Here is a 72,089-nt window from a genome sequence, read left to right as displayed (position 1 = left end):
TTGAGGCCCAGATGACTCTCTCAAGCATTAAAGGTCACCTAACAGACACCAAAACAGTAATTTACAAGAACCAGGTGGAAGGAATTCTGTATTTTTGTCTTTATTTTTCTAATGGAAATATACAATAAGATTAAAATTTATTAAAAACAAAAACTAACAGAAAAATCAAGCAAACAAAAAACTTCCCATACTTTTTTCTCTTGACCATTGTAAATTAACTGTGCTATTTTTAAAAACTGGCATTTATTCTAAAAGAAAGTAGAATAACATTCTCAAAAAAAAGATTTACTAAAGAAAACAAAGGCTTCAAATTGAGCTATAATATTTTTTGTCCAAAATGAAACCCTAAATTAAGAAAACAACCTCTACATCTTTTGTAGCTAGTAATTTTATCTTGCACATTTCAGTTGGTATTTGAAAAACATTTAACTCTGCAGCTTTGCAGGAATATGTTCCATTTGAATGTAGGGGAAATTGTACTTAATAAGAGTTTAATTTGAAAGTTAGTGTTCACCAACACTTAGTGCCTATTTCATGTTCTGGAAAGATAAAATATCAAAGTCCTGGGGAAATGTCATATTTATACAATACAGTATTTCAGAAATCAATGGGATACTCAAAAGTTTAAACAGGAACATCCTTTACTTATGGAAAACAGGATAAAATAAATCTAAAATTAATTGTCATGCATTGTTCTTAACGAGAATGGAATGACCTATCCTATCAGCTCTAATCATGAATAAAGACTTTTCAAGGGTATACCTTTTTCTTCATTTATTTCTAATAACTAAGTATTCCCAAACAAAAGTTAATTCTGGAAATTCTTGTGTATGAAAAGAGGTTCTGGGCCAGAGGAGGTACTGTTTGAAACAGCCAGAAGATTAAGCTGGTATCAATTACAAACAAGATACTGTATCTTAATATTAAACTAAAAATTTCCCAGTTCACTGGTAGAAGACTAATTTTACCCAAAATGTGAACAAAGGAACAAGTGATAGGTAAGAAAAAAATGAACAAGCTTTCATTAAATGCTATACAACTCTCTGGCTTCAGTCCACAAAAGTTGATTACTGAATAATTTTAATAACAGACATTTTTTTAATCTATTTCTTTAAACTTTTTTGTCAGGAGGCTGTCCTATGTATTGGGGAGGGGATGTTTGGAGGGTAAGGATGGAGAGGGGAGAAGATGAGAAGATAAATGAATAAAGATGGAGTAGGGGCAGGAAGTTACGCAAGGAAGTTTGTGCAAATCCCACTATGCACAAAGAGAATGGCTAGTGAAAAATATTGCAGGTCTTTCCAAATTTCTCAAACTTTGCCTTGCTGCCAGCAAGCAAATCTGGGAAGGGATGCTTAAAGAACTTGGTAAACAACCACCTAGCTCTTTCACTAACAAACCCATGGACTTTTGCAAAAGTTATTCACTTGCTGAAGAATGTAAAAAATTACTAAAATTTAGTCTTAAGATGGAATCAAGAAGTCTCCAATTCTCATTTTTCCAGCTATAATCATTCAAACAGTCCTGGCTTTTGTAAGGAAAGTGTAGGAGGCTGCAAGGTATATAGGATCTAGCAGTTGCTTCTTTTTGTTCTTTTAATGAGATATATGTACATCCTTCAAATAATACCAACACTATACTGAAAATCTGTAATTTAATTATTGAAAATGAGTTCTGAAAATTGTACAGGGCAAACAAATGTCCTTAGGCTTAATTTTTAAAATCCCTGGAGTTTCTGAAAAATTGGTATTACAATTTTTAAACATAGGTTTGTAGAGATTTAAACATAGGTTTGTAAATGAACGGCTGGAGCTTGATTTTTCCCATTCACATGAAGAACTGTTTCAGCAATATCTTATACAATGGTTCTCAGACCAGTAAAGGACGGGAAAAGGTGATTTTGTCCCCAGAGGACATTTGGCATGACTGGGAAGTACCATTGGCATCTAGTGGGTAGAGGTCAAGGACGTTGATAAATAATCTGCAGTGCACAGGACAGCCCTTCACAACAAAGAATAATCTAGTCCAAAATATAAATAGTGTCAAGATTGAGAAACCTTGCCTAATCCAAATGCTTTAAATATTATTAAGTGATAATAGTAAAATCAAGAAGTCATTATTTTCATTAAATACCAATTTGCACAAAGGTCGTTGGAACAAACCCTGTCTATAGCCGCATGTAAGCTATACAGAGGGGGGATAAAAAGACACATAAAGTGATCTGGAAAAAATGAAAAAACTAAAGAGAAAAATATATGTTTTTATTTATAAAAGTATTCACATACAATTTTCAAAGAACTAGAAAAATAACCTTTTTTAGACACTATTCTGAGGAAGGTGAAAAACAAAATGATTATAAACTATGCTACCCATAAATACTAATCTGTTATCAAGTTGTTACCCTTCAAATGTATCCACATCCATTGGAAAATCAGCCCTCTTGTCATGTCGCCTTTGATAACAGAAAATAAATGTACTGATATGGGATTCGTTATAAAAATTTTTAGTTCCTTGGGTTACAGGGCAATTTTTAAAAATTAAAAAGAATTTATTGGAAAGTAACTCTGTGACTTGGGAGATCCAAGAGTGTGCTCAGCCGTTTAGCCCCTACCCACCTCCTCTCTTTCTGGGTAGAAGTCCCAGTTAGAGGAAACAGGATACTATTTGCTGTGGTATCTCTTTCCTGGTAGATCTCCCAGTTAGAGGAAAACAGGATACTATTTGCTGTGGTAATCACTCTGGTTTAAACTTCTTGAGAACACCAATAGCTAATATGTAAGCATTTACTAAAAGGATAAACAAAATCATTTTTATAGCTCCTCTCAAAAAATGTTATATATTAAAATGGTGAAATGGACAAGAATTTCATCAAAATAAGAACCTTCATTGCAGAACTATTTACAATCGCCAAGACATGGAAGCAACCTAAATGTCCACTGACATATGGATTAAAAAGATGTGAGATATAATATATATATATTATATTTATATTATATGTATTTAATATATAATATATATTAAAAAGATGTGACATGTGATATATATATATATATAGTGGAGTATTAGTCAGCCTTAAAAAAGAATGAAATAATGTCATTTGCAGCAACATGGATGGACCTAACAATTATCATACTATTTCAGATAAAGACAAATATACGATATCACTTACATGTGGAATCTGAAATAAAAGAGAAATGAACTGAAATAAATACAAAACAGAAACAGATCTTCCATAGAAAACAAGTTTTTGGCTACCAAGGAGGAAGAGGTGAGGGAAGGATAAATTAGGAGAATGGGCTTAACATATACACACTGCTATACATGAAACAGATAACCCACGGGGATCCACTGCATAGCACAGGGAGGTATACTCAATATTCTGCAATAACCTATAAGGGGAAAAAAAATCTGAAAAAGTATTTGAATCACTGTGCTGTACACCTAAAACCAACACGAAACTGTAAATCAAATATATTTCAATTAAAAAAAATAATAACTTTGAACAGATCCAATTCATGGGGGAGGTGCTCAGCAAATATTTGTAAACAAATAGACAAATGAATTGCTCTTTTAAATTCCACATTCAATACAACATATCTAGATGAATCTAGATGGGTTTTCATTTAGCTTAAGTTTTAGAGACAGTTCTTCATAGATACCTTTCATTTTACAAGTGAATCTATAACCTAAGCTATTCCAGTAAAACCACATTTTCACCTTCCTTTTGGCCTCCTATCCCTGCCACCTGAAAAAAAAAATGAATCAGTTGTGATAACTACTGCAAAATGTCTTATTAATCCCACTGGACATGAAATGTGACCAGAGGACAAGGAAGGATAAGGAAAGAAGTTAATGCAAGATGTCCAGCCACTGCCTAAGCCCACTCTAGCATGATGGGAATGACTTTTTTCTTTGGATGAAACATCTTGAAGTCTGGAATTTTAAGTTTGAGGGAAATAAATTTGTACAAAATGTTATTGCACTGTAAGCTCTTCCTTTTCCCGGTAATTGATACAATGGATTTCCTTAAGGATTAACATTTTCTATAACGTTTTCTATTCACTTCGATAAACAGTTGTTCACCAACAGTTCAAGAAAAATCCCAACTCTCAGAGTCAGGTCTGCTTTGGTGAATGGAAGAGGTCGAGAAATATAGAAAACCCAATAAGTAGAATGTCTAAGCTATCATTCTGGAATTAATTGAACATCGATAAAATTGGGAAAGAAAGTAAAAAATAAGGGAATGGGCGAGCAGAACTACCTCTGGGAGAGAAGGGGCACAAATTGCAGGAGATTCAACCACGTAACACTCTACGATGTAACAGCACTGCCATCCATGTGTGTTAATCGCTCAGTCTGGTCTGACATTTTGCAACCCCATGGACTATAACCCGCCAGGCTCCTTTTTCCGTGGGATTGTCCAGGCAAGAATACTACAGTGGGTAGCCATTCCCTTCACAAGGAGATCTTCCTGACCAGGGGTCGAACCTGGGTCTCCTGCATCACGGGCAGATTCTTTACTGTCAGAGCCACTAGGGAAGCCCTCCATGTAAATTTTTTATTTAACGATTAGGCTACTGAGTTTTGGCTCCAGAGTATTTTTCCAATGCAGATCGATCCTGCTGTTTTTTTTGTAAATTTTGTTTAAAAAAATAGTCTCTTTCTTTCAGAAGTAATTCTTCAAATTCACTTCACACAGGGGGATTTGACATATGCTGAGAGTTCCAAATGCACTGTATTCAGCAATACCTATCAGATGCCTACTGAGTCTTACGCTCTGAGCAAGCTGTAGGCAACCCCTCAGGTCTGGGACCCATTATTTTGCTTTTGCAAATTTTCATTAACTACTTTTCCTCATCTCATATCTTAAATCCTTTATGAACATGCAAGCGCCTCCCTTCCAAAAGCATTTGTGTGAGTAGTTCACAGGCTGGCTCATCTACTGCAATGTAGCTTTATGATAGTGGTTTGTTTACATGGTTCCTACAAGGTAGTGAAGATGTGAGTGCATCTTAGAGAAATCTGAAATCTTTTAACAGGATCTGATCCAAAGGAAAAGTAAGTTATAATTGGGGGGGGGGGGAGAGAGAGAAATCAGATCTCCCATCATGGTCTGAAGGTATACACCTGTAGGGACAGGAGGCCTAGGTACCTAATTCCATGTTCAGAAGTGGCCTCTCCGGCAGACTCACCTACTCTATGGGCCTGGGATAACTGAATAGCTGAAGCACTTGCAAGGTCCCCTGGCACTTACTTGCAGGGGCGCCTGGCAATCGGGTGTGTTATGGCTTCTTATCTCATGGTGCAGCAGTAACAATGTTGAATGAAAGTGGACTCTGTGTAGGGACTCCGTAAGAGTTTTACTTGGGTTGCCTCATTTCATTCTCACGCAACAACGCTGTGAAGCAGGCAGCCTTGACCCCGCTCCCATTTTACAAGGAGGCAGCTGAGGTTCCAAGAAGCTTGGTACCTTGCTCGAGAGCACACAGGTAAACGGCAGAGTGCAAGTTAAGAAAGACCTTCCTACTCGATACCCCTACACTCTTAACCACCAAGCTGCCTCCCTCCAGTGTGTCTATTTTTTTGTCAACATGCTGGCTCTTAGGCACCCAGTTCTGAGTGTAGTGCAACGTGACCCCAAAATCCTTCCAGCCCCTCTGTGGGCGGAATTCGGATCCTCATCCCCGAGAGACGCTTCGCCCACCTGAGCAGGCCGGGATCTGCCTGACTGGGACATACCCCTAATACCTCTCCTGGCCTGCGGCCGGACTGGGACCCAGCCAGGAAGAGGCGGCGGGGTGTGCGGGACCGGAGCCACCTAGCCGGCTGCGTTCGGCCCCCGCCCCTTCGCCCGGCCGCGGGGCGGGGACTAAGGTCGCGCGGGCCGGGTAACAGGAGTCAGCAGCGGGAAGCAGCCTCCGCCCGGGCCGCGCGGGGCAAGGCGAGGCGGGGCGGGGCCGGGCACGACGGGAAGGGGAAGGCGCGCGGGCCCGGAGCCGCGGCGCACCAGCCCGGCTGCATCCACCGCTCACCAAGCGCCGCGATGGGGCTGGAGACCGAGAAGGCGGATGTCCAGCTCTTCATGGACGACGACTCCTACAGCCGCCACAGCAGCGTCGATTACGCAGACCCCGACAAGTTCGTGGACCCAGGCAGCGACCGAGATCCCCACAGGCTCAACTCGCATCTCAAGGTGAAGCCCAGGGCAGGCCCTCCCCTGGGTTTGAGGGCGTCCCAGGACCCCCGCCAAGGCCTGGGATGAGGGTGCCTCCTCTACCCTGCTCCGACCCCAACTCCCACACTTGCCACTGGGTCAGCCCCGCAGGGTCTGGGGCCCAGATTCTCGCCGCGAGGCCGCCTGCGTAGCCAGGAATTTTTAACCAAATTCCTGTGCTCGCACCGTGAGCCTAAGAGAAGGTGGGGCATCCCAGTCAAGTCTGTCTTTCTTGAGTACTCCTGGTTCCTGGTGAAGCAGGCTGGATGACAGTTGAGGATCCCTGAGTCTTGTCTCCGCAGGTGGGATTCGAGGATGTGATTGCAGAGCCAGTGTCTACGCACTCCTTTGACAAAGTGTGGATCTGCAGCCATGCTCTCTTTGAAATGAGCAAATACGTGATCTACAAGTTCCTGACGGTGTTCCTGGCTATTCCCTTGGCTTTCGCTGCGGGAATTCTCTTTGCCACCCTCAGCTGTCTGCATATCTGGTGAGAAGGGGCACACTGGGATGGGCCAGCTTTCTGAGAGGTCGGAATGTTCTTTGCCAACTGCCCCCTGCCCCCTGCCCTCCCCTTCTTCCAGCTGGGCAGAAGAATGTGCATCATTTCCCAACTTAGTAGCAGGAACTGGGAGCCCTTGAAAGGCAGTGTGCTTCGATAGATTTGTAGGTAGGGTTAGGACTTAAAAACAGAAGAAAGTATGTCCCGCTGTCCTCGGGTGTGATTCTCCCTCCAGTGCTAAGGCCCAGCTGATTGTGGAGGTGGCGATCTAGAGGCCACGCTTCCTGCCGCAGGCTGCGCTCTCCTAGGGCCCTGTTTTGACTTGTGCCTCTGGTTCTGGGCAAGGCTCTTACTTCTTTCATCACCATTCATTCAGTCACCACTCGTGTTTGGGGTAAAACAAAAGTGATCCCTGATCAGAATGCTAATGACAAGATCATTGCAGAGGGATGTCAGACCTGGTTAAGCAGTGCTATGGAGGGGTTGCTCCAAGCCTGCCACTGGCAAATGGCAAGGATAAGACCAAAGAAGATGCAAAGTGTGTGCAATTAAGGTGTACAGGCTCCCAGCACAAATGAATGAAAATTCAAACTACAGATAATGACAATGAGAAGGCTTCCAAGTTACTTTTTCACCTCTGAAGCCCCAACAGGAGTGGCATCTAGGGCATTAAGGGGAAAATAAATATAGAAACCTATTGGACATTTTAGGATGTTTTGAGTAACTTTCTTCACACAAAAAATGCATCATAAAGCTTCAAAGAACATTTTTAAGCATTAAAAATTTTTTAAGGAAATGTCATATTTGACCTATAAATTGTGTTATTGCTGTTTTAAAAGATGTCCACTTTATTCTGAGAGGAAGAGCATTCAGATTATCCCTGGTATGGCAACAGTTGTGAATCTTGTCTTTTAGGGCAGTCCTGGAGAAACACATAACCCTTGATGCAGCCATATCTTTTTCTTAATCATTCTATATGATAATACCACACCCTAATACATGTTGTGTTCATTGTTAGAAGTTATGAAATTGTTTTCCATTTGCCTTTACCATCTGAATTAATTTCTTTAGTCAGTTAGCTAGCTGGTTAGTTCAACTAAGAAAATTTATTGAGTACTGAGTTTGCGCTGGGTACTGGGCCAAGGATGAATACAATACAAGATCTGCCTTCAGCTTACTCACATCACATCAGGACAACTGGCTAGGTACAGAGGTGGCTGCTGAGGGAAACAGCTAAATCTGTGGAGGAGGGAAACACAGGGAAAGCTTTGTAGCAAGAAAAGAATTTAAAAGAATTTTTAAGGATAAATTGAAGTTCACTCAATTTATGAGATTAAATTTAAAGAGATTAAAAATTATGAGATTAAAATTAACAATTTATGAGATTAAAAATAACAAACATCAATGTAATTTGATTACTAAAAGCTGTAAACAAACTATATGGAAATTGTCAAAAAACTACTAACAAGAATGAAAATCTTTGCCTTTTTTACATGAACAGATCCTCAAAGGCCACATTTACAATCAGGTCATATTTAGATATTAGTACAAATCAGCACATCTTTTTAATAAAACCAGTCATGTAAACTCTATGTCCATTTTCTCACTTTCCAAGATGTGAAAAACGGAGTGACCACATCGTATATTATGAAATGCTGGCTATGGAACTATTTGGAAATACAGACTGCCAGTCAAAAAAGCTAGACTTTCCTAAAGCACTTGTGGAATAATTGATAACAAAAGGGTTTTTATTTACCAAATGGTACATAGATATAAGTAAAACTACAATTAACCAAATGATGCTTCTCTCCACCTGGCTCTCCTGAGAATGGGAGATATTTTTGGTGTGGTGCTTCCAGCAGAGAATCATCAAACCACCTTTTTTCCAACCACAGAAATTGCATTATTTAACTTCAACTTATTTTTCAAATTATTTTCATGTTGGCACATTAATATTTAACTGTCATACATCTGTCATCAGGCAGCTGTGATTGCAAGTAGAGGAGTAACTTCAAACAAAAATGTTTAGAAGTTAGTTTATACCTTGATAAAATAGGTTTATTATTAATGGATTACATTCCCGTGACATGATAAGACCAGATCAAAGAAAGTTCTCATAGATGAACAAACTTATTTTAAAACCTTATTTTTTGGTGGTCAAGGCCAGGAAAATATGCAGTTATAAGCTCTTTAAACCACACTCCGTGGTCACAACGGATCTGACTTTAGATTATTTAAACAACAGCAAAGCACTCACAACTCAGTCTGATGATGTTGGATCCTAGGCCAGAAGTATAGGACATTAGGAACAGGTGAATTGGTTTGAGTTCATATCAGAGACTGGTTTGAATCTGTATGCCATTTGACAACCACAGGTCATAAGTGGATCATATCAAAGAAATCTAACTTGAACCCCTCTGCCTTTTATTTTTGCTTGAATGTAATTCAGATATATAATCTAACTGATAGAAATGCAGTAGTAACAGTCTCATTTCCCAGAAGGTTTTAATACAGCTAACTGCTGTGACAAGGCAATCTGTGACACTATAAATACAAAGCTAAACAAAAGTCCCAGTTCTCATGGATTTATTGTCCAATGGATGAGTATATAATTTTGCTAATTATAAAATGTGTTTAAGAAACAACTGAGCCTGACACTGAGGCTGACACTGTTCAGGCTGACACTGAGCCTGAACGAAGTTGTGGGTCACTGCAGATCGCCTGGAGTTTCAGATAGGGAACCAGCTGGGATGTTAGAACACAATTTAAGTTTGTTGTCAAAGAATCATTGGATTCTTGATCCAAAGTGAGAGAACAACTTCAAGAAAATGAAGTTAAAATCCTATGAACTGAGTCCTCAAATGTAGGCAACTACACTTTTGTCCTGTGCTTAATTCCGTCTTAGGACATGGAGATCTAAGGCACTAGAGGTTAGAAAATTTCTCAGCCTAAGAAAGAATGGAAAATGCGTTATATTCTGAGGGAAGTGAATTTGGTTAGGAAGCTTTCCAATCTAAACAAGTCAATTTGAGATTATTTTGTCATAATTGTTTTTATTATATATTCTGACTTCAAAATAGTTCTATTTATTGTTCATCATAATGGCAGCATCATATGGACATATCAGAGATGCATAGTAAGTGGTAAGCCTGATAGCTGGTCTCTAAGATTTCCTGTTCTTACGTTAATTTGGAGGGAATTCCCCAAAGCCATACATCAAGTGAGAAACATAATGGGATAAGAAGTCAAAAGTTATCATCATTCAGGTTTCTACTCAACCATTTAGCTCTAAAACACCTAGTAATTAATTTTCTTTTTTAAAAAAAAATTGCTTCAAATCTTTGGCACTTGGGAAAAAACACAAGATAAATATAATTTTTGTAGAAAGTCCATATGAATAATTCAGTAGTTAAAAAAATCTCAAAATCAGACAAATGCCTGATCTCCTCTTCATTTTTGGCTAAATACAACAGACCTTTATTTAAGTCACTGTTTAATAGGAAACCAAGAAAATCAACCGTACTTCTTTGTGCCCACCCGAGTAATAATAAAAATTCTATTGAAGCCCTCCAGCAATGCCTGAGAGTTCACATACTTTTGTGCCCAAAAAGCACTACTATGACAAAGAACGTTATGCAGAGGATTACTGAAAAACTTAACCAACCTGAGGAATATGAAAATATGTAGTTACTTTAAGAAAAGGCATACAGAAAAAATAAATTCAGGATATTCGAGTTCTTCTTGTTTATGAATTCTGACATAATTGCAGGGCTCTTTTAGCTACACTACGCAACCCTTTTCAGTGTGTGTAATTACTATGAAAAATTAATAATATAAAGCATAAGAGAATGTTAAATTCACTTCAGTTAAAACGTTTACCAAGGGTAAAGGATGTCCTCGCTTAAAAGCTTACATGCTAATATGAAAGAGAGATATAATCATCTATTTATGATATCTTTTGATAAATTTGAGAATTAAGAAATTTTTTTCAGTACTTCAGAAACACAGAAAAGGAGTATCCAATCTAGCGTGATCCAATGGGGAGGGAAGACAAAAGGAAAAGCTACCAGGAAGTGGAACTTCAGAGAAATATGAAGATTTAGGCAGGTTAATATTTAGGGCCAGAGATCAAGTAAATAAATTTCATGTTTTGTTTAATTTTGCTTTACTATTTTAAATTGCCTGCTGCCAATAGAAAAAATATTGGTGTTGATCACGTACATGCCTGTTTATTTTCTTAAACATATTTTCTGTGTATCTTATCACGATGTAGGTCACTGTTATTTGTTTCAAATGCTCAACCTGGCTTAGGTGAATTGGGCCACTGTTATATCTTTATGCTCTTGCATGTGCAAGAGTCAGTGGCCTTATTTGGTAACACCAGTAATCCTTACATATCTCTCTTCCTCCATTCCAGGATTATAATGCCTTTTGTAAAGACCTGCCTAATGGTCCTGCCTTCAGTGCAGACAATATGGAAGAGTGTGACAGATGTTGTCATTGCCCCATTGTGTACGAGTGTAGGACGCAGCTTCTCTTCTGTCAGCCTGCAACTGAGCCACGATTGACTACTTGGGCCCCAGGTCCAGAGATCTGGATACTCTAATACTTGTTTTTATAACATAAAAGCACTACTGTTCTGTTAATTCCCCAACTGTTCAAATTAAGAAAGCTATTAAGATGGGCAACCACATGTAGAATGTTTATTGGCAGATCTTTTCAAATAATGCTTTCTAATAAAAAGCCAAGGATTTCATATCTAACTTAATAACCAGAATTATTCAGTAGGCAACAATTAATTTTAAAGGCAGGCAGTTTTTTCTTTAGTACAAAGGTATGCATTTTATAATGATGAATCTGTAATGATCAAGGGACATTTCTGTCAAACACTACAATAATTTTGTGTACAACTGCTTATAAAAATATGGAATTTCCTATTTTTTTTACTCTGGAAATAATACTTTTTAAAACCTTTGCAGATAAAGTCATGGGGATACTTAGAGATAAGATAATACAAAAATCCTAGAAATTACAGTAACAAAAGTAATGATAGGGGCTCTCAAATGTGAAAATAGATTCATGGAAACATGTTACTTTAAATAGGGTATTGTTAACTTACAGGTATATTTAACAAGATGTTTCAATTTACTGTATATTTTGTAGTTATTGTAAATGTTTCCCTAATCAGATTGCTTTAAAGCACTCTTTATATTTGTTATCTTGTTGTACTAATATATAGAAGGAGTAAATGTATCTTCCATAAGGAACTTCATTGGTGAGATCGCACTGTCTAGATTACATAAGCATATGCATCTTCTTTGGTAATTGAATGTAAAAGAGAGATATACAAGGGTTTTCTTACTTACTTTTCCAAGCGAAATCCTGAAATGTTTCATGGCTAATGTTTATCCGGCTGTGATCTTAATACAAACCTAATTGATATTTCATCTAAGAGATTATTTCTGTCTTGTAGTTAAAAATTAATCCTGTATTCTGCATTCTTATTAATGTTTCTCTTTACCTTCAAGTAACATTGGTGCTATTAAATAACATTTTACAATAATGGCTATTTCTGATACTTAAGTACAATTTCAGCTACAGCAATTCATGTATTAACTTCAGCAAAGTTGTTAACTTATTGGGTCCATGCTACTGAGCTATGTATATATAAATTAAAAAGTAATAGCTACAAATTTTCAAGATATTATCTAATATAAGTCTTACTGCACAGTATAAAATTATTATTTTTTTTGAACTGTAGAGTCCTATTTCAGTATTATGAGTCACTGTTGTTTTAAAAATCTCTATTCTAAAATAATAGGCCTATACAAAAGATGTCTATAATGTGAGTGGTTAACTATAATTTACACATCCTAAAAGTGTATCAGTGCTCAAATTTCAGAATTACTATCAGAACTTGGATTAACATTCCTTTGAATAGTTTCATAGATGACAACTCCTCATTCAATGAAAATTAATTTTATTTTCCCAAGTTTCTAAGACTGGTGAATATAAAGGATGATTGAACTGGAATTCTACTGGAGAACCAAACAAATGAATGATTAAATTATGAAGCTTATATCCTTTTGAAGGTAGTTACAAAAGAGATTTTTTCAAAACTATCTTAGGTCATTGTAGCATCATTAGAAAACACTCTCATGATCATTAAAGCATTACTACTCATTTGACAACATGGATGTTACTATGTTAGTCAAAAAGGTCAATCAGTCTCATGACTTTATAGTTATGCCTTATATTTAAGATGTTTTAAAAAAATATTTGCATATGTCATTTGAGCAAAAGTATTTGATTAATAAAATACCTATTTAAATAAATCATGGCTTCTATCTTTTCAAATAGCAAGTTTTTTCAAGTTGGCAAGTTTTAAAGCCAAAATATACATACATAGTCATATAAAAAAAAAACCTATTAACTTGTAACAAGTAGACTATGTGATTTCCTTATTTCTGAATAGCATTGATCATTTTCAAAATAACTTTTTATTGAAATTTGTCATTAACTATTTTATCTCAGAGACTGAAATTTTGTACCAAGTAGATCTAGGTTTCATGTACAAATATGTTGATTGTTTTATTTGTGAGTGGGGAAGAGGTAGGTGATGGTGGGACTTTCCCAGTATCTATAATAAACTTTTTAAAACTTATAAAATGTGTTTATTGCTTTTATTACATATCAAGTTCATCAATAAAGAACTTTTTCAAACTAATTTTTCCTTATTAAAAACTTATAATAGGTAAACATACATGAGTTATTGCTTATTCAGGAATATATTCATAAAAAATTACATGATTGGTAATTTAATTTTTTATTTTCCCTATAAGTTTTTCTATCACTTGATGAATATGATAGAATAGCATGTTCTTAAACCAACTATACTTCATATTCTTCATGAAATAGTCTCTTGCTAATCCTAAATAAACTCATATTTCTGTTTTCAGTTTTTTAAATAAGAAAGTAAAACAATATAAATCACATGTATTTGGATACTAGTACCAGACCAGAGTCCAAAATTATTTTTGGAAAGTTAGTATGTGAAGAGTAGCTGCTGATATTGGCATAGATTTTCTTGTTGTGAGTTAATCTGGAAAAATGACCTACCTCCAATAATAAAGTATGTGTTTGGCTTTGTGAAATGCTCTTTAAAGATGTGGAGAACTTACAAGTTCCTCTTTTCGGTAGTTGTCTACATCCCATGAATTTACTTAAATAATTTTCTTGGGAAATTGTTGGACTTAAGTGAAAAGAGCCCTGCCCTCCAGGTCAGGCATCTGGATGCCTATCTCAGCACTGCCATTACTAAGGTATGTCAGCTCCTGCAAATGGTTTAATCTCAAGGTCTCAGTTTCCTACTTTTAATGAGAGGATTGGACTCAAGGATCTCTTAGGAGCTTCCCATCTTCTTGTTTTCTGTGACTTCCATAGAATGAAGTTTGGCTATGTATATGCAATCTTGCTGTTCAGTCCAGGCATTTTTTAAAATTGATTTTTAAAATCATGAATTTTCTAACAAAGGACTGGCATGCTATAAATACAGGAATTAATGCACAGTTAAGTTGACTGAGGGCTTCCCTGGTGACTCAGAGGTTAAAGCGTCTGCCTCTAATGCGGGAGACCTGGGTTTGGTCCCTGGGTCAGGAAGATCCCCTGGAGAAGGAAATGGCAACCCACTCTAGTATTCTTGCCTGGAGAATCCCATGGACAGAGAAGCCTGGTGGGCTACAGTCCACGGGGTCACAAAGAGTCGGACTCGACTGAGCGACTTCACTTTCACTTTCTTAAGTTGACTGAGACTTTGTTTTTCATGACAGGGATTCCTAGATTTATAACAATTCTGTCTCCATCATTGTGAAGTTTCCCGCCGAATAAAATGTTACCCTATGTTTTAAATTAATTACAATTTATTTTATTTGTAGATTTTTTTTTTTCCCTAAAATAACTGCTACACCACCATGATCATTGCTATCTTCTTTGGCGTGTCTAGTTGCTATAGCCTCCTAACTGCTCTCACTCCCAGTTTCAATATGATCTTTTCCAATCCATGTTCCCCTTCAAAAAAGTGATCTCATCAAGACTTCATGCTCCTCCCCTGTGTAAATTACCAATTACATGTCATTGCCCTTATAATAAAATCCAAACTCTTCAGCAGTGTTCACAAGGCCTTCACTATCCACACATGGTCTTCAGCAACTCTCTTCTGAAGCATTCACTGAAGTGCCCGCCCTCTCCTGTCTCTATGACAGCCTCACTCTTCCCCTCGGCCTGTGCTAAGCCCTCCTGTTTCCAAAACTCCACATTAATGCCTCTTCTATGTTTTCATACAAAATCTTGTAAGAACCCCTATTATCACTTTCCATATGGTAAAACTATGCCTGCTAACTAACCCCATTAGACTGCTGGTTAGGTCTTTGAGAACCAAAATGTGACTTCATTATTGTTTTCCAGGATTCTAAAATGGTGCCAAGTACTTAACAAGCTCAATCAATATTTTCTGAATGAATGGCTACATGAAAATATAATTGAAGAAAATTTGGGATGACTGCTGAGCTGGAGTGAAAATCATATTTTGACATTATAATGTTCTTCATTTGAGTGAGGAGTTTGAAAAGTACTGATCCTAATAAGATGTTCCTTCTCACCATTTTTCTCACTTATAAGTTATTAAGTTAGAAAAATTAAAATATGTGTAAAGTGCATCAAGTATATTTCATCCTTCAGGGTCATGCCTATCTACTCTCAATTCTCTTTTCTGAAATTTATTTTCACATCTTCTGGGGTAGGAAATGCTAGTATTAATACATAGAAACTGGTTAGGAACCATTCTCTTTGGCATTTTAGAAAGTTGCTAATTCTTTTACTACCCTATTTCCCATTTTGAAATCTATAATACTAAAATATTATTTTTATAGAATTTTACATTTTAGAAAACACAGTCTCGTACACTGTCTCATTTGAATCCAGGACAAATTAAATAGCATAGTGGAGAAATCACATAAATAATAGCTTGGTTTCTGTAGCTTGCAATCTTATCATTTTTGAATGTTTACTTAAGATAACAAGAGTTTAAAGAATTTTTACATGGTTACATATTACTTTAAGATAAAAAATAGGTAGTGCTGTGATGAAAAATTTAGACTACTACTGCAACTTATCATATATCAGAATTTGGTGTATTTCCTTCATTCAAGGTATATATGTATACAGAGAGGACAAGAGAAGGATTTGAAGCAGGATGGAGCAAAGGATAAGGATATGCTAAATATTCAGGTTATACTTCTTAGGAATAAAAATAGTCTGGGCTTCCATATCTAATCTTCCCAATTTCTCCTCCCTGTTAACCCCCAAATAGCCAAATGAGCAAAAGAATGCACCCTGTTGTATTTTTAAATCATTTTTGTACCTGCTCTTCAGCTTCTTTCTTCAAACTATATCTGAACTGCTACCTCTGAACTTTACACTGTGATATTTGTTTAAACGAAAGGTAGCTGTGTGTGAGGTAACATTTCAGTCTATTAGTAGACATCCATTACTTCAATGTGAATGGATGATCTGAAAAAAAGAATGCTGAAAACTATGTAAGGGACCTGAGCAGGAGGGCCTTGAATGGGGTGACACTTGAGAGCATCCAACACTGATTAAAAGACACGCCACCGAAGAGAAAATCAAGACAGAGAAGGGAAAACAGGAGGTTCCAATGACACAATCTTCACCCTTCACAGATTTGTTTCTGGAAACCTCTGTTCAAACCCCTAGTCAATGGAATTGGGTCAAAGAAAACTGAACTGAGTGGAAGCTGAAGTCAGCTAAGACCATAAAGGAAAGTTACTTCTTAAATGAAAAGGGCCCTGTAGGGGGCATGAGGGCTCTCCTAGAACCCTGTGCCCTAAAGACAATGGCAAAAGTTAAAATGAAAACTGTACTACAACTTGTGACCATCTGTCTTGCTTCCACCTCACTTCTCTGTGCTTTTGACTGTTGCCGTGTATCTGTGGCAAAGACCAGGCAGCAGTCAGAGAAATCAGAGGACACCACTTCAACATTTATCCAAAAATAGGACAGACACCTATCCGCCTGCACTTGGACGTGTTTGTCGTTTGGCTTGGCTGCACAGCTGGAGAAGTTGTTTTGCCATTATAGGAAAAGGTAGGGGTGGAGAATGAAGAGAGAAAGGAAGAGACATGACTCATAGTGGGAAAGAGCACGTAACCAAGGGCAAATATTTCTCCCAGACATAAATGGACCAGGAAGAGATAGGAGCCATAGGTCATCTTTGGAGCATTCTTTTCTCTCCCTGCCTCTGAGTAACTTGTCATCAAGCACCTGCCAGTAACAAAAGGGGAGAAAAGGGCAGGAGGCAGGACCTGTGTCTAACTGAATCGCATATAAGTTCCAGCCAAGGGCTGGCTCAGCTAACTGGGACAGTGAAACAAGGAGACATTCGGAAAGCTGCAGGGATAAACACCATTTCCCAGGGAGGCAGGTGGCAAGGATAGCATGTTTCTTTTACGGAGAAGGAAACTGGTTGGAATCCTTCGTACATTACAACAGTGAGAGAAGTCTGATTTCTGGTACAAATAATAGTTTCATTTGTTGAGCATTTATTACCTGCTGGAAGTTATTTGGGGCTTCCCAGTGGCTTGCAGACTACAGTCCATGGGATCACAGAGTTGGACACAACTGAGCGACTTACACTCTCTCAGATGGCTCAATGGTAATGAATCCCCCTGCCAACGCAGGAGATGGAAGAGATGTGGGTTCAGTCCCTGGGTCAGAAAGATCCCCTGGGAGAGAGCATGGCAATCTCCTCCAGTATTCTTGCTTGGAGAATTTCATGGAAGTGACTGAGTATTCATTCATGGGCATTTATTTAATTTGCACAATAACTCTATAATATGAGTCTATTATCATTTTTCAGATGAGAAAACTGACGCACTTAAGTTGAACAGTTTTCCCTAGATCACACGGAAGTCAAAATTTAAACCAAGAGAATCTGACAATGGAGTTCAGTGAACTTAATCACTGATTAAGATTACACACATATTTCCTCACAAAGTCAATATCAAAATAGGCAGCAATATGGAAAATGAAACATCATGGAATACATAAAAGTCACTGGAATATATAAGAAAAAGAAGCATAAGATACAAGCAAGCCTTCCTCTCCAGTTTAGATATGACCTTGTTGAGGCAGTCACAGGAATAGCACACATTATTTAGGGGTTGGTAATATAAACTAAATTAAAATCACCTCAGAGCATCTAGCATAGTTGATCAATTTCATGGGATCCTCTGCATGAAGCGGCCATGAAGAGGACAGAAGAGGTGAGGGAGGGCCATGATCAAAACATTGGAAATAAAACACCAAAAAACTTTTTTCATCATGTAGAAAAAACAAGTGAGAAATTAACCAAATTATTTACATATATTTTATTTAGACAAGAGGAAGATCCTATGATGATCATAAATTTGAAAACACACCCCTGGAAAAGAGACAGAGTTGTTGGCATTATTAAGTCTAAAGGTGATTAAAGAGCCACCTAAAAGATGAGAAATATTGTACAAAAATTCCTTTATTAAACTATCTTTTTTCTGAGAGAAAGTCTAAGTGAAGTCATCCTAAGTGATAATTTCATTGGAGTAGACCCACACAAAAAGAATTGTGATCCTAAATATATTCAACAAGGGGAAATGGCAAAAAGAAGATCTTAAAATATTTTTCCTGAAAGAACTTAGGGAATGATGAGACAGATGAGATGCAGGCAGTCTCTATCATGCATGATGAACTAGGGATTCACATAAAGATTTCCATAATTTCATGATTCTTAGAGTTGAAGAAATATTCAGAATCGGACAGGGAAAGTCCTCCCAGTGTTAAAATCTTCTATGAAGTTGGTCCAGCATGACACACTTCTAGTGCAGGATGGGTTTGGGCTACCTTGAAGCCTTCCCTAAGAAACTGCTCTGCCTTCTTGTAAAGTTAAAGATTGGTTTGCCTCACCTCTTGTCACAGTCAATACCTCTTGGGTCAAGCTAATGGGAGAACTTCGGCTTCCCAGGTGGTGCTAGCGGTAAAGAACCCATCTGCCAATGCAAGATTTGATAAGAGACACAGGTTTGATCCCTGGATTGGGAAGACCCCCAGGAGGAGTGCATGGCAACCCACTCCAATATTCTGCCTGGATAATCCCATGGACAGGGGAGCCTGGTGAGCTACAGTCCATAGAGTCACAAAGAGTCGGACACGACTAAGCAACTTAGCACAAAATGGGAGAACTTAAAACAGTTCAATTCTTTTAGTAGCAAAAACCATAAACAAACAAGCAGAAAAAAAAATAAAATAAAATCAACCAACAACAACAAAAAACCTCAGCTTGGCTGTTTGTAATTCTTGATTTCACATTCCAAGATTTCAGTTTATAGAAATGGAAAGAACTGCCAGTTCCCTGCAAGCAACTTGGCAAATGTAGCCTGTTGGGTTCCCCCTTAAATGATGTTTCCTTCAATTTGCTTACAAATATTTCTCTAACAGTATGTCACTTCCTTTTCAGAGTTGGGATTCCCTGTTAAGTCATCCAGGATGCCTTTCTATTGCTCTTTCCATTATGATGTACGGGCTCTTCTATGTACGTATTTTTGAAGGTTTTTCTTCATTCATGGTTCTTATTCAGGAGAGGACTTATTTTTTTTTGGCTTCTTAGTTTATTTGCTGCCATAATGTCTGCCATTTTTATTCATTTTCTCAAGATTGACTGATTATTAAAAAATATGCCACACTTTATAGAAATCAACACTCTCTCCCATATTTCTGTGCATCTGGGACTATAGAAATGTCACTGTCCTTGCCCCACATCTTCAAATTACCATTCTTGGATCACAACAATAAGTCTTCCCAAAGGGAAACTTCTGGAAAAGACACGTTATTTCTTGGCTAATATATCCCCTTTTTTGCAGCATGCACCAGCCATATAAATAAGAAGTATATATTAGGGGGTAAGGACGGCATCCATGAGCAAGTCCACAGCTGTTGACAGTCATAAGACTAGAGACAAGCATAAAGGAATATGTAAATATACTGGCAAAAAATCATGTGACAACTAGGAACCAACTCTTCATTTCATTCATGGTGGAAACTCCACTGTCCAACGCATGGACACTGGTTAGTAGACCAGTGAGTACAGAGCCACAAAGAGATGATGTCACCTAGAAGGTGAGGAACGAGATCTGCAAAAATCCTAGGATGCCCTCTTCCTGGTAGACAATTATGAGTAGACCAGTGAGTACGGAGCCACAAAGATATGATGTCACCTAGGAGGTGAGGACCAAGATCTGCAAAAATCCTAGGATGCCCTCTTCCTGGTAGACAATTACTATGGAGTCACAAAACCCATAATACCTGGATTCTCTCCCAGTGAATTGTACCATAGATCTCAGAGTGATCATGTGAAAGGGATGTGTGATGAGAGCAAAGAGCACAACGCACTCTCTCAAGTTGTCTCCTTGATAACTCTGGCAAAGGAAGATGAAACTTCTTTCTCTGTGTTTCCAGATCCTGACTCCTCAACCTTGTTACACTTCTGGTAATTCTGTATAACTTTATCATGGACCACAGTTCCAAGGATTTCTGAACAGTCTTGGAGTTAAGCCTGTGAACAACCTACGCTACTCATAGATGTTCACAATGTGCTGAGCATAACAAAACAGACCAGGAAGCTGACACACTTGCTGCCCCAAAATATTTGCCCTACTGTTGGAGTTAGAGGCTCATATCCCACCTCGTTGAGCAGCTTCATATACATAAGCAGCTGGAACAGAACGGTGAAATCGGAACCGATTAGCACGTGACTGGCTAAGTCCAACAATATGGCACCCGCTGACAGACAGACAGCCGCCGAGCAACAGAGCCCCCCTGATATCACGTGTGAAGGCCACCAGCTTCACTGGCCCAATCTCATACACACCCACATACTCACCAATGTGTATCTCGCTGCCCAACTTCTGCCTTTTAAAACACATTGAGAAAATCAGCATTTTCAAGTTTCCCCTAGATTACTGCTTTTCAAAGTTTAATGTGCACATGAATACCTGGATATCTTGTTAAAAAGCAGATTCTGTCTCAGTAAATCTGGAAATTGGACCTGAGATTCAGATTTGTACCTGGATACTGCAGGTCCTTCTAGGTAGCAAGATCCTAGTCACTAACTTGAGTAAGACATGGAGAGAGGTGAAAATAAAGTAGCTCTCAGTCAGAGGAAAGAATAATTGAAAGAGAGATTATTTGGCCCTCTGAAAAGATTCTACAGTCTGTCCCATACCTATAACCCCCCATACTATTGCAGGGAGGAAGCCAATTCTGACTCCATGTTGGAAAATGTTTGATTTGTTTTTCATTGCTTTTGTTATTATGAAAATCACTCAGTCATGTCCAACTCTTTGTGACCCCTTTGGAATTCTCCAGGCCAGAATACTGGAGTAGGTAGCCTTTCCCTTCTCCAGAGGATCTTCCCAACCCAGGGATTGAACCCAGGTCTCTCGCACTGCAGGCAGATTCTTTACCAGCTGAGCCACAAGGAAAGACCAAGAATACTGGAGTGGGTAACTTATCCCTTCTCCAGTGGATCTTCCCGACCCAGGAATCAAACTGGGGTCTTCTGCATTGCAGGGGGATTCTTTACCAACTGAGCTATCAGGGAAGCCCTGGAAAAAACATTCTCCAGGCCAGAATACTGGAATGGGTAGCCTTTCCCTTCTCCAGGGGATCTTCCCAACCCAGGAATCAAACCCAGGTCTCCCACATTGCAGGGGATTCTTTACCTGCTGAGTCACAAGGGACTTGATTATAATCATACTTAATAGCTTGCCTCAGAGGACCCTGCCCCTCTATAAGCGAAAGTGCCTTTGTTCAGCTCAGATAAATAATTTGTCCCTGCTGCTACTAAGTCGCATCAGTCGTGTCTGACTCTGTGAGACCCCATAGACGGCAGCCCACCAGGCTCCCCCATCCCTAGGATTCTCCAGGCAAGAACACTGGAGTGGGTTGCCATTTCCTTCTCCAATTCATGAAAGTGGAAAGTGAAAGTGAAGTCGCTCAGTCATGTCCAACTCTTAGCGACCCCCTGGACTGCAGCCTACCAGGCTCCTCTGTCCATGGGATTTTCCAGGCAAGAGTACTGGAGTGGGTCGCCAGTGCCTTCTGGCACTTATAATTTGTCCCTACCCACCTGCAAATAGAAGGGGTTAACACACCCTTTCCAAAGGCTGACCATTGCTTTGGAGATGTTTTGCAAGACTGAAGACCCTTGCACTTTACTTTCCCACTGCCTCTCCCCCTCTATTCTACATTTTGACTTTAGTTCCTCATTGATTTTCCTCTAACTCTACAAAAGAATCTGGCATCCAGACTCCTACAAGATGGTTATTTTGAGGCGCTAGCCTGCCATCTTCTTGGTCTGCCAGCTCCCCAATTAAAGTCTCCTCCTTGCCTCAACACCTCATCTCTCAGATTCATTGGCCTGTCCTGTGGCAAGGAGAGCGAGCTCGCACTCAGTAACAATACCAGCTTCAAAACACATTCACATTCTCTCTGAAGTAAGGTAAATTAATCGACAGAAAAGTCAGCAGTGCAGAATTAAACCTATCCCCAGTATGTACAAAAGCTGATGTTACAGTCCCAAATTTTCTCTGGAATTGGTTTAAAAAAAAGAAAAAGAAAAAAACCTCAATATGTAAGTAAAAGGAAGTTCTCTATGAAGACCAGACCACTTAATAAATGGTTGATATGAACTGATATGCACTTTTTAAGAGTGAAATATTTTAGGATTAAGCATCATTGCCTCACAGGGAGTGGCTGTAGACATAAATTTCCCCCAGGTAAAAGCAACTCCTGGTAAATAGTTTATTTACTAGGGAAAGGGCCAAAAGGAAAGAGAGTTTCCTTTGTTAAATAATGGAGCTCTGACTAAGCCAGATGGATTGGTTACAAAACAAAGGGCTTTTGTAAAGGACTCCTCCCAAATATTTACATTAACTTAAGAAAAAAACAGAAGGTCTACTGTGTATATCTCCTTATAAATTAATGGTAATATTTAGGCACTACTATCATTTTATTCTTTATCATTTCATTATAACCTAAATAAAAAATTAAATTATTTGTTAAAATAAAATACTCTCATATGCTGTTTAAGTATACCATATATAGTATAAGCATACTAGTATACTATGAAATGCCAAATATCTCAGGTATATATGACATTATATTAAATCATACTATATTACATTTTGTTGTCTTATTAGATTTCCTAAGAGTTGGTCACACACTAAATAAGATTTATGGAGTTTCCATCTTTCTAAAGGGTGATCAGAATTTTGTTTCACTTGAATAGGAGGAAATGTAGTCATTGTCCACATATCTAAATATTCTACTTCTCTCAACTAGATACAATATAGTAATCTGGCTCACACCTTGACCAAAATTTTTCTGAAAAATTGCTATGCTTAAGCCTGCTATTAAACAATCCCAATCTTGGATTAGCTAGGATTGCTATTATCATTAATTTTATATTGATATAAATCTACCTAGATGAAAAAAAAATGAGCCAAGTACTTTTTACATTTCTTCTCACACTTTCTAACCATATTGTTCCTTAATTATGTCAGTGTTTGCACTAAGATTTTCCTCTCTTTAATGAAAGCTAGAAGGATGATTTTAGTAGGGCTATTATAATCCAATTATTAAACAGTCAAGGTAGGTAGATCCCTCAATTTCATAGCAGTCAGTTTGATTCCTTATATGGCATCATGATGAAATGATGAGCTGAACCAGCATTTTAAATGGATTTTAAGCATTAAAAAAAAAAGAGAACTCAATGTGATTTGTGTTTGCTTACATTTAGTATTGTTAGGTAGTTAGAATAGGGAAAAGGAGTCCAAAATGGTGGTGGCTAAAAGACAAAGAAAGGTAAAAGCCTGGGAAAATGGAACAAAAGAAAATCTGAGGACTGGAGTGACAACCTTTGGTGAAACAAACACACCACTTCCTGGCTAGCCCAATTTGCATAGGGCAGGCTCAGCAGGGAGGAAACAAAACGTATAAAAAGAGGAAGCTGAGACAGATTGAGGCCTCTCCTTTGGGGTCAGCCAGCCCTCACTTCTCGCGGTTGTACTATCCAAGGCTACGGTTTTCCCAGTAGTCATGTATGGATGTGAGAGTTGGACTATAAAGAAAGCTGAGTGCTGAAGAATTGATGCTTAACTGTGGTGTTAGAGAAGACTCTTGAGAGTCCCTTGGACTGCAAGGAGATCCAACCAGACCATCCTAAAGGAAATCAGTCCTGAATATTCATTGGAAGGACTGATGCTGAAGTTGAAACTCCAATAGTTTGGCCACCTGACGGGAAGAACTAACTGACTCATTTGAAAAGACCCTGATGCTGGGAAAGATTGAAGGCAGGAGGAAAAAGGGATGACAGAGGATGAGATAGTTGGATGGCATCACAGACTCGATGGACATGAATTTGAATAAACTCCGGGAGTTGGTAATGGACAGGGAGGCCTGGCATGCTGCAGTCCATGGGGTCGCAAAGAGTGGGACACAACTGAGCGACTGAACTGAACTGAACTGAACTGAACTTGTTTTCTGAATAAAAGTCTGAGCTGTAACTGAGCTGTAACACTGGTCCACTGTTTCAAATCTTTGTTGCAGCAAGATAGAACCAAGGAAATTACACACTCTCCTGACAGTATTTTCTCAATGTTTAAATTTACCTATATGCTGACAAATCAGATTGTAGTATGATTTTGCTTTTAATGTAATTTATGGGGAAAAAATTCAAGGAAAAATTGACTGATAAAAGAAAAAACAAACCTTTAAATTTTGAATACCTACTCTTAGAGACAAAATTTTGCTGCTTTTTCAAAGAAAAATCATGTTTCATCATATTGAGTTCTAAGGCCAGAGGAAAAATAATGATGATGACAATAAGATGGTCTAATTTTTTGAAGGTAAGGTAGACTCTTAGCTGCCTTGAAAATCATATTCTGCTTTAAGGCAAGAGAATGTGCCTTGTGACCTGCTGGGCCCCTCAATCTGAGGCCCTCTGTCAAGCATCATATTGTGAAATGAAAATATCTCTGGCCATATTAATAAATAAGAAATGTCACAGCCATCAGTAATTTCTGGCTTCCAAATGTGAGTGACGGTTCCCAAAACTTCGATCCAGGGATACTGTAACCCCCCATGCTGACTGCTGAGTTGCTGAGGGAATGCAAGAAGCAAGGTGAACAAGGATTGGTCTAGATAGCTGAGGAGTATATGAAAGGAATGAATTCAGTGAGCCCAGAGCCTTTCATCTACCCATATACATAAGCTAAGTTCCTTAACTTGATACCTGATCTCTTTGATGTTCAGACTGCCTGCTCCCTCTGCTGCAAACTTGTATATAACCTGACTTCCCCTCCTGCCTCCTTGGAGCAGTTTTCTCAGAGCTACTGAAATGCCGTCTCCTGGGCTTGGAGTCCTAAACATTCCCACCAAATAATATAACTCTACTTCCAGGTTGTGACTATATTTTTCAGTCAACAATATTTAAGAATCTTCACATAGAAAATCTTCATTTAATTTTTTTTTAATTTTAAATCTTTAATTCTTACATGTGTTCCCAAACATGAACCCCCCTCCCACTTCCCTCCCCATAACATCTCTGTGGGTCATCCCCATGCACCAGCCCCAAGCATGCTGTATCCTGCGTCAGACATAGACTGGTGATTCAATTCTTACCTGATAGTATACATGATAGAATGCCATTCTCCCAAATCATCCCACCCTCTCCCTCTCCCTCTGAGTCCAAAAAAGATTTTGTTATTGTTGTTACAAATGGTGTAATAGATTTTTAAAATAATACATAAAGCTTTCTGAGAATGAAATAAAAGAAGCAAAGCGTATATAGAATTGATGCTTTTGAACTGTGGTGTTAGAAAAGACTCTTGAGAGTCCCTTGGACTGCAAGGAGATTCAACCAGTCCATCCTAAAGGAGATCAGTCCTGGGTGTTCATTGGAAGGACTGATGTTGAAGCTGAAACTCCAATACTTTGCGCCCCTTCTGTGAAGAGCTGACTCATTGGAAAAGACCCTGATGCTGGGAAAGATTGAAGGCAGGAGAAGAAGGGGACGACAGAGGATGAGATGGTTGGATGGCATCACCGACTCGATGCACGTGAGTTTGAGCAAGCTCCAGGAGTTGGTGATGGACAGGGAAGCCTGGCATGCTGCCGTCCATGGGGTCGCAAGGAGTCAAACATGACTGAGTGACTGAACTGAACTGAACTGAGAAGGTATATCTCAGAAATTCGATTAAGACTTGAAAAACTGAAAGCCAAAATCCAGTCTCTAACACACAGTTGATGTAGATTTGGGCTCCTCACAACTTGTTGCATTCACACCCTTGCCCTGGCCTCATCTTGGGATTTATTTGCCAGTCCCTTGACTTTGGGTGACTTGCCATGGCCAACAGAACAGGATAGAAGCGTCAGCATGTCATCTCCAAGTTTAGACTTCTCGAAGTCTTGCATATTTTATCAGACTCTTGTGCCTCTGTTATTTCTTGAGCCAGAGAAGAAGCTGCCCTGACTAACTTGCTGGTCCAAGGAGGCTGAGAGGCATACAGAGCAGAGCCAGCACAGACCTGTAGTGGGAAGCAGAGGTGCCCCAGCCACCCGAACCTAGACCAGCTGGGACCCAGCCAAACCAACCCATAAATCTGTGAAAATAAATAGTTTTTCTTCCACTGAGCTTTTATATAAATTATATATTTGGAATTTACGGATTTGCTATAATTCAAAAAGACCAGATAGATTCTCAGTTCAGTTCAGTGGCTCAGTTGTGTTTGACTCCTTGTGACCCCATGGACTGCAGCATGCCAGGCTTCCCTGCTCATCACCAACTCTTGGAGTTTGCTCAATGTCATGTCTATCGAGTCGGTGATATCATCCAACGATCTCATCCTCTGTCATCCCCTTCTATGTTCACTCTTTCCCAGCATCAGGGTCTTTTCAAATGAGTCAGTTAGTTCTTCCCATCAGGTGGCCAAACTATTGGAGTTTCAACTTTAGCATCAGTCCTTCCAATGACTATTCAGGACTGATTTCCTTTAGGATGGTCTGGTTGGATCTCCTTGCAGTCCAAGGGACTCTCAAGAGTCTTCTCTAACACCACAGTTCAAAAGCATCAATTCTTCAGTGCTCAGCTTTCTTTATAGTCCAACTCTTTCATCCATACATGACTACTGGAAAACCATAGCTTTGACTAGACAGATCTAAATAAATCTTAGATGTTACTAACAATATCTCTCCAGGATTATTTTTTCTTCCAGCTTCATTAAGATATAGTTGATATACAGCACTATATAAATTTAAGGTATATAGCATAATGATTTGACTTATATAGATCGTGAAATGATTATCCCAAAGTTTGAAAGTAAAAGTCACTCAGTTGTGCTGGACTCTTTGCAACCCCATGGACTATACAGTCTATGGAATTGTCCGCCTTTCCCTTCTCCAGAGGATCTTCCCAACCCAGGGAATGAACCCAGGTCTCCCGAATTTTAGGTATAGTCTTTACCAGCTGAGCTACAAGGGAAGCCCATCCCAAAGTTTAGTAAACATTGATCATTTAATATAGATACAAAATTAAAGAAATGGGGGGGGTGAAAAATTTTTCTTTCTGATGAGAGCTCTTAGGATTTACTCTTTCAACAATTTTCATATATAACATATAGCAATATAAATTATATTTATCACAGTGTACATCAGATTTCTATTACTCTTATCTTATAACTAGGGATTTATACCTCCTGACTACTCACATCTAAATCCCAAGGGAAGGAGGAAAGCTAGTGAATGATGACACTTTTGATACATTTGTTCTTTTCTGGATGCCCACGGAGCCTTCCCCTACTCCACTACCCACCATACCTAGGAAAAGATAATTACAACAGAAAAGCGGAGATGAAGAGAGAAGGTTTCTCTTGATTCCAAAAGCCTTGGTCTTGGGGGAATTTAGGGCATGAAAAAGAACTGCTGAATGATATACGAGCAAGATTTCCTGGTCAAGGCAGAATAAGTTAGGAAAATAAGCAAAGTAATTTTTGACACACATGCATCTCTAGCATTGACCCAGATGAGGGAGGGTCTAAAAGCAGAGGTACGTGTGCCACCTGCTTGAGTAGGGCCCTCTGAGTACTTCCTTCCCAGTAGTTCCCCTGCACAGTGGCAGGGCATTTATTCTGTTCTCCACATTCACCATATGAGGCTCCATGATGCTGTATCAGGCCTGCCCACTCAGATTTATCAGACTTGCACAGAGCCCCAAGAAAAGGAAAGAAATATCAAAAGTGTCTTTAGCTCTAAGGGTAATATTGAATGAGCATGAAGGACATTGTAGCAGCATCCCCAACAAACCAGTGACTGAGGACTGACAAAATGATGTACCATCAGCAGATCCAAGATGTAAAACTAAGGAAGAGACTCTCCTCCACACACCCACCCTGAGAGTCCTTGGCCATAATCCCCTGGAATTTATATGCAATACAATCTTAACAAAATGGAAGAAACTAGGAACTGATTGAGATGAAGTTTCTGCCACCTGAAGGAATGGGGGTTTGTAAAAGAAATTAAGTTCAGTTATTTAAAAAAGAAAAAGTTTTATCTCACAAAGGACTTCAATAATCTATGTTTTCTACTTTTAAAAATCTGAATCAAACCAGACAAAACAAAATTATTTCATCAAGCTGATGGTAGGTATTCATTATACTATTTGGTAGATCTTAGATGGGTTGAACTATTTTACAAAAGAAATATTGCAAAAGAAAATATATTTATTCCAATCCTGAATCTATGGACTGAAATTTGCCTCCTGAACCCTAGCATCTGTTATGATTTAGGCAATATCCTCAGTGCTTTTAAGTGCATCACCTCATTGAATGTTCATGGCACCCCTCTTGGGTAGATGCCAATTATATTTTTCATTTTACAAATAAAGAAAGGAAAGCTAATTTAAAAAAACAGTATAAAAAGAATATTTTCTTGGCCATCTTGATCAGATTTTTAAGATGTAGAAATAGTTGTCTTTTTTTTTTTTTAAGAAAATAAATAGAAAAAAATCATTTAAGAGAGTCAAAATGAAAAGACTCAAACAGGAAGATTCCAGTGAGGCCTTCAAATCAGCACAGGAACAGGAAGGGATTGGGTAATGAAGCAAAAACTTCTCTAGAAAGTGATTTTTTTCCATGTTTAAAATGAAAGGTATAGAAGAAGTTACAGCAGGTAAGGGAAGAAGGCCTCAATGGGCTCTGGTGTATGAGGGTGAACAGGGAACGGTATGAGAGGTAGTGGTGGTGAAAACAGGGTAAATACTCAATGGAAATACAGGCTGTAAAAATACTGGCATTTATGTACTTGTGTATAAATAGCCACTGCTCTAAAATGTACTCCCTCCCCTCTTGTCCTTCTCCCAAGGGCCCCAACTCCTAGTGAGACAGCAGCTAGCCAGCAGGACATTAAGGCACAGCTCCAGAGCTGGGACCAGGCCTGGAATGACTCCTTGGTGGCTCTGCATACTGGTTATTAAATTGTTTTTATATCATACCTAGTGATAATCCTTATTATAATCCAAGCTATATTATTTTTTAATTCATCAACAAAGGCACATTTGGGCAGTCTCAACTTTCTGTGTGTTAAGAAATCTTAGAAAGATGACTGCATTTTCAAACCTTCTTATCACTATAAGTGGTCAAACTTTAGACTCCTAATCCTGGAGTAGGAATCAGATGAAGCCAGCTGAGAATATGAAGAGGACCCAGGCAGGTAAGGATGGGAAGAGGAAGCTGAGCTAAGGGGTTTAGGAGGCCAAGAGAAGGAGGTGAGAGAACATAAAAGGCAGTGAACTTCACAGTCTTGCCATGAGCAGGCCCTCACTGCACTACTTAAGAATCCCATACCCCATAAGCTGTTAACAGGTACCATAGTTATTTACCAACTTTAAAATGTTTCATTGCCCCAAAAAACTCTTTAAGATCATTTTCTTGTCTTTAAACTTCAGTTTTTCCATTTCAAAGATGGCTGGTTTGATGATCTATCCTTTAGCTCTCTATACAGTAACATTGAATGCATGAGCTGACCTTTAAGACAGCTTCTTATTAAAAAAAAAGGTGGGAGGGGGCAAATGAGTCTCCATTTACCCATTTTTTTTCCCCTAGTCAATAATTTAGAGAAGCCATTAACCTGCTTCTAAGCCTGAAGTTATCTGTGTAGGTAACAAAGAAAAAATATTTTTAAACATGATTATTCATTTCAATCTTGTACTCTGCTAACAATGTCATACTTCATCTTTTCTTTATATCTCATAAAGTTGGATGCAGCCTAGTATCTAAGTCAGCTATTATAACCAGAATATGATCTGTTTCTCTTTGGTGCCAGCTTCTTGTTGGGGCAGGTTATTGAAGAATTTGTGGTTTTTCCTCTCATTAGGAATTCATTTTGGCCTTGACAACATTTCACTGATCATTATGATTCTATGTGCTATGCTGACTTTGGGGTGGAATCCCCAGGAAGGCTGCTTTCCCTTCTTTAAGTTCTAGTAGAGCATTCACTCAGGCCTCCCCACAAAGTCCATTCCTTACTGGAATGCAGGACATGCTGTCTCCCTGTTCCTGTTGACTTTTTTTCACGGTCAAGATTACTCATCACAGCTGAAGACTGGGTAACAATAGATGGGAAACAGCTTCTACATTTTTCCATAGAACAAAACTCAACTGCTTTGCAGCCAACATTTATGAAGGAGTGTTTTAGAGAAGCCAGTTCTGACCCTGCTGTAGAGAAGAAGCCAATTCTGACTCCATTTTGGAAACTGTTTGACTTGCTTTTCATTGCTTTTGTTATTATAATCATACATAATGGCTTGCTTCAAAGGACGCTGCCCCTCTGCCTGAAACTAAAGTGCCTTTGTTAAATTCATAGATAATCTGACCCTGCCCACTTGTGAATAGAAGAGATTAACACACCCCTTCCAAAGGCTGGCCATTCTCTGGAGTTGTTTTGCAAGACTGAAGACCCGTGAACTTTACTTCCCCACTGCCTCTGTCTCTTTTCTGCCTTTTGATTTTAGTTCCTCTTTACTTCTTTTTCTCTGACTCTGTAAAAGAACCTGGCATCCAGACCCCGGCAAGATGGTTATTTTGAGGCACTAGCCTGCCATCTTCTCTGTTAGTCGGCTCCCTGAATAAAGTCCCTTCCTTGTCTTAACCCCTAGTTTCTCAGATTTATTGGCCTACCGTGTAGGGAGCAGAATGAACTTAGACTTGGTAATAGGAAGAATTAGAGGAACGGTAATCTTTCAGCAATTATTAGAGGTAGACTAGGCACTACACAGGGTTTTCTGGGTAGCTCAGCTGGTAAAGAATCCACTTGCAATGCAGGTGACCTCTGTTCAATTCCTGGGACAGGAAGTTCCCCTGGAGAAGGGATAGGCCACCTACTCCAGTATTCTTGTGCTTCCCTGGTGGCTCAGATGGATGTGAGAGACCTAGGTTCCATCCCTGGGTTGGGAAGATCCCCTGGAGGAGGGCATGGCAAACCACTCCAATATTCTTACCTGGAGAATCCCATGGACAGAGGAGCCTGGTGGGCTATAGCCTATGGGGTTGCAAAGAGTTGGGCACAACTGAGCGGCTAAACACACACACAGGCACTACACAACACACTGATCCTGACACAGACACACCCCTCCCCTTTGCTAGACTATCTTGTTTGTTAACATGTTCTTGCCCGGAGAATCCCAGGGACAGGGGAGCCTGGCGGGCTGCCATCTATGGGGTCACACAGAGTCGGACACAACTGAAGTGACTTAGCAGCAGCAGCAGCAGCAGCAATCTGTTTAAATCATTTAGAACCAAAATTAAAAACCCAACTTTGGGAAGATCTTTAGTATTGTAATAATGACTAGTCAGCATAATTAGTCATGCCAACATCTGTGACACTTCTCCTCCCTTATAGTTGAAATTCATCTTTTCTTAAAAAATTATATTGCCTTTCTGCCATCAACAATAACAAAAGCCTGTGCTTTGTCATTCCCTTTATGTGTTTATGTTTTCTCTCCACCTCCATAATCAACTCTAGGAGTTCCATCCTCTATTTCTCCTTCTCCTCCTTTTGTACTCATATTCCCTTTTCTAGACTGCCATGTATCCTATGCCATTTCTGGTATAGTCCTAACTTTTTCAAGTCATAATCTGACTTTTGACAGCATGTGGAACATAATGTAAAATGTCCTTTCCATTTTTGGAGAGTGAATTTCCTAACAATAATAAGTGAACTTGTCTTAAAGTAAAATGACTGATTATTGCTCAATTCATCTTGTGCTGATTTATAATAAGGTAAAGAGAGAAGCTCCCGATTTAGGAAGTTTCTTAGATAAGATATTTTAACTCCTAAAAACTTTTTTAAATTTTTAATCAATTACTAAAAAAAAAGAAAAAAAACAAGCCTCCTTTAACTCACAGTCAACTACTTTAAAAAATGTCTGGAAAACTTGAAACTCCAATTAAATATTTGTACAACTGTAAATATTTTATGTATTTTGTAAACATGGCATAACCTGTTGGCACAGATTTCCTTTGTTCCAGAAAATAAAATTATAGAAAAGTTAAACATTTTAATTTCTTATTTCAAAGCATTTGGGAGACGTTTCAGAAGTAGTTGCTGCTGCTGCTGCTGCTGCTACTGCTAAGTCGCTTCAGTCGTGTCCGACTCTGTGCGACCCCATAGACTGCAGCCCACCAGGCTTCCCCGTCCCTGGGATTCTCCAGGCAAGAGCACAGTGGTGGTTGGTAAACGTTAAATTCTGCAGGCCTGTTTTTCCAAGTTTCCATTCACACAGACTAAATGTAAACCAGTGTCACCAAAAGCACACCACACACGCACCCACACGGATTCCTTCCTTGTGTTTAGGTATGAAATACACCTAAAGATTCTGGGTCACTTTTCATCCCTTCCTGATAGTTGTATCTTAGGCAGCGATGGAACTTGGGCGACGGGAAGAAACGGCTTAAAACAAGGCAGAATTCTTTCTGAAGCTCGGTTGCCCATACTGGGCATCTCCGTGCACGGTCTTCGTCTCCCTCCTCCCGTCCCCACCCCTGCTGGGATGATGCACTGCGAAAACATTAGCTCTCCCCAGTACGCCTCTCAGTGGCTTATAGCTGAGAAAATGTTGCCCCAGGTTTAAAATATCTGCCCAAGGAGCCCAGCGCGAGTGAAACGCTTTCTCGTTGCTCTTGACTCCCTGCGGGCTCTCCCCGCCCTGTGCTGCCATAACCTTGGGGATGTGCCTAGACCCGGCTCAGCGCACATCCCGGCCAACCGCGAGCAGAACAAAACCTTGGCGGAGAGCCAGGAGGCTCCCTCTCAGCCACCGCCGCCCCCTCCCCCCCATCCCGCCGCCTCACCCTCAGCGCCTTTTTTTTTTTTTTTTTTTCTCCCGTACAATACAAGATCTTCCTTCCTCAGTTCCCTTAAATCACAGCCCAGGGAAATCTACCCAGAGCCTTCAACCAGCCACGAGCCAGAATGTCGGGGGGCAAATACGTAGACTCAGAGGTACGCCTGGGTGGGTGCCTCCGGAACGCGGCGCGCGAAGAGAGCTGCTTCTGCTATCTCCCACTCTAAATATTCTGACTGCTTTGCTTGCCCCAGCCCTCTCTCGACGTTGGAGCACTCCTGGACTCTGGCATTGCTGAGGAATGGGCTTGGGCGGGAGGTGAAGAGGAGGCAGGAATGCTTCATGTTTTCCTATTAGGAAGGGGACCAAGGGAGCCTAGGGGCCTAGGTCGCGGAAAGAGGGGGTCGTCGGGGTCCTGAAATTGGGTTGGTCGGACTGAGGGCGCGTTTCTGAATGGCTTAGGGGTTCTGCCTTATTGAGAGACCCCCATGGTCCGGCCCCTGTCTGCTGGAAAGTGGAGAGCTAGAGTGCAGGGTGGGAACTCATTCACTTGCAGTCTTGGGGACAGTCCCCACGACTCCCCACCAGGCGCCTCAACCAGCTGGCCGGGGAGGCGGCGCGCGTCATGTTTGCACTTTCCGAAGCTCTTGGGCCGCCTCTAAAACTCTTCCTGCATCTCGGCGCCTGGCAGGGGTGCTTGAATAAAGCACCCTCCTCCTAACTACCATCCCCCCACCCCCCACCTTCCTACCACCTCCCGGCGCTCAGGCTCTGCCTGGGTGTGGAAACCTAGTTTTCCCAAACGCAGCCGCCGCCGTTCAGCAACCGGCCAGGGGTCTGGGAGTGACCTAAGGGTGGGTCTGAGGAGTTGTGCAGGTGGAATATCTTTCTAGACAGTATAGGGGGTCTGACACTTAGCTCGATCCAAAGATAGGGGATGCTGGCTTGTGTGCATCGGGGGGTGGGGGGTGTAAGGGGAACTGTTCAGGGACAGAAACGGCAGAGGGAGGGTGGAGGACGCGGGCAGGTGCAAAGGATACTTGGCCAGAAAGGAACGAAAATGGGAACACTGCGTGGATCCGGGGTGGGGGTTCATCGTGGATCTTAAGGATGAAGTTAGAAGGAATTGTGGAGAAAAGGGAAATAGAGACCAGGGACTGGAGCAGGTGAAGAGGTGGGAGAGGGTGGCCTGGCGGAGAGAGGGGCTGGATAAAAGTCGGAAGTCGGATCCCCTCCCCTCTGTGGGTCTCCGCGGGATTCAGCGTGTTGGGAGTGAGTCGGGCTGGGGCCGGGCGGACCGCGCTGCGGGGTTTGCCCTGACCCCTGGCGGTGGCGGGCGAGGGAGGCAGGAGCGCCCAGCCTGGTACCGAGGGGTGTGGTGTCCTCTCCCCGATCCTCTTAAAAAGCCTGCGGCGCCAAGGAGTTTACTGTGCGCGGAGCCACCGCTTCGAAATCGGTTAGTTCGATTTTGAGCCTCGAGGTTTGCCTCGCTGCCAAGGCTAACTTTTCTGATTGCGGATTTTTCTTTTGGAAATCTCCTTCCCACCGCCGGTGCCACCCTCTCCCTCCGGGCCGTCCGCCCTCTGCAGGGACATCTCTACACTGTTCCCATCCGGGAACAGGGCAACATCTACAAGCCCAACAACAAGGCCATGGCAGAGGAGATGAACGAGAAGCAAGTGTACGACGCGCACACCAAGGAGATAGACCTGGTCAACCGCGACCCCAAGCATCTCAACGACGACGTGGTCAAGGTAAGGTGAGGTGGCCAGCAAGGAAGGGATGTGCCCCGAGGAGACGCTGACAGGGCCGCGACAGCTCTGTCTGGCTAGTAGCCTGTGTTTCTTTCCCTGACTTTGCCACACACTCACCATTTTCTGGGGCTTGATGTGCGGAACCGCGGTCGTCAGAAATGTCACATCTCCCCTACCTGCTCCCGCCAGTTAGTTCAGCTGGAATTTAGCTAACTTGAGTTTTGTAGGAGTTCATATAACTGCACCCTTCTCCTGGCGTATGAACCTCCAGATCTCAGTAACAGTCAGCCCCGCACCCCTTGAGAGCGGGAGGTATTTGCTCTGCAGGTCATCCTCTCTCCAACTTCAGGTTGAAAGTCTAAGTGAAGCGTGGTGCTCCACTGCATATAGAATTAATAAGCAGTGAGATGGTTTTGTAAGGTATTATGCCAAAGGTAGCAACCAGAGTACTAACCGGGCAGGTTCCCCCAGTTAAAATTAAGATAACCTGAAATAATTTTCTTAAAAATATGGATGGAAATGCTCCTGACTAAAGATGAAATATGTGTGTGTGCATATATATGCAGAATAGAATTGAATATTTAATATTTATAAGAAGGGTATTGGAAAAAATATGGTGTTTGTTGTACACAGCTAAGCATATTTACACAACCAAAAATAATATAATATGTGCCTGTAGATTTCTCCTATAGACCTCTAGTTAGTTGTGGAGTGTTGCTTCTTGAGCTTATGGGACATTCAGGTTGGAGTTCCTTTTTATATTTCCAGGATGTGCCTGGTGAGATTAAAAACAGATTAATTGAATGGGTATTGGCTAAATTTAGATCTGACTGGGTGGTCAGTTTTTAATTATCATTGTGTTATTCAACTTTGACCCTTTTAGTAAATTTTATCAGAGGAATTTGTTGCTTGAACCCGTCTTGATTGGGAAATCATAGTCCTGAGCCATCCTTGGCAGGGTGTTTTCTTTTAGGAAAAGGGAAGGTCAAGGGAATTCCTAGCCCTTGACCAGATTAAAGTGTGAAGACCCTTGAGGCAGCCAATGGGGTGGATGAGCAGTTTCCACCTACCCAGCATCCTATCCAGGATGGGAGGAGCCATAGTTCAGAGACTGTTCACATTTATGAATAATATATTTCAAAAAGGGGAACAATTTAATCTGTAACTGGAAGGAAAATGGAACAGTCAGAATTGAGTCTCTTGGCTTGCTGGTGGAGGAAAAAGGAAAATTGGAGCTTTAGCAGATTTTTCGACTAGCCAGATTATGGAATACTTAAAAGCAGCAGCAACAACAAAAGTAGCTTATAAACTGGAAATTAGAATTGCTAAAAACTATTTATTAAAAACATTACCTTAAAGGACCAAAGGGCATTTTTGCTTGTTTCCCTTCTCACGTAGCTTTGAACAAGAAGGAAAAGTGTCAGGAAAAGAGGCAGATTTCAGAAAGGCCTAGCTTCATCTCAGCCTCCCTGTTGTTCCCCTGCAGTGGAGAGGGATTCCTGGAGCAAGAGAACCTCCCAGGATGAGTCAGAGAGGCCAGTAGTGTGGATGTGGGTCTCTACACATAGCATGACTAAGTTGAGAAAGAAAGGCCCCACTGGGAAAAGAGACTGCAACACAGATGGAAAAAAGGCATAACAGGCTTAGTGGAAATAGCAGTTTACAAAATAGCATTTCAAAGAGCAAGTGTGGGGATCTTCATATTAAAGAAATTAAAAGGAGGAGATAGAGCAAGCTTCCGATGGCTTAGAGAAAGCAAATCCCACCCACTTGCTCATAGAACTCTGAGCAAAACAAGACAATCAGACAGAAAAATCAACCTTGAGAAGAATTTCGAAGGCCTCTTGCTTAAAGAGGCCTTTCGAGAATGCCTTGCAAAGAAAGACCCAAAGAGTACCATCTGCCAGTAGGGCTGGGAAAGGAAGCCTATGCCCAGTGGAGACGCCTATCTTATATTTCTTTTCAAGTCCAATCATAAATGTAAGGATAGAAACAGTGACCATCCTCTCTGTGTTACCATGACAGTAAATAATAAATCTCTGCAAATTTTACTTTTGACAATATATATTTCTTAAAATAATAAAGGCACTCAAAGCTTCACTCTTAATGCCTAGTAACTTAAAATTTCATAAAGAAATGGTGGTCAAATGAATGTACTGTTAGAGCTACCCAGTCAGGTAACAAAAAGTGTGTTCTAAAAGCAAGCAGCTCTGTAAAAGCTGCCAATTCTGTCCAATACTATAGTCACTAGCCACTTGTGGCTATTTCAATTTAAATTACAAGTAATTACATTAAATGCAATTTAAAATACAGTTCTTCAGTCACACCAGCTACATCTGGGGTTCTCAACACTTAAGGTTAGTAGCTACCATATTGGCTAGCACAGATATAGAATATCTCCACCTTCATGGAAATTACTATTGGACAGCACCACACTTTTCTTCTCTTTATGTTAAAAATGTCCCCATACCAAAGTTAGAAACTTATAGATGGAGAAGAAATGAAACATAGATATAAATGTAAGGAGCAGCCCAGTGTGTCTCCACAGTATCTTCTAGTCTCATAAAACAGCTATTTAGGTGGAGAAGAAAACTCAAAAGCTAGAGGTGCCATGAATTTATATTCATGAAGGTGGAGTATTATTACCTATTCCACTGGTGATAATGACATAAGTTAGACTACAATTTAGTTCCAATAAAACTGGTTTATTCTTTCACTAAAGGTTTGTTGTAAGATGTCTGTATAGGCATTTATCCAAAAAAAGTCAGTGATAGATTATTTTAAAAATTTCCTCTAATTAAAATAGAGGTCATACCTCCAGACCCTCCATTCTCCGTCTGCGATTTCTGTCTTCATTCATATGTTTACTGTGTACTATTTTGATTTTGTAATAAAGAAAATGGCTTCAGATTTATTACTCTGGTATCACAATAGCCATTGATCAATTTATTAAATTCCTAACATTTGCTAGAATAGACACGGTGCTACGTTCTACAAGGGTAATTCCTAAAATAAGCCCTAGCAATCACAAAGATCAGAGTTAATGAAGATGAGATGCATATAGATTAAAAATACACACACACACACATATACACTATCACAACAGTAAGTCATTGTCAAATGTTAACTAATTGGTCTTTTTTTTTTTTTTTTTACTTTGACTGCCAGGAAACATATAACTAGATTTTAAGTTTCATTAATCCATGTTGCTTATTCTCTCATATGGTTTTGAATTTTCACTTTTTCAACTGGCATGTTGTTTTATGTGCCCTCTATTGTAATGCTTCTCATCATCATTTTGGAAAGAGACCAAATATATACTATAATAAGAGCTTCCCAGGTGGTTCAGTGGTAAAGAACCTGCCTGTCAATGCAGGAGACATAGAGATTTGGGTTCAATTCCTGGGTCGGGAAGATCCCCTGGAGGAGGGTGTGGCAAACCACTCCAATCTGTGGAGTGGCAGGCTCCTGGCAGGCTATAGTCCACGGGGTCGCAAAGAGTCGGACACAACTGAAGCAACTTAGCATGCACTCAGATACTATAATAAATTAAAAGAAAATAGTATTGAGCATTGCATAAAAAAAAGTTTATTTAAAAGTGAATCATATCAATTATCTTGATCTTAGTAATAATTCGGCAATATGAATGTATATCAAGTCATCATGTTGTATACTTTAAATGTTATATTTGTCCATTATTCCTCAGTAAAGTTTATTTTTTAAGTTTTTTAAAAAGTGAATGAAACTGATATTGTTAGGGAGACCCTACTTGGATAGGGCAATAAGGTGAGAGAAGAAGGATATATTATAGAAAGTTTAATGGAGAAGGGCATGAAGGAGATACAATCTGAGTTGGGTAATAATGGACAGATGGAGTTCCAATAGGTGAGAAAATTATAGGAGAACATTCTTAATGAAAAAGCATGGAGATGGGAATGCCCCACACAGGACATAAGGTTTAGTAGCTAAACTAGGAGGTATGGTAGCCCATTTTTGACTGACATTAGAGTTCATGCTGCATAGTCACAGATCATAAAGATGAAAACACTGAGTGTGGCCAGATGATAGAGCCCTAAGTCCAGTATTCCCAATAAGTTTGAACTGTATTATGTCAGCAGTGGGGAGCCAAGAAAACTTCAAGCTTGGGATGACATGATGAAGGTGGGGCTTTTTGGAAGATGACTGGTGGAGGTACAAGATGTAGGTAGCCAGTCTGGATGAGGAGCAGTTATGATGTAACTGCATCAGGGTCCAGACATGAAATGAGAACAGGATGTGGTAACATTGGAATAAAACCACATAAGCACAAAAGGACAGAATTTTAGAAATAGAAGAGAATATAATGGTTATCAAATTAACCTCCCATTCCTTTTTTTTTAACATTAAGAGAAATTTAAAGGTTAAGAAAGGTTAAATTTTTACACACATGTTCACATGGTTACTGTACAAAAACAGATATTTTCAGATATCATAAGGGATAAATAGATAAGATTATGTGATTATTGTCATTAAAGGAGAATTCTGAGCCTAGCTCTGAGAAAAATCAAGACATCTTAGAGGAGATATTTTTGAAAATAAAAATAATGCATTTATAACTTTCTTTTCTAAAAATTTAATGTAATATTATTAAATATACACAGATACAAAGTTTTCTTTAGCAATCAAGGAAAAAACATACAAATGGTAATCAGACCAGTTTCGGTTTCAAAATCACAGCCTCAAGCCACCATGATCCCTTTCAACTATAAAGCATTCTAGAGCCATTAGTGATTAATATCAACATAAACGATTTTAAATTTCATGTTTGCTTACTATACTTATAATCAGAGCACAAGATTTAAAAGATCAGATTGACCCAAAGCACTCAGCACCATGTTAATAGTCTCTTCTGTTGGAACTGGTATTGGTTTTGTTTATTTGTTTGTTTAGGAGATAGGCGTACAAGATGGTTATTACTACTCTGCCACATGTAAGATTACGCATGGCATTCAGAATCCCCAGTTTGTAAAAGAGCACTGTGGTCGTTTTTGGTGGGAAATTATTCTCACATTGCTGAGCAAATAATGATATTAAAATGGGAGACATTATTCATTCTTAACCATCTGAAATATTTTCAAGATTAGTCAACAATGATATACATTTTAAATGCTTATTAAAAGAAAGTGTTATTTTTTTCTTTCTCTACCTCATAATATCAGTCAAAAATTATTGAAGCATTAGCTCAACTTTGGTTCAAACTGAACAAACTTTCATATCATTTATTAAAATTTAAGACAAAATACACCAAATATTCTTGAATTATTAAAAAGTTCATGATGTGGTGTTTTATTCCAATTAATAGCAGTGTTGGCTACATTTTAAAGTGTCTTGAAGTAAGAACAGCTGCAAGAGTAAGCAGCATCTGGAAAGTTCAGTAATTTGTGAAACCACCTGCTTATGCATCCTGCCCACTCAGGTTTATAAAACAGCACTTTCATATTCCACATGAAACTGCTTTTTAGTTTGCCCCTCTTTTAAGCATAAGTTATCATTCTCTATGATGAAATGTTCAGAGTGAGCTGGTCCCAAGATGAAGAGGTCTCTGTGCCCTGAACTATGGGGTCCTGGGCTCTTTCGTGATTCTTGTGGCCAAATTTGCAGTGGGAAAAGGGTAGGGCCGCTTTTTTCATATGAAGATGATTTAAACCAAGAAATACACTCTCTTCTTCCACTTTTTGGACCCTATATATATATATTAATTTAAATTACTATACTAAAGCCCTAGAGAAAAAGATTTGCATACTATACTTCTGTTAAAAGAAGTTTTTATTTTTTAAAAAAAGCCTTCATCAAAAGCTTAACCATCAACCTCTAGAAATATGCTTAACCATAGGTGCTCAGAGGCACCTTGACAGTACAAAGAGTATTGTGTCAGGAAAATACATTTTTGAGACTTTGATAACCTTATTTTTTGAAACTTGAAAGTAATGATTCTTAAATATATTAGACACAAAATTCTGTTTCTTTAAAAATCAAGAAAAGACATGCACACAATAATCAGGTCAGTTTTGGTTTTAACCTAAGGACCAAATGCTTTTGTGGTCTCTATCAACTGGAAAGTGTCTATCCTATTAGTGTGGGACTGAACACCAAGGAAGAGGGAAAGTTATGTCAGGACAACAGGTTTCTCAGCCTCAGCAGTACTCAAGAGTGGAACTTAGAAACAAAGAGCAAACTTGTTTGACTAATGAAAGCCAGTTAACCCCAGCCCTAAAAATACTTTAGCAAAGCTGTTTTATGTATCTGTGCTTCAGTTTCTCTAACTATAAAGAAAAGAATGAGAGTCATTCTCATATAACAGCATTCCTCCCTCAAACCCATTTATCTTTCAATAAATGACTATTATATACCTACTATTATGCACTGCACATTACAGTTGGAACAAAAGCAGACAGGAGCATGGCCCACAGAGGTTTTGACTATCTTCTTTGCCTCTCTTCACACAGTTTCCTTTGAAAACTTTTGCTGAAATTCCTTTACCAAATTCCACTCTCTGTTAGATATGCAGATGATACCACCCTTATGGCAGAAAGTGAAGAGGAACTGAAAAGCCTCTTGATGAAAGTGAAAGAGGAGAGTGAAAAAGTTGGCTTAAAGCTCAACATTCAGAAAACGAAGATCATGGTATCTGGTCCCATCACTTCATGGGAAATAGATGGGGAAACAGTGGAAACAGTGTCAGACTTTATTTTTCTGGCCTCCAAAAATCACTGCAGATGGTGATTGCAGCCATGAAATTAAAAGATGCGTGTTCCTTGGAAGGAAAGTTATGACCAACCTAGATAGCATATTGACAAGCAGAGACATTATTTTGCCAACAAAGGTCCGTCTAGTCAAGGCTATGGTTTTTCCAGTGGTCATGTATGGATGTGAGAGTTGGACTGCGAAGAAAGCTGAGCACTGAAGAATTGATGCTTTTGAACTGTGGTGTTGGAGAAGACTCTTGAGAGTCCCTTGGACTGCAAGGAGATCCAACCAGTCCATTCTAAAGGAGATCAGCCCTGGGTGTTCATTGGAAGGACTGATGTTAAAGCTGAAATTCCAATATTTTGGCCACCTCATGTGAAGAGTTGACTCATTGGATAAGACTCTGATGCTGGGAGGGATTGGGGACGGGAGGAGGAGAAGGGGACGACAGAGGTTGAGATGGCTGAATGGCATCACCAACTCGATGGACATGAGTTTGAGTGAACTCCGGGAGTTGGTGATGGATAGGAAGGCCTGGCATGCTGCGATTCATGGAGTCGCAAAGAGTCAGACACAACTGAGCGACTGAACTGAACTGAACTATCTGTTAAAATCTTAAAACCTTCAGGACTGTCTTTTTAAATGCCTCATCAATAATGCTTCAAATTATTCCTGAGCCAGTAAATAAGACTGGCAGAAAATAAGGAGCATATATTTTTTAAAACAATTTGCCCTTGCTTTGGTCCTATAAAAATTGTAACTAACTTATTATAGAAAATATTTCAGTTCTCTAATATTGTCTCTTCCCATATTAGTGCTGAACCTTTAATCTTTCTATTGAAAATTTAAAATTTTCAACCTTTTAAAAACTTCATTGCCTCTTTGCAAACCCAAGAGGGCTTTCATATTCACCTGGGCATCAGAGTCATCACAGGAGTTTTTAAAAATACAGATATCTGGACCCACTACAGAGCTACTAAATTAAGAGTATATAGGAATGAGGCCTAAACTAGGGGCTCTTGGCTCCCTAGATTATGAAGTCAAGTTTAGAAATGATTGTATCCAAGGTCAGCTTAAAGATATACACCTGGTTGTTACTATCCTAGGAGAACAGTCACACTGTTCTAGTGTGACTAGATGTGTGTAGCCTAGATGTTCTCCCTGCCAGAATACTTGAAGGTTGCGTGCATGCAAGCTAAGTAGCTCAGTTGTGTCTGACTCTGTGACCCCTGCTAGGCTCCTCTGTCCATTGGGTTCTCCAGGCAAGAATACTGGAGTGGGTTGCCATGCCCTCCTCCAGGGGATCTTCCCAACCCAGGGATTGATTCTCAGCCCCTGTGTCTCTTATGTCTCCTGCACTGGCAGGTGCGTTCTTTACCTCTAATGCCACCTGGAAGCCCCACTTGAAGGTTCAGTTCAGTTCAGTCGCTCAGTCATGTCCGACTCTTTGTGACCCCATGAATCACAGCACACCAGGCCTCCCTGTCCATCACCATCTGCCGGAGTTCACTCAAACTCACGTCCATCGAGTCAGTGATGCCATCCAGCCATCTCATCCTCTGTCGTCCCCTTTTCCTCCTGTCCCCAATCCCTCCCAGCATCAGAGTCTTTTCCAATGAGTCAGCTCTTCGCATGAGGTGGCCAAAGTACTGGAGTTTCAGCTTTAGCATCATTCCTTCCAAAGAACACCCAGGGCTGATCTCCTTTAGAATGGACTGGTTGCAGTCCAGGGGACTCTCAGGAGTCTTCTCCAACACCACAGTTCAAAAGCATCCCAGGGAGTTTTGAAACACCATAGACAGTTCCCAAATCAGCATTGCTCAATGGCCCTTCATCCCGTGAGGCCACTTGGGCTTACAACCAGCTGCAGGCTTAGAGCCCCAGGATGACCTAGGGTTGGGGTCATCTGTTCTAGGTTGTCCCACGCCCCTGAGTAACTATTAACAGTACCCTTTTCACGCTCAGAAGTGTCCCAGTTTGGAAGAAAAAGTATATGCTCATGAATGAATTGGCAATGACCTGTAACTGATTCTTATACCTGGAATTCACCAGAAGTCCCTGTTCACATTATTTGTTTTAGCAAATGGGCAAAATTTCCACATTCTAGGAATGTCATGCTTTTCATTCCTCTCCAGTCTCCAGCGTCACCTTTCTCGTATCCTTCACTGGGCCATCAAGCTGCACTCTAACTTGGAGGACATGCTCTTAAGTACCAATCTACTCAACCCTCAGACCTTAGGTTTCTTTCCCGGCAACACAGGGTTAATGAAACCAACATCCTTCCATCACATATTTTGTCAGCTACTCAATCAAAGAGTAGAAGCAGCAGCAGCAGCAATCAAAGATTAAAATATTTAATTTAATTTGATTTTTTAAATATTTAATTTAATATTTAATATTTTTAATTTAATATTTAATATTTTTAAAATATTTAATTTGATTTTTTTCATTCAGTCCAGGAAACATAAAATGGCGTGCTTTCATATGAGCCATTGTTTAGTGTGGGGGAAGTGCTTTTAATTTTGTCCTAAAGGAAATCTGCATGATCCATGTACTGTGCAACTACCAAGGGAATTTAATTGGTAGAACAAATTTACACCTGCACATAATACATATTTCCTGCCTCTCCTATGTTGATGTTTTAGATATAAAATACATTTTGTTTTCTTTATTGAGCCTTGAGAAGACGTCTCTTGTCAGTCATTATTTCATAGCAGGGGAAGTACATGTTCCTAAATAACCGAGCTTCCCCTTAGTCATTGTTAGCTATTTAGGTAATGAAGAGCAAGTCATTTTTAATTTTTATAAGACTTAAGTGTTGATAGTATATATATATGTGCTTAATATATTATAGCAATTTAAAAGTGAAATTTTTAAAAGTGCATTCAGTATATAAACCTTTCTTGAGCCCAGCAAGGGCATTATAATACAAATAGACATTGATATATTCTATGTAAAAAGATAAACTACATCCAGAGACTACACTAGGTCATCTCACTGATGCAGGCATCAAACACAATTTCTCATTTATAGTGAAGAACTAAAAAAAATGCTGACTTCTGAACCCAATTAGTGAGAAACTAGGAAATTGGGAGGGAAATAAATAAAGATAAAGAAAGGACAACAAGGCCCCTTCTCCCTACCCTGCCACTCACTCTCTGCTGGACTAGGTTTTAGGTATGCCAACTCCAGGACCAGCCACATCCATTGCTTTGCATAGTGCTGGCATATCTAATGACATGATCAGGTCCAGGCACTGACTATTAATTCTCAGCCCTGCCCCCAAGGGGTTTAGAGGTTATCAGGAAAGTACACGCGCAAACAAATAGTGTGGTCACCGTAACTTGGGGATGGCCTATAGCTGAGCACAAAGCAGAGAGTTCGCAACAGTCTCTAAAGCTGAACACCAGGCACACGTGGCAGGAAATGGGCGCCACCAGAGGGAGCAGCAGGAGCAAAGGTATGGAGGCCTGAGGGCACCTAGCATGTTTTGGGCACCAGTGGCAGGTCAGTGTAGCCAGAGCAAGGGATCCAAGCAGGAGCCAGATCAGCAAGGCCTTCTGTGCTCAGGCAGAGCATTTGTCTCTTTGCAGTCCACAGCAGGTGTTTTTAGGCCAGGAAGTGACCTGATGAGATAGGACCTCTGTTAATAGAAAGGGCTCTGTTAATAGATAGGGAAAGGTGTGCCAGATGTACAGGTGGTAGTGAAATAGGCATGGAGCGCTTTCTCCAGTACTTTCTAAAAGCTAGCTTGTTGGCAAAGATTATTTTACTTACTCTTCCAATGGCCCTTTGAGGAAGTAGTATTATTTTCAGTTATATTCACCTGGTAGATAAGCAAATTCAGGTCTAACCATTTGCTCAGGATTTCATGTAGGAAATGGTACACTCAGAATTTGAACCCAGACCTCAGGACCAGGGTTCTCAATCACTGTGCTCCAGTGCCTCTCTGTAATAGATCACAATCTAAGCAGACAATGGTGTCTCCATAGCGAGGAAAGACATGACCGTGTTCTCATAGCAGCTGAGCAGCATTTGGCAGGGGGGTTCCAGACATGGTCTGTTTGTGAAGTGACAGGCCTACAGTTCTAAGGCCAAACTTTAGATCCTGGTAGGTGAGTTGGAGGAGGAGGAGAAAGGACCAATGTAAAGACCAAGATAAAACCTCACATTACAAGAAAATATGCAAAGTGGGTGAGCAAGCTCCCAACAAAGCAGCAAAGGTCAAATCCCAAAGACAGATGTGGGGTACAAAATAGGGATGTGTCCCAGTGATTAGAAGTGGAATACACGTTTGGGATGAGACAAGCTGCAACGCTAGCTTGTGTTGAATTACCTGAACCTTTAAAGCACCCTGACTGCCCAGGTTGGCCATAGCTCCTGGGCTGTAACTGATCCTGCCTGGATGTGCAGGGAGGGGTAGGTATGAGTAAATGAAGCAGGTCCTGACATGCACTTTGCATTTAACAGCTTCATTTAAGGTTCTCAGTTTGTCTGCTCAGATATTCATGCCATTACAGAAATACATTGTAAAAATAGGAAACAGTTGAGAAAACCCCTAGTTTTATGCTGGTGGGAGAAATGCCTATTTAATCCTGGAAAAAAGTTTCTCTGAGATTTCCTCCCTGTAATTACGTAATTGTTCTCAAAAACAAATGCCAGAAGTAAGGAACAGACTTAATAGTGCATTTTACAAGGCACCATTAATCTCTCAGAAAAACAGTTAAAATGTTCTGTCAATCATAGCTCACTGTTTGCCTTTTCTATATTATTAGCAATAATATATAGCTGGAAATGGGCATACAAAGACGTGTTCAGGAAATGGAACTGCATTCATTGGATTTCATTGCCAGTTATTTTGGAAGGTCAACAGATCCCTATTTCTCACTTGTTCTTCGTGTCAGGTTTATTACTCATATGTAGGGAGAAATTGTCTAAAACAGTTAACAACCACCAGTTCACCAAAATATTTTGGGTAAACCTTTCTCTTATTCTAGCTATAAAGGTAGGAATGAGAGTCATTCTCAGATAAAGTGCTCCCCAGAAAGCCCATTCAGCAAATATTTAGGAAGCACTTACTCTGCACCATGCGTGGAGCCTGCCATGCATCCTACTACATCCGAACCTGCCTGACAGAACCACAGCCACCTGCTAACCCTCACCTCAGATGTCTGGGCCTCTGTCAGCCCTCCCTGATGGCCCTCATCAGAACTGATTGTCTCTTCTCTTGGCTCCCACCACACTGTGGTTTTGTGAGTCCTTCAGAACAGAATATTGGCTCCCTGTGGTCTCAGGACTGTGGCTCCCTGGTGCTTACCCAGGGCCCCCACTGAGTCTGCTATCAGAAAACAGATGCCGAACTGAATCTGCTGAAAAGAATCTGAAATTTCTTTTTTAACTGAATATTTTAAGTGAGTGAAAAGACAGTAGGATTATGTCACTGTCTTCCTTTGTTCCTTTTCTCTGCGGTGGCCACATTTAAAGCCTTACAAGGAAAAACATTTCCAAATAATTGAGAAATAAATCTAAAAACATTCACTCTATCTCAAGTAAAGAGAAAACTCATTCTAACATGTATATATATTTATTATTAAAAATTCTTTTTAATCCTGTTTGAAGAGGACACAAATATGCCTCTCCTGAGCCTTCCTATAAGCAGCTAAGACACCTGGACAATCTCCCAGGGCCTGCAGGATAAGGCAAATCTCCTAGGTAGATGGCAAACAGGGCAGGCATTCCCAGAATGCCAAGAGATACCACTGCTGCCACTTGGCACTTGTCTCCTACAGCCAGAAGTATGAAGGCTGAGAGTTGGGTCTTAGGCTACGTGAGAACTCCCCTGCCAAGAGAGAGGTAGGAGGACTTCCTGTCAGGCTCTCCATATACCTTTGGACAATTACAGGGGTCAACATCAGAGGAATGACTAGGTCAGGAGAGAGCCCTGAAGAAAAATCCAAAACCTGATGAAAAAAACAAAGCCTAAAGAAGACAACAGCTTCGAAAATCCCAAGCCTCGTCTTCCTGCTCTTTCATTTTATTACTTCTATATATTAATTATACAGAGCTCTGAGATTTTACTAGCTGGGAGGTGGTGGCTGTTAATCTACCATTTCAACAGCATAGAAGTTTCTTTGTACCTCATAGGTGGTCTCTCAGAGATTTCAGATCTCTTCTCAGGAGCAAAACAGAACAAAACAAAAATAAGCAAAACACTTGAATATTTCTAGGAGTCAGACAGTATTTGTTTCATTATTGATATCTGGGCTAAGTGAATGTTAGCTCCTTTTCCAGACACACTTCTTTCTCTCATCTCTTGTGATACAAAGTGGATTTACTATAATAAGGATAAGAGTAAGACATGTCAGTGGTAGTCGCTCAGTTGTGTCCAACTCTTTGCGACCCCATAGATTGTAGCCCACCAGGCTCCTCTGTCCATGGAATTCTCCAGGCAAGAACACTGGAGTGGGTAGCCATTCCCTTCTCCAGGGGATCTTCCCAACCCAGGTAACAAACCTGTTTGCCCACATTATAGGCAGATTCTTTGCCATCTGAGCCATCAGGGAAGCCCCAAGACATGTCAATTTGATTCCAAATAGTTTCCCTATCAAGAAAGTATAGGAAATCAGGATAATTTAATATAAAGTAATAATAATTTAATATAAATTAAATAATAATATAAACCATTATTCAGTTAAGCATAGGTAGAACTAGAAAGCTGCCATTAAAAAAGGACTGGTATCTAATACACAACCAGGAACACAGTTTTAGCACATTTACCATTTTATCAATGAGTGGCATGAGCAAGTTAAGAGGACCCTCAACTTACAAATGACACTAATTATAGCAACCTTGTTAACATCTATGATAAAAATAATATCAAAGTGATTTTTGGCAAGTTACAAATATTCTATACAAATAAGATTAAAAACCAATACAAAGTGAGATAATGTTAAAAGACTAGGAATACAACATATAGCTATTAACTGGGAAACAACTAGGCAAAAATATGAAGAATAAGAAAATACCAGGAGAGGGTTTCTCTTGGTATTTCTGTGGGAGCTTGTGATGTGGAAAATCAAGATGCTTGGTGAACACAATGGATATGAAAACCCTTTGTAATAATTCTCTAGCCACTAAGGGACCAAGATCTCCTGGGTGAAAATCACTATTGTAAACATACCCTTGAATGAACATCAAGTCCCATACCCCTCGGGTAATAGGGCACCCAAACTAAGTCTTATCAATTGTTCCTGAACATTAAACATCTCAAAAATTTAATGATATTTTAAAGGAAATATAATAAATAGATTCAAAAGGAGAATGCAATCCAAAAAAAAAAGTCATAGACAAGATTCTCTACTTTATTTGCTATGAATCAGACTTACTAAATATGGGTTCTGTTTTGAGCTTATGAGGGAGGTGGAGATGCTAGAAAGTTCCTATAGAAGAGCAAAAGGAAAGAGACAGGGATGAAGAGAAACACCCAGGTATGGCTGGGGAGGGACTGTCCTATCTGGCAATTTGTTAGAAGAGGTGAAAGGGAACATAAAATGTCAGCTGCTTTTAGTTATTGCTAGGATCTTATGAGACTTACAAGGGAATTATTGCTCAGATGCAATCACCACTCAGGACAAGGAAAAAAGGAGGAAGGAGTTAGTTTTAAAAAAAAAAGTTATATTACGTGGGAGAAGAAATTCCAAGTAATGAGTGGTTAATCCCAGGAATGTGTCACAAGAGGTCGTTTTGTAACAGTTGTGTGTTAAATTCCTAATTTGTCTATGTAGCTTCTCAAATCCTTCTATCTCTACAATTACAATTTGGTGTGTAAGAATACTGACACAGAGTCTCATAACTAAGCATAGGCATATGTATGAACACTTTCCTCTATTCCTGCAGGATACCTGGTTTGTTTGGGGGCAAAGAGGAGTTGATGTGGCATTGTGTTAACAGTGGTTGAGAATGCAAGTGGTAAACATCTGAAAGTAGAACACTGAAAAATGCATGCATTGTATGTTCCAAAAGGTCAGTATGAAACATTATCTTTATGGCAAGCCTGCCCATCCACTCCCTCCTACACATTGCATATTCACACAATTTTGTAGCTTGTATAAACCCCTATTGTGATTTAAACTCATGAGACAGTGTGGCTTCTGCAGAGGGTGGCTGTTTTGTGACTTTAGACTAGTGGTTCTTTATACTAGTTGCAAATCATCTGGGGAACATTTAAAAATACTGTTGTGCATGCCCCATCCCTAGAAATTCTGATTGAATTGGTCTAGGATGGGGCCTAGGCCTATGTATTATTAATTTTATTTTTTGGGAAGCTCCCCAGGTGATGCTAATGTACAGCTTGAATTGAGTCTGGTTTCAACTCAGAATTTCTATATAATAAAACCATGCATCATGACAAAACTGTAAGCACTGCAGTGGGAAAATTATTACTTCTCTAGGTCTTCATCCGGCAGAGTCCTTAGAATTTTTATTGGAATATGATGTTTGTCACTCAAATTCCTATTTAAAAAATGCTTTCTGGAACTCTGCTCTAGCAGCTATATAAGATAGACTTTGTACGTAGGATAAATCTCATGTTACTTACGTAATTTAGTCCTGATGTTTTTCCCTTTCCTTTGCTCATTCTTTCTATTCTTCCCAAGAGGAAGGTCAGCTGGTTAAGAGTATCAGAACATCATCCTTGTTATCCCTTTTTTAACTTGGGTTCATGGTTCAGGCATATACTAGAAATGGAGCTGACAACATGCACTGGTTTCTCTCCTAATGGTGTAGAGGCCACAGGAAGTTTCACTGGACCTAGGGATGGCAGTGTCCTACATTTCTCCAGACCTGGCACAGAGAAGAGAACCCAAGTCACTGAGAAGTACTTTACTGATGCCAATCATTCCTCAGAACAGATGGGGAAACTGAGTCTCAGAGGAAATCTGAATTGCAGCCCTCTCTTGGACACTGACCTCAAGTATTACCTTGGGCCTTGGAAAAGTCACTTGGATCCTTTGGACAGCAGTTTCATCATCTACAGCAATCAAGAAGTTGAACTGGAAGATTGCTAAGTCACTTTTTATTTCTAGTGATTCCAGTTAACCAGTATTTATAAAAGTGTGGAACATTATAAAAGCACATAAAAGTCCATCCAGAGAGAAGGGTGGAGGACCCCTCATCAATGCTATTTTTATTACCTTCTTCCTAGATTTTACCAGTTGTCATTTTCACTTTTAATATTAAGGCTGTGGGACTTAATTAATCATTTTTTAAATACTGAGCTATCAACAGATGGCATGCTGAATACAAATATACCACAAACAAACATTTGGTCCTGAAGAAAATCAAGAACTGGAGTTCATTTCCCCTTCTCATTTGGGTTCAATACTCTGTGGTCTTTCTTTTTATTGCCCATGCCTCCAAATTGGCTGTTTGTGTTCCAAGATAGATCAGTTCCAAAGTTGGTTACAAACTTTCTGTACTTTTTATTTTTTTTGACCAGCCAATTCCTCTTGGTTCACATAACAGAAGAGTGCATCATCACGTGCAACTTTAGTTAAAGCAATGGTGTTAATAAGGTCTAGCTAAATAGAAAATGCTCAGACTTTCTGAGTGCTGACAGTTGTCAAATTCACCTAGTTCATATGGCCACATTTCTGAAGTTCTTTTTAACAGCCCATCTGTGAGCAATAGGATCAGATGACTAAGAACTATAGGGCAGAAGCACTATGACTTTGAATCAGATTTTCCCATTACCCAGCTATAGAGTCTGTTTCTCTCTGACCCATATAAAGTTCAGCATTTAAGACCTTATGTGATTTTAATCCCATCACTTAGCACCCTGGCTGTATGAATATGAAGGAAAACATTAATTTGTTCGAATTCCAGACGCCCTGAACATTCTCTGGGAACTCATCAGCTCCCTAAGCTAAAGCTATGGGTTTAAACCTAAATCTAACTCTGTAGGTTTCAACCTAAATTTCATGATAAACAAAAACTGAATAGATCTGTCTTCCCTGTCTTTGATCATTCTTTTTCCAAAATTACTATGACTGCATTAGAACAATAGAATGCAGTCAACAAATGCAATCACTAGCCCCTGGCCAGATAACACATTCCAAACTTTATTTCCTAAAGGAGATTTTATCAAGTTTGTGCTCTTATAAATAGGAGAAAGAGAGAAACATAACTTTGCAAATGGAATCGTTCATTAATTTATCCATTTATTCAACAAACATTAATTTAGTATCTACTATATTCCAGGGAGCTTATAGCCTAGCAGCAGAAATAACCTCACACACACAATCAAACCATTAAATAAGTGTAGGGTATATTGGATGAAAAAAATGGTCTGGTCTAAATTCAAGAGGTTAGTGATTTGGGGAGGGGCAAAAAAGTGATTCTTCTGTTACCTTAAAAGTAAGGAAGTGTACCACAGAAAGACATCACTCCTCCTTAATAATGATTGTTGAGCAAGCTTGAGCAGCCAGAAGCCATCCCTATTTCATTTGCACTGTCCCCTTTTCAAAAACACTCGTACCCAAATCATAGATCCTATCCTGGTTCTGTTTCCTGATTTCATTTATTCCATCCTTAAAAAGTAGGTACTTCATAACTACTGAATAAACTCACAAGGCCACAGTACTGTAAACCAAAAGTGCCTGAAATAAATATGCAAGCATTCTAGGCTATAAATGTTTCTAAAGTTTAGGTTACAGCCTTATCAAATTGTATTCTGATTTTTCTAGAGCAGCAGATTACAACCAGGGATAATTTTTTGCTCCCCTCACAGGGAACATTTGGCAATGTCTGGAGACATTTTTAGTTGTAACAGTTTAGGAGGTGCTACTGGCATCTGGTCAGAGAAGGCAATGGCACCCCACTCCAGTACTCTTGCCTGGAAAATCCCATGGACAGAGGAGGCTGCAGTCCATGGGGTCACTGAGGGTCAGACACGACTGAGCGACTTCACTTTCACTTTCACGCATTGGAGAAGGAAATGGCAACCCACTCCAGTGTTCTTGCCTGGAGAATCCCAGGGATGGGGGAGCCTAGTGGGGCTGCTGTCTCTGGGGTCGCACAGAGTCAGACATGACTGAAGCACCTTAGCAGCAGCAACTGGCATCTGGTGGTTAGAAGACAGGAATGTTGAGAGTCACACTACAGTGCCCAGGACAACCCCCCAACCCTCACCCTAACAACAAAGAACTAGCTGACCCAAAATGCCAACAGTGCCCGGATGAAGAAATCCTGTAAGAGAGATTGGAAGTTGTGTCTTGGGAGCCACATAATGGGCAATGATTATCCTTGCTTAGGCCCTACAAGGACCCTAGTGTAAATCCTTTTCCTCACTAGCCATGCAATATTCAAACCTGCAGAGATTTATTTCATTCATTTTCTATTTGTTTAATAAACAGACGAAGCACTGGAGGGAAAAATATTCCAGCAGTGAAGTAAGATGAAAGCTATTAGTAACCCTAGTTTGACTTAAGTGAATAGTAGGAAACAACATCTGCCATCAGGAAGTGAGTTGTAGAAACTGAAAAAAAAGTTAAGAGTGTTTAAAAAGCTCTGGTTCAAACAAATGTCTATGTGAACCAATGGGTAGCTTGAAAACAGTGAAGACATTTCCGTTTCTTATGTCTTTGATAGAATGGAAAGAGCTTTTATTTTCTTTAGCGTGGTAATCATTCATATTTATCCTATGACATGCCCTAAAAGCTTAAAGAATAACAAACTTCCAAGGGTAAACACAGAATTTTGTGAGCGAGTGAGATCTCTGGATGAATCCTTATCATTGTATGCTTGGATAAAACAAGATTTCCATGCATTAAACAGTACAAGACTTTCTATTTGGGAAGTAAGCTTCCACCACTTTGAAGGGCTCTAGTTACTTCTCAAGGATAACAAACATAAACTCCCCCGAGGTATGATTCCTTCCCTATTCAAGTTCAGCGCTCTAGTCTCAGTGCTCCTATCACCAGCCCTTGCTTGTCTTATTTGTACACTGTTGGCTGTTTCATGTCATTTATTTGGTAATACTTGACGTCAACAAGCGCCACCAAATACATCAATACCAGAAGCCTGAAAATTTAAAAAGAATCAAAACACATGCAGCCTGCTTTGTACCAAGCCATCTGAAGCTAGGTACTTTTTGTAATAATGAAAATGTGAGGTCATGTGGATGGGAGAGATGGTTCCAGATTCCTGAAAAAGGCTCATGGTCAACTGGTCTCAGGTACACCAAATGTGGTTTTAGGTTCCTGCCTGTGATCCCAAGAAGAAAGAGTACTCAGCTTATTCAAGGAGGTATAAAAATGCTATGGAACCCCCAAATCATCATCATCAAGGACAGTTTTTAACAATTTCAGAAGGATGTATATTCATTTCAAAGGAGTGCCTTAATAAGTATCACAAACTAGGGGCTTAAAGCAATAGAAATTTACTGTCTCATGGTTCTAGAGGCTAGATGCCCAAAATCAACATCTCAGCAAGACCATGTGCCCTTTGAAACCTGCAGGGGAATCCATCCTTATCTCTTCCTAACTTCTGGTTTTCTGGCCATCTTTGTCATTCCTTGGTGTGCAGCTGCATAACTTCAATCAATAACATGGCCTTCTTGTGTCTTCACATTACACCATCTTCTTAGAAGGATGCCTGCCATCTCAGATGGGGAGTCCACTCTACACCAGAGTGACCTCATCCTAATTACATCTACAAGATCCTGTCTCCAAATAAGGTCACTTTCCAAGGTACTGGAGATTCAGACTTCAATATATTTTTTGACAGGGAACACAATTCCAGACACAACAGGATGTAAACTATGAATGTATATTTTTTTTTTACCAAAATAGGGAAATTTAACTTTAATACAAACTCAAGGATCATTTATACTCCCTCCTACAAAGAGCAAAAGATGGAGACACCTGGTGGCTCTCTTCAGCCTAAAGGTGAAAAGAAAGGAAGAATAAGGCAAAAAGGAATTAATCTAAACCAAAGTCGTGTCTATCTGGTGTGCTGCCACTTTCAGACACATCCATGGACTCAGTCAGCTGGAGTACCTTCTCCCCCAGGGCAGGTATGCTTCAAGTTTATAATAAACTCCAGAAGGCTAATGCACATGCAAGAGATGAACTAATTCTTATTTGCTCAATGGCAGAATGCAGAATAAGCACCCACCTGCACAAAATGATTTCAGGAATGCCAGGAGGGTCTATCGTTCCAAAAGAGCTCCTCCATCCTCCCAGCACTGTTACTGAAATCCCTGACACTTCCCCACTTCTCCTGGTTTGGGTGCCTGGGCCAGAAGCTCCCAATGTAGTACTGACCACTGCCCTTGACACTGTTCCAACTATTTTGCCTAAGTTATTTAATACACAGAATAATCCTATGAAGTAGATACTGTTATACCTACAATTTACAGGTAAGAAAGTAAGGCACAGGGAGATTTAATAATCTTAGCAAAGCTGAGATCCAAAGTGGCCCCCAAGCTATTAACCATGTTACCATATTGCCTTTCAACAGTTGGGAGAAACACAGTAACTAACTTACTATCATGCCCACTTAGATCAGAGTGTTAGGATATTTAATCCTCTCAGTAGAGAACTAAGACAGCAGTTTTTTTGTTTTTCAAACTGTCTTTCCTGTACCACTTGTATCAAAATGAGGGAAGAGGTACACACACCTGGACTCTACCCTCAGACACAACTGATTCAGAATCTCAGTGGCCAAAAATCTGCATTTTGACAGACAAATGAGTGGATTAATGTTTGAGAACCACTGGCCCTACAGGAACGGAATAGGGAAAAGTCCAATGTTAAGGTTAACTAGAAAAAGCCACAGAGAGGTGACAAGGCAATGGGGACCCCGTAATCAATGGTCGAATGACTCAGGGAGTCCTGAGCAGAGAAGAACTTGGTTGCTGGAGAGGAAGGTAATGCTGAACATGGAGGTTTGATAGCAGAAGTAGGCCAGCCACAGCCTCTGACTTGGATGCACATGCCCTGTCCTGTTAGAAATGGTTATTTGCTGAGTCAGAACAGCATTTTCTGTTCATTTGGATGAAAAGCATGGTTGCAGGCAAGGGAGAGCAACCAGAGCACATAGATTCAGAAATTCTTACTCTGACTCTATTTGAATGAGCGGGTTTCAAAAACAGAATGAGTACTGGTGTGAGATTAAAGCAAGTGATATGATGGAGGATTCAAGAGACTTAAGTCCTGTGTTTGGTTCAGTCACTGATTATAGCCTCCCTGAGGCTCAGGCTCTTGATCTGTAAAATGGGGGAAATAACACCTGCTTTGAAGGTCCTCACATACAGGATGTGAACTCATTGAGACATAGTACTCTATTATTGCTATTCCAAGGCCCCTAAAAATCTCTTGACTCAGAATATATATGCCACACTCATTCCCTAAGACCATTAATAACACAACAATGGGCAACTGGAAATGATGCTCTGCCTTGCTCTGTGCATCCCCCTATGCCTCTGCCAGGAAAGACAACATAGTCATCTAAATTCATTCTAAAGTACAAATTGCATTGTAGGCCTCCTGCACTGGAGAAACACACACACACACACACACACACGAGGAAAAGTGGAGGCTAAAGACACCAAAAGACAAATTCACTCTTCTTCCCCTATCTCATCCACACTGGTGTGCTCTACTAATTCTCTGAAGAGCTGGACTGCTATTTCTGCTTCTACTTCTGCTTCCCCTCCTCAGCATACTCCAGTACACACCCCTTGCTTTTGCGCCAGATCGGTACAATTATAGTTATTCAGATCATTGCAGCAAAACTCAACCAAGCAACAACATAATCAGTATTTTCTAAATCATTCTTCCTTAAATCTGAAAACTTCTGAGTCCACACTGCCTCCTCCTCTGTAGGAGGAGGCTTTCCTGTGTAGGCTTTCCATGCCTTTCAAGTAACTTGCCCTCCACTTCATTTTGATCAAATCGTGGTATTACAGAGGTATGGTAAAAAATAATATAATTTTGAATAAAATAAGATACCAAAAAAATCAATAAAATAAAAATGTACTTGTGAAATCAGGATTAGAATTCGTAGTAGATAATATGATGGTTAATGTATGCCTACATCCTTTCAATAGCTATTTATATCACCTTTAAAATATATATATTCATGCAATATCTGCTAATTAATGTACGCATAATACTATTAGGAATTGTGGAGGATACCAAGATGGGTGCAGTGGACACCAACTTGCCCTAGATCCTGGTTTGCTCCATTCATTCTTTAGTTAAGTGACCTTCTCTTGTCAGGGGAATAAAAGACTATTTTCTATTCTTATTATGAAAATAACCTAGAACTTTACAAGTTTGTGAAGAGAAGCAGATGAGTGAAATAGGACACTAAATGTGTATAATATCTATTCTGAGGTCTATGTAATGTCTAAGAAGCAATCCAGAGGGAGAGACTCAAGGGTTCCAGCTAGAAGCCCAGGTCAAGGACTACAGGTCCCCTTTGCGCTCTTCCCCGTACACCCAGCCCTCTCCTGTCACTCACAGAAGTATGCAAATACCCACCTTTCTGTTCTCCAGTTTGAAACTCTGATTACTAATGCAGCCCTCTCCCTTTAGGTCCAAAGGCAACTGAGTGCTCTCCCACAGGGTGAAGCTGCCAGCACCTGTTACCCCAAGGCAATCCAAGAACACTTCAATGTTCCCACCCTTGGTTTAAATTCTTCCTAGTTCTCTGTGTAGATTCTCTGGAAGTCCAAACAATCACAAGCATTAAGGATACAATATAGGCCTCCTCTTTTCAGTCGAGGCTGCAAGAACACTGCAGCTTTCACTGCCGCTTTTTCCCCTCAGTGATGCCAGTTCAGTTCAATAAACAAATGGATATTTGCCCTTGCCCCTGAGAAAACACATAGGCATTAGGGCAGAGTTCCTGTGTTCTGATAACATTTAATTGTGCTAGTTCTCAACCCTCTCTACACCCACACACTCATGGACCACATTTATTCCACTGACTTCAAAGGCCATTCAACCTGTTGGAAATACGTGTGAGAACACTGAGGGGAGTTTGAAATTAGTTTCAACCCTCTTTCTGTATGTGTGGGCTTGGTTCATGTAGTAGGTAGGATTTTAGAAGTACATATTTGATTTTTAAAATGTTCATTTGTTCATACTGGGTTTAAAATCATAAAAAATAAATCAGGATTTCTATTGCCAGTCTTTGTGTTTTTCATAATAAATAACAGCCATTCATCCTTGTCCAATAAATATTTATAGGTTTAAATTAGGGAAAGCTTTTCAAGAGAATTTCCATTCATTCTTTATCCACCAACTTCCATATGCCAGCAAGCACAGGAGGAGTTTCAGGAAAGAAGCAGGAGGCAGACTAGGGCTTCCAGGCACAGAGGGAAGAGAGTATTGACAACAGAAAGAAGCTGTCATTAAATCCATACAGATGTTGTCATTCACTAGTTCACTTTTTTGTATAAGATTCACCAGGCCCATCCCAGAGAGTGTGATCTAAGTCTGAAAGGAGCCTAAGAATCTGCACTTTAACACATCCCTTCCTCCCTCCCATTAACCTTAGCCACACTACCCCTGTGCTGGTGCATTCAACACATATGCAAAAGTCCAGATTCAGTGGCATGTCTTCAAGGTGGAGCTGACTCTTAGTCTTTGGTGCATATCTGGGTAGAAATCCAAGCACATTAGCAATATGGGCTGATAGCACTATCAACTGTGTACAGTTTTTCTAATATTCAGTTTAATATGAATTGTTGAAAGTTTAAAATGCTCTATTTCTTTCTCATATATTTCTGGACTTTGCTCCAGGGCCAAATTGCAGTATATTTATATACACTCAGTTCTGAAAGAGATGGGAATACCAGACCACCTGACCTGCCTCTTGAGAAACCTATATGCAGGTCAGGAAGCAACAGTTAGAACTGGACGTGGAACAGACTGGTTCCAAATAGGAAAAGGAGTATGTCAAGGCTGTATGTTGTTACCCTGCTTATTTAACTTATATGCAGAGTACATCATGAGAAACGCTGGGCTGGAAGAAGCACAAGCTGGAATCAAGATTGCTGGGAAAAATACCGATAACCTCAGATATGCAGATGACACCACCCTTATGGCAGAAAGTGAAGAAGAACTAAAAAGCCTCTTGATGAAAGAGGAGAGTGAAAAAGTTAACTTAAAGCTCAACATTCAGGAAATGAAGATCATGGTATCTGGTCCCATCACTTTATGGGAAATAGATGGGGAAACATTGGAAACAGTGTCAGACTTTATTTTGGGGGCTCCAAAATCACTGCAGATGGTGATTGCAGCCATGAAATTAAAAGATGCTTACTCCTTGAAAGGAAAGTTATGACCAACCTAGATAGCACATTCAAAAGCAGAGACATTACTTTGCCAACAAAGGTCCATTTAGTCAAGGCTATGGTTTTTCCAGTGGTCACGTATGGATGTGAGAGTTGGACTGTGAAGAAAGCTGAGCGCTGAAGAATTGATGCTTTTGAACTGTGGTGTTGGAGAAGACTCTTGAGAGTCCCTTGGACTGCAAGGAGATCCAGCCAGTCCATTCTAAAGGGGATCAGTCCTGGGTGTTCATTGGAAGGACTGATGCTGAAGCTGAAACTCCAATACTTTAGCCACCTCATGCGAAGAGCTGCCTCATTGGAGAAGACCCTGATGCTGGAAGGGATTGGGGGCAGGAGGAGAAGGGGACGACAGAGGATGAGATGGCTGGATGGCATCACCAACTCGATGGACATGAGTTTGAGTGAACTCCGGGAGTTGGTGATGGACAGGGAGGCCTGGCTGCGATTCATGGGGTCGCAAAGAGTCAGACACGACTGAGTGACTGAACTGAACTGACTGACTGTGTATATTTTTCTATAAGCATGAAAATGGAATTATAGAAAAAAAAGAATAATATAATGAAAAATACAACATGATCATCAAAATAAAGGTGGTTTGTTTTAGAATTATATTAGTCATCTATAGCTGCATAACCAACGGCCTCAAAATTCAGTGGCTTAGTATAGCAAATATTTAAATCATCTAACAGTGTATTTGAAATCCAAATGTGACTTAGCTGAATGGTTCTGTACAGGGCCTTTCACAGGCTTTAATCCACGTGGCAGGGCTGGAGTTTGTCTCAAAGCCCAAATGGGGAAAGCCCCACTTCCAAGCTCACTCACATGGCCACTGGTAGGATTCAGTTCCTCCCAGGCTTCTGGTTTGAGGACTTAGTTCCTCAATGGCTATTGGCTAAAGTTCTGCCTCAGTTAACTTCCTCACACATCTCTCCAACTCGGCACCTTGCTTTCCGCAGAGCAAGCAAGCAAGAGAGCAAGAAAGGAAGGAAGATGATACCATGGTCTTTTGTAACCTGATCATGGAAGTGACTACTCCAACATTTTTGCCACATTTTATTATTTAGAAGCAAATCAACAAATCCAGCCCACTCTAAAGTGTGGGGAACGTTACACAAAGGCATAAATACCAAGAAGTAGAGGAGGAGAAATCACTGGGAGCCATCTCAGATGATGGCTATCACAGAACACATGAATTTGCTTTTTTTATTGTCAATTTATCATCCTACTTATGGTTTGCTAAAACTAAATGTAAATGTAAAACAAACTTTTCTGATACAGGTTAGGGAGTGTATTCTGGGGTAGAGTATAGTAGTACTGAAAAGATTCTGAAGTTACTAATTGAATTTAGGTTTCTAAATGAGGAGTTGTACACCTACAATGCTAACCAAAAGGAAAGAGTGTTAGTTACTATATCACTTCAGAATGCTTTCTGATATAGGTAACTAAAAATCTGAATAGTTGTGGCTTAAAAATAAAAACATAAGGAGATGTCTAGAGGCAGATAGCTGTTGAATTGTTTCAGTAGATTGGTAGCACAAAAGCAGCATCTTCTTCTATTCTCTTGGTCTTTTAATTATATATGTCAGCTCATGGTCAAAAGATGACTTCTCTACATTAAGGCGATACATCATTTTGTAAGTAGGAAGAAAAGGGCAAAGGGCCATACCAAATGACTCTGTTTCTTTTCATAAGACAGATAAAGCTTTCCGGAAGTCTAGCCCAGCAGACTTCCACTTAATCTCGTTGGCTAGAACAGGGTCACATGTCTACTCTAAACTGACCACTTGACAAGGAGACTAAGATTACCATGGCAAGTCTAAACCATCTATAACTTATCTCTAAGATAAAAGAATTATTTCCATGACCTGAACAAATGAAGGTTCACTGGCAGAAAAGTGGGACTGTGGGTGTCAGGCAGACAACACACATCTTCTATAAACATCTTGTTTGTTATTATTTATGTGTTCCATATATCCAGTATAATCACAGTTTCATAATTTTATCACAATTTTCACAAAAATCTAAAATGATATTTTCTCATGGAAACAGAATAGACAAGCATCTTTGCTTATTAAATCCCAAATGTACTTAAAGTTTCCTTCTTGGAAATTCTTTATCCAGAAATAAAATGTCCAAATTTTGAGACAAAAAATATAAGCCTGTGTTTTTTAATCCTGTGTACATGGAAAACTCTTTTTTAATATTTCCATCACATACACTTAACAAAATGACTTACTGCACTAGCCAACAACTATTATTAAAACACAATGAGACAGATTGCTTTTCTTGACGTCTGCTGCTAGATTTTTGCTAACTTATGTTTCAAAAATTATAGCATCATAAGTCAATGTTGTACAAAAGTATTTAATGTTATTTATAAAAATCTAATAACGTAAACTCTTGACTCCTTATAAAGCATCTATTAAGACATACAAATACTGAAGTTTATTTATGCCTTTGATTTTGAAGTCTGATTCTTGCCAGAAGGGCAACTTGTTCCATAGTTTACAGAACAGAAAATCAGCTCATGGAGGAGCAGCTCAACCTCATCTGAAGCATCCCCATTCTAAGAAACTAAATGGCACCTGCATGTCTTGGTTTTTGTGTTTGTCCAAAAGGAAACCTCTAATTCTTACTCTGCTCCAAATTTATGTGAGCAAATACAGTTCTCTCTGAGGAACACCTGCTCTGAGACTTCCTCTAGAGGGGTAAGAAGGTCATGTCCCTGAGGAATGGGACTCCAGAGTGACAGCTTTGATGAGGGATAAATCAAACCAATGATGCATATGAACAATGAGCACACTAGAGATAATCAGAAAAAGGCACCACTTTTCATTCAATGATGTTCAAATTCACATTCAAGCCTAGTTGCCTTTTTCATTGGCTATGGAATGTAGCATCCAGATGATGAAGGGTGTGTGGTGATAGCAGACAGTATTGGAAAAGCCCAGGAAAGTTTCTAAGCCTGAATTCCAAGCCTGTGCCTGCCATTAAGTGGAAAAGTATTCTTGATTTGGTCATCTCACAGCTTTGTCCATCAATTTCTCTCTCTCAAATGGATCTCTTTTTCTTTAAGAATCCCTTCAGATTTAAGATTTATGAATTTGAATTTAAATTTAAAGATTTATGAATTTAAGAATCTATGAATCTACTAACGCAACTATGCTTGGATGGAATAGTGAACTTCCTTTAAATGGAATGACTGATTACTAACAGAATTTTGTTGGGTTCAATCAATTATGAATGTTTCAAAATGTATAATGAAGATATTTTTCAAAATATTCCTTCTGGTTTTCACCTATTCACTCTAAATAGGTATACAGAAATGTCTATATTCATGCTGAGAAAAGGACATTTCTCCTAACCTCACACAGTGATATATTTCAAGTCTATGTCTTAGAAGACAATGAGAGACTTACAGGAGACCTAGAGATAGGAATGGGGTAGGCAGAGAAGGGACATAAGGAGAAAGATGTACATTCATAGGGAAATAGTGTTGAGGGCAGGGGTGAATCTAGGCGTGGGAATCAGGAAATTAGAGTTCTAATTTCAGCTTTTCCACTGATTTACTTGGGACCTTGAGAAATCTGGTCCATTTAAATTGTGCCTCAGTTTCCTTATCTGCCAATTAGAGAGAGAGTTCTTGGCTAGGTGCCCAGGATTGTGAGAACACGATGTGCAGGGCCATGGAAATTCAGTCAGTACCAAAAAGGCAAAACATCCTAGTTACTAGATGTCCTAACTTAAAATAGAAACATTAACAAGAGTAATTTCTTTAATAATCAAAATATGAATGTTTTAGGAAGCATATCATTCTGGGTGAAAATTAAGCAAACAGGTCTAATTAGAAGAGCTTATAGTCCCACGGATACGAAAGCAAAAGGAAGTTAGACTTGAAGAAGGACAAGTTCCAGTTTTGCCCCTCATCATCCATGTGACCTTGGGTAATTTCTTAACCTCCAACAGTAGCCTCATTATGTAAAATGAGAATAATGGCACGTACCTCAGAGGTTGTGGTAAAGATGATTACAGATGGAAGTTAGTTCTTTTGAAGTGCTGATGAGGTTTGAATTTACATCCACCATGTACTTTGCAACTGATAGTTTCTCTTATTTCCATTGCCTATTTAAAAACGTAGTCACCCAGAACAAGTAATTTTTAATGATGTTTATTGAGTATTTACTATATTGCAATGCTCTATCCCCATGCCAAGCACTTTGCATAAATTTTCTCATGTCCTCCTCACAAATGCCTATCAATATTACTATTACTGTTGCAGAAAGGGAAGTAGAGAGAAACTAAAGATTATTTCTGGCTTCACTGTGTTTCTTTAACCTGCCTTTTCTCTTTTCAACTGCCTTTTCTCTCTTCAACTGACTTTACTTTTATTTTAAGCCACGTTACATTCTTAAGACTAAAGCAGCAACTAACTAAGGAATATATTTATATAACATGTTATTTTTGTCATGTTGCTTTCCACCCCTGGAGACTTGCTCTAAATTCACTTGGATATTTGAAGATAAATCATACTCACTGCAGTTTTAGAAAGCATTAAAAAAGTAGTCACTCAAATTTTCTAAGCAACTTAAAACTTAAGAATTTCCAAAATGTTCACTGAAAAAAGCATTTATATTTATGTTTAGAAAAATTAAATTATCAGTAAGAAATCTTACATATATGGCACATGTTTATAGATCTTCACTAAGGACCAATTGTGTATATATGTGTATGACCTCATCCTAACACTGTTCTCAGAGACTAGGCTGTGGGAATTCTTACAGTTACCAGAGGGTTAAACTCAATAATCTCTCTCTCTCGTTTTTTTTGTTTTTTTTTTTTTCTTTTGGTCAATGTGCCTTTTAATTATGAAATACTAATTGCCTTAGAGAAAATTTGAAAAATATTTTTTAAGCAATGTGGTATTAAAGAATCAATATCTTTCCAATCAGATTGGAAATTCAAATCTACCTCTTATTTACCTGGACAATTTATTAAACTTCACATTTTTCTATTAAATGGCAATAATAAATTACAGAGTTGCTGTGAGTTAAATGAGAACAGCATTTGATCATGATAGCCAGTCAACAAATATTAGTAACTACTATCCATTCCCTTGGAAAAGAATCTGTAGGCAAACATACTTAAATTCTGTTCTGTAAAGAGACAGGAATCCTTGGTTCCTGTAAAGTCCTTACCAGCCTCCTTTGGCAATAGACTATTTTCTATAAAAGTGATGGCCCTCTTCTATTAAGTGCCCCCTTCAGGACATTCATGGACCACCATTGCCCAACCTTTGATTCAGATTAAGAATACCTTGCTCTAGTGCATTCATTTTGACTTCACCAAATCCTCTTACAAAATAGGGTCATCTTTAAAAATAAAATTCTTTGGGGACCTTTCAAAGGAAAAGCACAGACCTTTATTTTTAACAGCTTTGGGAAAATCCAGTACCAGAGCAAAACCCTGTAGTAAACAAGTATTTGCACAGAAACTTTATTGAAAGATTGATCTGACTTGCCACACATTTAGAACAACCTTTTAAAACACACAAATGTTTATTTCTGAGTCTAGATCTAAACAGGGAAAGAAAACATTAGAACAACAATAAATTTATTTAACTTCCTTTAGATAACTATGGACATAGCTTTTTTTAAGTATTACATATTCTTAGGACATTGGACAACAGATCAAGAAACAGAATGTTTTAGAAAATAAATATTAACTATTGGTAAGAGTCATGTATTTTTTCCAAAAGAAGTTTATTGTGTTTAACCAAAAGTGGCTCCTTGGCACTGAGAGGCTCCATGGAGTCACATAAGCCCTCAGTCCTTAATCCTGAGTTTGCCTGGATTGCTGCTGCCGCTGCTAAGTTGTGTCAGTTGTGTCCAACTCTGTGCGACCCCATAGACGGCAGCCCACCAGGCTTCCCCATCCCTGGGATTCTCCAGGCAAGAACACTAGAGTGGGTTGCCATTTCCTTCTCCAGTGCATGAAAGTGAAAAGTGAAAGTGAAGTCGCCCAGTCATGTCCGACTCTTCGCGACCCCATGGACTGCAGCCTTCCAGGCTCCTCCGTCCACAGGATTTTCCAGGCAAGAGTACTGGAGTGGGGTGCCATTGGATTGCTGCTGGCAGTCATCAATGTGTTTATATTTCAAACGACATAAGAGTCCTTCATATAGCTGCCACCACTCTGCAGTTAAACTGGCTCTGTCCTATACTTCTGGTGGTAATTTTTTTACCCCAGGCTTTAGTCTGTATAATTCTTCCAGATGGATAAAAGCTCCTGAAAATTAATTCTGTGGGAAAGAATGCTATTGGGAAAGCGGCCAGGCTTGCATCCCTGTCTCCACCTTTGCTGTGTTTGACTTTAGCAAGCCACCATTATGACTCCGAATTTATGTATCTTCTTTGGTAAAATGACAACCTACCTTCCCAGATTGGTTTGAAACCCTACATCACATGGAGACAATACATGTAGAAGCACTTAATAACAGTTAACTGCTACATGACTACAAACTAATTTGATTATTTTCTGCTGCTGCTACTGCTAAGTTGCTTCAGTCGTGTCCGACTGTGTGTGACCCCATAGACGGCAGCCCACCAGACTCCGCTGTCCTTGGGATTCTCCAGGCAAGAACACTGGAGTGGGTTGCCATTTCCTTCTCCAATGCATGAAAGTGAAAAGTGAAAGTGAAGTCACTGAGTCGTGTCCAACTCTCAGCGACTCCATGGACTGCAGCACGCCAGGCTCCTCCGTCCATGGGATTTTCCAGGCAAGAGTACTAGAGTGGGGTGCCATTGCCTTCTCCTGATTATTTTCTAGTGGCTACCAAAAGGGACTAGTACAGGTGTTGCGTCTACTGCTAAGTTGCCTAAGTGGTGTCTGACTCCTTGCAACCCTATGGACCATTGCCTGCCAGGCTCTTCTGTCTATGAGATTCTCCAGGCAAGAATATTGAAGTGGGTTGCCATGATTTCCTTCAGTGGATCTTCCTGACCCAGGGATTGAACCCACATCTCTTTATGTCTTCTACACTGGCAAATGGTTCTTTACCATTAGCACCACCTGAGAAGCCCCTAGAGAGAGCAGAGGTGACATTAACAGCAAGAAGAAAATTAGGAAGGCAGTTAAGAAAATGTTAAGATAGAACTGTTTTTGAGTTGAAGAAACAGTAAAGTTTTGAATAAAGACAAATTCAACCTGTACTGGGCCACACACATGGTGCTAGTGGTAAAGAATCTGCTTACCAATGCAGGAGATATAAGAGACGCAGATTCGATCCCTGGGTCAGGAAGATCCCCTGGAAGACAGCATGGCTTTCATCCTTAAAGCTCAAGATTAAGCAGCAATCCAGACAAGCTCCAATATTCTTGCCTGGAGAATCCCATGGACAGAAGAGCCTGGTGGGCTATGATCCATAGGGTTGCCAAGAGTCGGACTCAACTGAAGCAACTTGGCATGCATGCACAACTCTCTCTAGCAGGCAAACCTGAAGCTCAAAGTTCATCTTAGGCTTTTCTCTCTCCTTATCCTTGAAGTAACCAAGTCCTGGGGACTCTTCCTTTAACATCCCTGAAATTCATTCTTTTCTTTTTTCATGGTCACTATTACAGTTTTGGCCCTGCCATCTCTAACTTGGGATACTGCAAGAATCTTTCTGCCTTGAGTCTCTTTTCCTTTTCCCCCACCCTAGACACTGCTATCAAATTCATGTTGGTAAATGACTGAATTGGATTGTGCCTGCATTCCTCTGCTCCAACATCTTCAACAGACACCGCCCCCCCACCCCCACCCCTCACCACCTCCATCACCACTGTATATAAAGTAACACTGAGTCTGGCCTCAACCTTTCTTTTCAGCCATGGCCACACAGGTCTATCTGCCTGTGACACTCCCTGCATCATCCTTCCTTGTCCTGGGGCCTTGATCACAGCGTTTTCCAGATCCCTTCTTCCTTCCTTTCCAAGTCATACCCCATTTTCCAATCCCTGCTCAAATCCCATCACACAATGAAGATTTCTTGAATCCTCAGAGCCCACAATGATCCAATTTCCTGAAGATATTCTACCAGCTGAGTGTTGGAGAGTTGATAATCAGTCATGAACTGCTTCCCAGGTGGGACTAGTGGTAAAGACCCCACAACCAATGCAGAAGATGTAAAATGTAGGTTCGATCCCTGGGTCAGGAAGATCCCCTGGAGGAGGTCATGGCAACCCACTCATTTTCTTGCCTGGAGAAACCCATGGACAGAGGAGCCTGGTGGGCTACAGCCCATAGGGTCGAAAGAGTCGGATACGACTGAAGTGATTTAGCACATATGAACTAACTACCTCTTAACATTGTTTGTGTAGTTGTCTTGGAATACAGTTAACTTAGGTCATGTTATTTACATTTTACTGAATGCCTAGTATACTTATCCATATTACTGGGCTTTACTTGAAGGCAAGAATTTTATCATATACCTTTAGTTTTTTCTAGAGCAGCAGTTCTCAACCTTTCACATAGCAAAGAAACACCCAGAGAACATGTGTTAGAAATCCACCTTGACACTACCCCTAGAGGTTTGGGTGGAGCCCAAATCTGCATTTCCCACAAATTCCGAGTGAGGCTGATGCCGCTGGGTGCCTTTAAGCATTTTACACAGAACCTGTACATAAAAGCTAGTATATATTTATGCCTACTCAGAAATGGGTTTTTTCTTTTTTCTTCTATTTCAAGCTCATGTTCTGTCACTTCTTTTCAGATTGATTTTGAAGATGTGATTGCAGAACCAGAAGGAACACACAGTTTCGACGGCATCTGGAAGGCCAGCTTCACCACCTTCACTGTGACAAAGTACTGGTTTTACCGTTTGCTGTCTGCCCTCTTTGGCATCCCAATGGCACTCATCTGGGGCATTTACTTTGCCATTCTCTCTTTCCTGCACATCTGGGCAGTTGTACCATGCATTAAGAGTTTCCTGATTGAGATTCAGTGCATCAGCCGTGTCTATTCCATCTACGTCCACACCTTCTGTGACCCACTGTTTGAGGCTATTGGCAAAATATTCAGCAATATCCGCATCAACATGCAGAAAGAAATATAAATGACATTTCAAGGATAGAAGTATATATGATTCCTTTTCCCTTTAATTTTCTCAGTGCCAATTTCAAGTTGCTAGTACAGCAACAACATAGGAATGAATTTCCTGGTTCAGAACAAAGATATCAGTCTCTCAGTCTTCATAACTATTATTTTTCTCCTCTGAGCTATTGGGTTGTCTGTGTTGGGGGTTGTCTGAACTTTTAAAATCCATTTAAAATATTTTTCTTTCATTTGGATCATTGTTCTATTGGCTGGGATATGAACCTATTGTTAAAAGATAACTTCAGAGAAATACAAAGAACTGAGGAGGAAAAAAAGAACTAACAACCTCAACTGCCTGTTCTAAAATGTTGATCATTTTATGGTAAGGGAAGTATTCAAGTATTCCAGGCTATTGTCACTGAGTGTACAGATATGTGGGCAGTTTTAAGCAAACTCTTCCCTCTGAAGTGTTTAGTGAATTGCTGCCATTCACTGTAATGATTCAATGGGATCTAGTGATCTTCATCAAGTTAGAAAACATAATCTGCACATGATCTATTGCCTTACTTTCTTGAAATTTTAACCTGTGATAGATACTTCTATGCCTGGATATTTGTTACATACATGATGACACCTAAGTGCCTTCCTGTTCCCCAGGTTTTCCTTTTAAAATAGGGTCCACCTCATCAACTTTCATTAGGTCAGCAGCCTTCCTGAAGACCAAAATTAGAAAATTCCATTACCTAATTCTTCACACTTATTTTTGACTCCAAGATACGGGATCAGATGAAGTTCATGTCTGTACTTGATCACACAACATCTTTATCCATATTGAGTATGGTCCACATCAGCCCCATTAAATGAATTAAGGTGAATAAATGGGGCCAAGCCCTCTGGGCTGGCAGAAGTGGAAGCCAACTTTCCCTGCCTCTCACTAGCTGAATGAGGTCAGCATGTCTATTCAGCTTCGTTTATTTTCAAGAATAATCACGCTTTCCTGACTCCAAACTAATCCATCACCGGGGTGGTTTAGTGGCTGAACATTGTGTTCCCTTTTCAGCTGATCAGTGGGCCTCCGGGGAAGGGCTCATAAAATGGAGGCCATTGTGTGAGACTGTCAGAGTTGTTGCAAATGTGACCCCTTCAAATTAAAGCACTTGCAACTGTCTGTTATGCTGTGACACATGGCCCCTCCCCCTGCCACAAGCTTTGGACTTAAGCCAAGCATCACTTTGCTCAGAGAGAAGATGGGGGAGGAGGCAGTAATAAAATATGGAGGTAATTCTGCTGGAATAAATTCAAATTCTTCTGAATGCAAACTGAGGAATTTTACCTGTAAACCTGAGTCATACAGAAAGCTGCCTGGTACATCCAAAAGCTTTTTATTCCTCCTGCTCATAGTAAGATTCTTCCCTGGGGGACTTTGTCTTTAACCTTCAGTTATGCTTTTATTTCCATACACCTGTTGGAATTCTGCTTGGTTTCTTTTTTTGGCTCTTCCAGTTTTCCTGGCACTTTAATCGCCAACCTGTTACCGATTTAGGTTTTTTGCATTAAAACAGACACTGGCATGGACATAGTTTTACTTTTAAACTGTGTACATAACTGAAAATGTACTATACTGAATAATTTTTAAGTGCAAAGATTTTTTTATCTTTATATGAGGAAAATCACTTGGGAAATTGTTTTGTGATTCAATCTGTAAACTGTGTATCCCAAGACATGTCTGTTCTATATAGATGCTTAGTCCCTTGTGCAAATCAAGTGCTGGTCCAAAAGACTGCTGAAATTTTTATATGCTTACTGATATTTTACACTTTTTTTATCTTGCATGTCCTGTAATAAGTCTACACAATAAAAATGTTTAACAATTAAATAGTCAGATTTATTATTTTTCCCCAAAACAGGCCTGCATGTGTTGGTTTCTGTACTGTGGTGTGTGTGTGTAAAGTGCATGTACGTAGAGTCTGTACATATTTGTAGTATGTTTTGAGGGGTGGTGGTCTTCCACTTTTCAACTATTAAAAAGTCACTTAGTTGGGATCTTTCTTCTAAGGTCATCACCATTCATGAGTTACTTCAGATAAAAGTTATAATTAATAAATATTTGTTTAGCAGTTTAATAAATATTTTGTTACTTGTCACCTAATTTGAGCCACTAACAACTTTATGTGATTGGTAACTTTCTCCATTGGTATTTGACACCTTCAGGGAGGCAGTTATGCTCTGACTCTCTGCCATTTCTTAACTGGAATTTTTTAAGATGTGCATTTCAGAAGTAATTTATTTTGGCCTTGGTTAAGTTTACATTAAGATATTCTGTATTAGTCAGGGTTCTCCAGAGAAGCCAATAGGAGATATATATATATATATATATATATATATACATATATATATATATATATATATACACACACACATACATATATATATACACACATACATACATATATATGAAATATACCCATGTGAATATATAAGGAAAGTACAGAGAAAGAGAGGAGTAAGAAATTGGTCCACACCAAGTTAAGGAGGCTAAAAAGTCTCAAGGTCTGCAGGTGAGTCAACAAGCTACAGAAAAACTGATGGGATAGTTCCAGTCCAAAAGCTGTCAGGTTGAAACCCACGAAAAGCCTATGTTTCAGTTTGAGTTCAACGGCAGGACAAATCCAGTGTTCCAGTTCAAAGGAAGTCAGGCAGGAGCAATTCTGTCCTACTCAGAAAAAGATCAGCTTTTTGGTTCTGTTTGGTCCTTCAACTGATTGGCTGAGGCCCACCCATATTAGAGAGGGCAATCTGCTTTACTCAGTCTACCAGTTTAAATGTTAATCCCATCCAAGAATTATCCTCATGAAAACACCAAGTTTGACCAAATATCTGGACACTCCAGTCAATTTGACACATAAAATTAACCATTACAACTTGCAAATAAAATTTTGCAAAGGAATCTTCTAACTTCTTTGCCCTGAAACTCCTTTCATGTGGTTTACAGAGTCCCTCTTGCTTGGTTCTCAAGCATGCACTGAAGCTCATTATTTAGTAATGCAGCCTGGTATTCGTGTTTATCCAGCAAATCCATTTCTAGTATGCAGTGTGAAGACCTGCTTTTGACCATTGCAAGATGTCATGTCTTGGCCAAAGTTATTCCACCAGTTCAAGCAAAATCAATGAAGTGATTTTAAAGAACAGCTTTTGCACAACAAAGGAACCATCGACAAAATAAAAAGACAGCCAACTGAAGGGAAGAAAATATTTGTAAATGATATGACTGATAAGAAGTTAATATTCAAAATACACAACTGAACATCAAAAAATAACTCAATTGAAAAATACATAGAAGATTTGAATAAATATTTTTCTGAAGAGGAAATGCAGATGGCCAACAGACATATGAAGATGCTCGACATCACTAATCATTAGGGAAATGCAAATCAAAACCATAATGAGATATCACCTCCTAGCTGTCAGAATGGCTATTATCAAAATGTACACAAATAACAAATGTTGGAGAAGATATGGAGAAAAGGGAACCCGCCTTTACTGTTGGTGGGAAATTGGTACAACCACTGTGGAAAATAGTATGGAGATTTCACAAAATATTAAAAAGAGAACTACCATATGATCCAGCAATTCCACTATTGGGTAAACATCCAAGAAAAACAAAAACACTAACTTGAAAAGATACACACATCCCAATGTTCATAGCAACATTATTTACAATTGCTGAGATGTGAAAGCTACCTAAATGTCCATCAACAGAAAAAAATGGATAAAGGAAAAAAGAAGACATATACATACACACAATGAAAGCCATACTGATCTATACACCTTGTTATATTTAAAACAGATAGCCAACAATTCCCTGTATATCACAGGGAATTATGCTCAATATTCTTTAAAAATCTAAATGGGAAAAAGATTTGAAAAAGAACAGATACTGGTATATGTATAACCGT

At 39.7% G+C, this 72,089-nt stretch overlaps 2 protein-coding genes and 1 pseudogene across 3 annotated transcripts; 2 read left to right on the top strand and 1 right to left on the bottom strand.

Moving 5' to 3' along the window:
• Positions 1-6,030: 6,030 nt before the first annotated feature.
• CAV2 (caveolin 2) lies at positions 6,031-13,135 on the top strand. Its single transcript, XM_052638902.1, has 3 exons — positions 6,031-6,193; positions 6,517-6,704; positions 11,134-13,135. Exons 1-3 carry the CDS (start codon positions 6,044-6,046, stop codon positions 11,282-11,284), a joined length of 489 nt encoding a protein of 162 aa, XP_052494862.1. The 5' UTR covers positions 6,031-6,043; the 3' UTR covers positions 11,285-13,135.
• Positions 13,136-19,585: 6,450 nt separating this feature from the next.
• LOC128046274 (mitochondrial carrier homolog 2-like) lies at positions 19,586-20,761 on the bottom strand (annotated as a pseudogene).
• A 12,536-nt stretch (positions 20,762-33,297) lies between these two features.
• Positions 33,298-70,009, top strand: CAV1 (caveolin 1). Of its 2 annotated transcripts, none has more exons than XM_052638537.1 (3): positions 33,298-33,377; positions 34,809-34,973; positions 67,811-70,009. In XM_052638537.1, the coding sequence occupies exons 1-3, from the start codon at positions 33,348-33,350 to the stop codon at positions 68,150-68,152; spliced, it is 537 nt and encodes a 178-aa protein (XP_052494497.1). In that variant the 5' UTR covers positions 33,298-33,347; the 3' UTR covers positions 68,153-70,009. The 2 variants fall into 2 exon arrangements, with proteins under 2 accessions (XP_052494497.1, XP_052494498.1); XM_052638538.1 differs by lacking the exon at positions 33,298-33,377 and adding an exon at positions 34,546-34,675.
• The last annotated feature ends 2,080 nt before the right edge of the window (positions 70,010-72,089 follow it).

Source organism: Budorcas taxicolor, chromosome 4 (assembly GCF_023091745.1).
Source record: "Budorcas taxicolor isolate Tak-1 chromosome 4, Takin1.1, whole genome shotgun sequence".
In the NCBI taxonomy this organism is placed as follows: domain Eukaryota; kingdom Metazoa; phylum Chordata; class Mammalia; order Artiodactyla; family Bovidae; genus Budorcas; species Budorcas taxicolor.
This window is presented reverse-complemented; position numbering and strand designations above follow the sequence as displayed.

What these genes read in the sequence shown, in the direction of transcription:
- CAV2 (XM_052638902.1), top strand. Translation starts at nt 6,044, where the DNA reads ATGGGGCTGGAGACCGAGAAGGCGGATGTCCAGCTCTTCATGGACGAC. An exon ending in GGCTCAACTCGCATCTCAAG is followed by an intron (nt 6,194 to 6,516) that starts GTGAAGCCCAGG and finishes TTGTCTCCGCAG; the next exon opens with GTGGGATTCGAGGATGTGAT. An exon ending in CTCAGCTGTCTGCATATCTG is followed by an intron (nt 6,705 to 11,133) that starts GTGAGAAGGGGC and finishes CCTCCATTCCAG; the next exon opens with GATTATAATGCCTTTTGTAA.
- CAV1 (XM_052638537.1), top strand. Translation starts at nt 33,348, where the DNA reads ATGTCGGGGGGCAAATACGTAGACTCAGAG. An exon ending in GCAAATACGTAGACTCAGAG is followed by an intron (nt 33,378 to 34,808) that starts GTACGCCTGGGT and finishes CGCCCTCTGCAG; the next exon opens with GGACATCTCTACACTGTTCC. An exon ending in TCAACGACGACGTGGTCAAG is followed by an intron (nt 34,974 to 67,810) that starts GTAAGGTGAGGT and finishes ACTTCTTTTCAG; the next exon opens with ATTGATTTTGAAGATGTGAT.